We start from the raw sequence: 72,089 nt of genomic DNA on the forward strand, positions 1-72,089 counted from the left end.
AGAAAAGAACTCCTCAAAATAGCAAAATAAGTATTCTTGGAGAACCAGTGAGTATGCATGACATATGTAACCTGATGAACTTACTTGGAGAGTTTGATGGGTGATCTAAGAAGTAAACGGCACTTTGCTCGAACAGCTCAACTGTTGATCAAAAAGAGTAAATTATTTAAGTGGATGTTGCAGTCCTGGAACATGTGGATCCAGCTGGAGTGTCATGTGTCACAGCCTCTGTGCGCTGCCAGCTGGAAGCAGCGCAAAGGCAGAGCAAGCCAAACAATTACTCTTATTCATAACAGGGAACGAGCATTCGAAACACGCAGGCTTGGCTTTAGGGAAGAGGTTTGCACTCAAAAGGTACCCAGCACCGAACTTGCCTTTGAATTGCATTTCCATGTGTGCCAGGCAAATTGTGCTAAATCGCCCCCACAGCAACAACTGCAGAGGGGAGTGGATTGAATGGAGTGCTGGACTTGGGCTAAGGCAGGGCTGGTGAATGTCCCAGAAGTGGCATCCCCTTGAGGGCAATGTTCTGGGGGCCACATGCTAGGGGGCTGGATGGGGCCAGAGTCAAAGTGGGCACAGCAAAGGTGGTTACATTCCAGCCATGCAAAGGCCAGAGTTTTCCACCCCTGCCTCCATCCTCTCTACAGGCAAGCAAGAGGCATGACAACTGTTAAGCATTCAAGAAGGGATATGAGCTAGGCTGTGAGGGCTGTGGGCTAGGGAGAAAGAGATGCCCAGAAGGCCCTCTTGACTCTGGGCCTGAGATTTCCACCCCTGGTCCTGGGAGGCCTAAGTTCAAATTCCTGCTCAGCCATGATGCTCACTGGCCTTGGATTATCTCCCAGGTGTAGCTAAACTGACAAGAGTTGTTGTGAAGATTGTTGTTGTTGTTTAGTCGTTTAGTCGTGTCCAACTCTTCGTGACCCCATGGACCAGAACACGCCAGGCACTCCTGTCTTCCACTGCCCCCCGCAGTTTGGTCAAACTCATGTTGGTAGCTTCGAGAACACTGTCCAACCATCTCGTCCTCTGTCGTCCCCTTCTCCTAGTGCCCTCCATCTTTCCCAGCATCAGGGTCTTTTCCAGGGAGTCTTCTCTTCTCATGAGGTGGCCAACGTATTGGAGCCTCAGCTTCAGGATCTGTCCTTCCAGTGAGCACTCAGGGCTGATTTCCTTCAGAATGGATAGGTTTGATCTTCTTGCAGTCCATGGGACTCTCAAGAGTCTCCTCCAGCACCATAATTCAAAAGCATCAATTCTTCGGTTGTGAAGATACAGTGGGATAATTCCACCATGCAAATTGCCCTGAAAGATGTGCAACAAATGTGGTATGATTTAGGCTACATGGGCTCATGGTAAAGGACAGGGTTAAGCATGTGTCCTATGGATGTAGCTAATAGGAGTATTTTGTGAATCGCTGTGCTATTACTCAGATGACAGTGGTATATAAATATTTTTAAATAAATAAAGTACTTAACTTTGACCTAAGAGTGCCCACATGCACATGCATGTACAAGCACATACACACATTCGGGCAAACTAAGCATTGGGATATAGTACATGCTGTTATTTCAAGCAATGTATTCAAAGGGGTTTGGGTTTTTATATCTGGCACAAGACAATTCCAGTTGAATGCATTTAAGCCTCATGATCATCAATAGGTGCTAAGTACATGTTCAAACATTTAAATCCTGGATTTAGCTGACTTATGCATGGTTAGCTTTCTCCAGCTTGCACTCTTACAGTCTTAGGGTCAAACTGAGTATTGCATTCAACAAACACTTAAAAAGAAGAAGAAGCAAATGACGACCGCTGGGTGGGTAGAGGGTAGTAATTACTGAGATAGTAACAGGCAGCCAAAGGAAGTTTATCTCTTTCCTCTCCTGCAATGGACATCCATAGGGGATCTCCTGCCAATGGAAACGGAAGATTCAAAAGCGCAATTTTCAACAAGATTGTTGCAGGTCAAACTCCTTTTGCCTGTCTGCTGCTATCACAGTAATGATTAGCTCCGTTCCAACAGCTGTTATTAGGATTTTTTAATTTTATTTTATTTTTTAAAAAGATGCATTTAACAGCACATCTAGTTTGGCCTTCTGCCACGTGCACAAATTTTTTAGCAAGCACTTTAGACAGAGTTTCATGACTTGCATCCCAGAGGCTTATCTGCAGATTTGTACATGGGTGAAGTCTCACTGTAATCTAGATCAAGGATGGCCGATGGCCAATGCCTGTTTTCTTGTGGTCACTGACTCTTCAGGAACCCTTTTCAGACAGAGGGTTGCATTCCCGTCTGAGCAACCTTCTGAGATCCATCTGCCAGTGTACCTTTGTACAGTAGGCCAGTATCCCCCTCGCCACCTTCTCTCTCCTCCATGTGTGGATCCAAGAGGCATGATCACTGTTCAAGAGCACATTCCATTCAGGCAGGAGGGTAGGAAGTAAGGCTGCAGAGGGTGTGGTCTGAAGAGAGAGGACTTGTCTGAGGAGAGGATGTGACCTGGGGAAAGTCCTAGGGGCCAGATGGAGGAGTCCAGAGAGCCATAAGTCCACCAGGCTTGAGGTTTCCCACCCCTAGCCGAGACAGCAGCCCAGGGGCTGGGTGTCAGGAGTTTCATTGTCTCTTGTTCTGCAGGATATGTGACTACTAGATCACATGCTCTGTGTGTTGACATTCCATTCTTTGGAAACGTGGGAACGGAAGGAATTGTACACCACTTCCGTCTTCTTTGTTCCCTGTTCTGTTGTTGTGCTCTCTCGGAGGAGAAGAGACATGCCATGATAGCTCTGTTCTTTATTTTGATCCTGTAAATAAATCGCTAAACCCAGGTGCTACATATCCTCAGTCTCAGCTTCTGCAAAGCTCTGCTGCTTGCTTGAATGTCCGGAGGAGTGAATGCTGTGCTATGCGTTCCGGACCGGTGCTGGTGCTGGGAGAAGGCCGTCTCGCACCCAGAAGCACCAACACTGGGAACAATCAGTTCCACAACAGTTGACGTCATCTAGAAGTTAAGAAGAAAATGTGGAAGTCTAATATAGATTTGTATGTTGATTTTTTACATGGTACATTCATGTGACAACAGGATCCGGTGGATTGAGCAGACGAGACCAATAGAGGGTCCAACAGTCAACAAGGCAGTTTCTGTATGTAGAGGAAAGTGAGAGGCAGATGGGGCTCGTCAACCTGGGAAGTTAACCCATCTTGTGGTTGGCATCCGTCTGTCTCACATAGTTGCCAAGTACCCCATTTCCCCCGGGAAACCCCTATTTTTACTTACCTTTTCCGGGTGGTCCCCCGTATCACTTCGTCTCCCATTTTTTTCCGTTATTTTCTCCTGCCCACGGCCATTTTTTTTCTTTCCGATTTGCCCTTCTATGGGCACCAAAAATGGCCGCCGGCGGCTTCAAAAGTCGCATGTACGCATGTCCGGAAGTGCATAGACGCGACTTCTGGTGTTGGCGACGGCCATTTTTGGTGCCCATAGATGGGCGGAGCGACACCGGAAGTTGCGTCGACGCACTTCCTGACATGCGTACAAGCGACGTTTGAAGCCGACGGCGGCCATTTTTTGTGCCCATAGAAGGGCATAGCGACACCGGAAGTTACGTCGATGCAACTTCCGGTGTCACACGGCTTCCGGTCCCGGATTCTGCAGTCTGGGACTTGGAAGGTAAGCTGTCTCAAGAAACAAAGGAGTGCATCTTTGGGGGTGAAGTCAAACTGCTGCTTTAGCAGCACCAAAGTGACCTTCAGGGGGTGCAAGCCTGGCCGGTTTGTCTGGAGGTCCTGGGCTGCCCAGACAACAAGACCCCCGTCTCAGCCTCGCTGATGTGGTCCAAAGGAAAGTAGAGCAAATGTTTGGCACCAGCTTGGCTGCAGGAGTTGCCGGAAGGAGGAGTACAAGGCACCTTCCAACCGCCTTATGGACTCTGGATTTGTGTTGGGTTTACTCTACTTCGCCTTTTCTTCTCCCAAATATATTTTGCAAGACAGCAGAGGTTTAGGACCAGAGTTTTCATTCTCCTATATGGGCTGCCTTCCCAGGCTGACAAACTCTGTTTTAAAGACATCATTTTAAAGAGATAATGCTGTTCTACTATCATTATGGGAAACTGTAAAATTTGAAGCATTTTTATAAATACTTTATAGATTTAGTAATAGAGAACTGAACTAAATGTATACAGCTGCCTGAAAAAATATATATACATTTGAGATCTTTTATGTGGCAATCTTTACAATCTTCAGCTAGCTTAAATTGGCACAACTCCATTCTGGTTAACAGAGTTATGCTAAATTTCACCAGCTGGGGATCTGGCCTTAATGTTAAAAACCAACCAGCCCACAGTCATTCAAAATTGAATCAACATTTGTATCAGTTCAAAATGCTCACTTTAATTTTTTTAATTCCTTCTTTTAGCTGTTACTTCTTTAAAAAATAAAAGTTGTATAGATGTTCTAAATCTAGGTACAATCAACATGTCAGGGCAGGATTGCGATCATACATGGGGCCTACACAAGTCCGCACAACTGAGTCAAGTCTGCACAAATGTGGGTGCATGTGTCCTTTGGGCTTTGTATCCCAAATCAACTCATGGCCACTGGGAAAGCAAGGTCTGCCGCTGCAATCTCGCTCCATGAACCCATCATTCTTGGATGTAGAATGTGTGTACAGCGCTTGTGTTTCCATATGGACAACATCATGGAGACAGGATCTTGAGAAAACTACTATACTTTATGAACTCATGACACTAAGGAGGTTTTTGCCAATTTTGTGCTGGGGTGGTAGATGGCCACCAGCTTAAGGGTTCACCTCTCTCTCTCTCTCTCTCTCTCTCTCTCTCTCTCTCTCTCTCTCTCTCTCTCTCTCTCTCTCTCTGGATTGGACTATTACATAGCTTTAGAGGCAAAAGTCCCCAAGGCAAAGGCAAGGAGAAAACAGTCATGCCTTGCTTTTATCTACAGTAGCGCTGCTTAAATGATGTCTGCTATTATGAAATGCATGCTTCCAATTGCACTTTTGATGTGTAGATCAAGCAAAAGATACCCACACAATTTCCACGTCTTTTGTAAACAATCTTTTTGCAGAGAGCAGCATCTCTTCTGTATCCAGAAGCAGGCTACTGAATGCGTAACAGAATACCAGATGAGTTCAAGCCTGCTTTTTGGTTAAATATATGAGTAGTAGCCAGAGCTCTGCAGAACACATTCACAGTGTGACACAACAAGTCCCAGGACTGGTAGTAACGCAGCCAACTCGGAAGCCAGGGAAGAGAAAATTACTACTATCATTTGCCTCCACAAGGAGCTTTTAAAACCATTGGGAGGTGGATCACAACCCAGCGAGAGCTATCTGCACATGCAGCTGTTACGCAGATGCATATCTAGTTGCACATTGCGATGTTCCTCTAGTCCCCAGTGAATTTGATAGATGCGTCTAATGTGAAAGAGAATGCCTACCTCCATCTGGGATTCGCTAGTCAAATGCAACATAGCACAATTAGTGCTGGAACAGGGCTCTGATGTTTCAAAGGTGGCCAACAGTTATTTAATTTTTTCTTTTTTCTTTTGCAAAGTGAGCATATGTCAGTTTTATATTTAGTTATTAATTTTCCTCCCGTCATCAAACAATGTGGCCCAGTTTTTCCTCAGGGTCTTCTTCTACCCCATTCATCTACCCCTCTTAAAGGTAAAGGGTAAAGGGACCCCTGACCATTAGGTCCAGTCGTGACCGACTCTGGGGTTGCGCGCTCATCTCGCATTATTGGCCGATGGTGCTGGCGTATAGCTTCCAGGTCATGTGGCCAGCATGACAAAGCCGCTTCTGGCAAACCAGAGCAGCACATGGAAACGCCATTTACCTTCCCGCTGTAGCGGTTCCTATTTATCTACTTGCATTTTGACGTGCTTTCGAACTGCTAGGTTGGCAGGAGCTGGGATCAAGCAACGGGAGCTCACCCCGTCACAGGGATTCGAACCGCCGACCTTCCGATCAGCAAGCCCTAGGCTCAGTGGTTTAACCCACAGCGCCACCTGGGTTAAATTCCTCTTAGGAATTAGTGAATCAGGGCAGCTTGAAGGGTGGAAAGTACATCGTTTGATGGTTGTAAGACTTACGGCTTCTGGATCCTGGGCAAACAGTTCACCAGGCTCACCTAGAGAGAGGGGGTCTGCATAGCTAGGCACCATCTAGTGTACTAGGCTTGGAGAGCAACTCCAAAGGCGGAGACACCAGGGGAGAGATCATGCCCATTGTATTTACTCTATATTACCTGCCCTGTTGGATGATGGTGAGACACGAAAAAGCAGAATGTACAAAATGGCGTGTCCATTCCGCCTGCCGTTCTCAAAGTGCCACAGATCTCCGGCAAAGGAAAGTGGGTTCCGGCATAATTTTCTCCTCCAACCGCAGTTGAAACCCCTGCTGGGTCTGTTTATGACAGCGTAATCCTCTCCAATTTGTTGTGACAAGTGCTATTTTTCTTGTTCTTTTTTTTTAAAAAAAACCCCTCAGAGTTCTACCCATGGTAGAGATATTTGATAGCAGAATTATCTGAAGTGTTACAAGTGGCCCCTATTTGAATAGTCATTTCATGAAAGCTTTTATATATCCCTTAGATTTCTCCTCTGCCAACCCACTTTTTGGGAGCTTTATTATTTTGGTTTTTCAATGACAACAGAAGGCAAAAAAACCCCATCTAAATGTAAACACTTTTACATAGGTTTATTTATCATTTACACAACACTTGCAACTTGTAAACCACTTCAGCACTTCAGTTATTAGCTGATTCGTAATTTTTGTTTGTTTCCTTTCCTCTTAAACAAGTGATGAAGGGCAGTCTATACATTATAAAAATACAAATCTCATACCTATAAGCACTATTTTAGGTTCCAGTTGTGTGGTTGGGGGAGGCTGAACTGTGTTCAGTGTGTTTGTGTGTATGCGGGAGAAAGATTAATCATGATTTCAAGAGTACATAAACCATTGTTGTTATTTTTAAAGCAGTGTGTTTTAAAAGCACAAGTTTGCTTATTTTCTATACTAACTATAGCAGAGTTACCAAAAAGAAAAAGAAATAAAACTCAACAACCTGCCATCCATAAAATAAAGGCTCTATCATAATAGAGTACAGGGTCAGCTGGATGTTTGTAGCTATCGTCATCCTTGCCAAATGAGACATGACATGGAATATTTTATGGCAATTAACATGTCTAGCTCCTCTCTGCTAACAAAAATGGTAGGGGGATCATGGCATGCAGGGGCAGGGCTTAATCCTTTCCCTTCAGCCACAGTCCTGATGACACCACACCATCGTCCAATCTGGGGTCAGCCCTGGAAGGAAAGCTCAATTTCTCCCCCTTGTAAGTCGAGGGCTCCAGATCAGGGCTCCAACGAGTGGTGTTTGAAGCTTAGAGGTTGGGATGGAAGAAGGTCTCATGAATGAAGACACATACATCATCACCATCATCATCATCATTATTAAAATCCTACTCCCCTAAAACCTGTGTTATCTCATGCTTCTTCCAGACGGTTTCTATTTCCAGGTAGGATTCAGTCACACACCGGCAAATCCAGGTTGCACAACTACAGTTAATTGGGAGGTCTTGAGCAACAAGTCCACTTACCCCCTTTTAGCGGTGTGCGGCAGCTTTGCGGGGCAGCCAGCGCCTCCCCCCTCCCCCCCGACGATGCAGGGCTGTGTGCTGGGGTCTGATTCTTGTGCTCCTGGCTTGAAATCCTGCTCCGCATCAGCCTGCTGAATTGGCCAATGGCAATCAGGCTTCCCTCAGGTCCGCTCCTGGTGGATTTCAATCAGCCTGTGCCAGCCTCCGACACCCAGCTCTTCTTTGTCAGATCAACCCACCCACTCCAGTAAGGTCATCAAATTCGACCTTGCTATGACTGTATTTCTGGGATCATGTAGGAATTTGCCTATCAAGCGAATTGGCTATGACCTGGAGGTTTTGCCTGCCTCATAGCAATTATCACAACTTCGGCATTTTAGGAATTAGGTAACCTTAGCCTTGGTTGAAGGGAGGGTTGTACTCTTGCTTTTCCTTCCAGAAATTGTTGTTTGTCATTTAGCCGTTTAGTTGTGTCCGACTCTTCATGACCCCATGGACCAGAGCACGCATGGAAGAGAGAGCTGGACCATAAAGAAGGCTGATTGCTGAAGAATTGGTGCTTTTGAATTATGGTGCTGGAGGAGACTCTTGAGAGTCCCATGGACTGCAAGAAGATCAAACCTATCCATTCTGAAGGAAATCAGCCCTGAGACTGGAAGGACAGATCCTGAAGCTGAGGCTCCAATACTCTGGCCACCTCACGAGAAGAAAAGACTCCCTGGAAAAGACCCTGATGTTGGGAAAGATGGAGGGCACAAGGAGAAGGGGACGACAGAGGATGAGATGGTTGGACAGTGTTCTCGAAGCTACCAACATGAGTTTGACCAAGCTGCGGGAGGCAGTGGAAGGCAGGAGTGTCTGCCGTGCTCTGGTCCATGGGGTCACGAAGAGTCGGACACGACAACGACTAAACAACAACAGCATATGACCTTTTAGGACAAAGGTGGGGAAAACTTTGGCCTTCCAGATGTTGCTGGACTCTAGATCCCATCAGCCCCAGCCAGCATGACCAATGGTCAGGCATGATGGGAGCTGCTGTATTCCAACAACATATGGAGGACTACAAGTTCCCCCTACCTTCTAATGGAAATCTTCCAGAGCTAAAACTATAGGAAAAGGTTGAATAATGTTACGAATTGAAAGAAAGTGCTTTGCAGTTCTGTCATTAGACATTATATTTAATATTGCCCAACACTTTCTACATGGGGAGGAATTATGGTCAGACACTAGTGTGGATCCCTCCTGATTGATCTCCCTGTTTGCTCACCATACACTGAGCTCATTCTAGCAGGCTCTTGCATCTTGAATGCTTGTTCACCAAGCAAGTCAAGGGTTGACAGCAGCTAGTGAGGTCATTGAGAAGTCTAGCCAAGGCCTGTATGCCATTACAATGAAGTAATAATGTATTTATAACACACCTAACCACTGATGGCTTCTATTCCTGCTGGGCTTCCCTCCACCCCCTGCATTTGCACAGATGTTTTCTGAAAAACGGGAGAAACTGGCCTCCAGGAAGGACTGTGTGGAAAACAAGCCGTGTCTGTTGATTCTGGCTGGCTTCTATAAGGAGAGTTGTTAGCACACAGGATTTATGTTTCAAATATCATTTTAATTTCTCAGGCTGCCTTTCTTAACCAGAAAATGTTAATTCAATAGTGCAGTATAAACGCTGTAGCTCCTTTAAATATATATATATATATATATACATATATAGCAACTGTTTCCAAGAAAATACATGAAGCAGCAAGTGTGCTTCCCCACCATGGAATTTGTGCTGAAACATATTAAAGAGACATCCTGCAAGAAATTATGTCTTTGGGTTATTCATTAATTACTTTACCCCTAAGAAGGATTAGCCAAGTTTATAGAGGATAATAGGTCAATAGCTATTCACTATGATGACTGACAGGGCATATGTGCCTACTAAGAATGAAACCTGGATGAGTCCAATGGGACTTAGAATCACAGAATTGTAGAGTTGGAAGGGACCTCAAGTTACCTAGCCCAACCCCATGAAATGCAAGAACCTCAACTGAAGCATCCATGGCTGATGGCCATCCAAACTCTGCTTAAAAACCTCTAGGAGAGGAGAGTCCACCAGCTCTCATGGACATAGGTGCCAAGTTTTAGAAGACATCTGAAGGCAGCCCTGTTTAGGGAGGCTTTTAATGTTTAATCCATTATTGTATTGTATTTTTCTGTTGGAAGCTGCCCAGAGTGGCTGGGGAAACCCAGCCAGATGGGCGGGGTATACCGGTAAATAAATTATTATTATTATTATTATTATTATTATTATTATTATTATTATTATTATTCCCTTACCACAAAGAGAAAGAATAATTTCATCACTATTTTTCAAACATGATGTCTAGGCTAATTTCATTTTTACTGCTTTTCCAACGAGCTATCAGATCCACTGCAAGACAATGGCACTGGTGAAATGCAGTTAGCAATGCAGCCATCACATTTCAATTTCAATCCTATTTCTGTGGGCCTCCAATTATAATGCATTCTGTCACCCAATAAAGTCTCCTCTCCCTAAGCCATGCTATGGGCTATCAGTCTAAAACAAAGACCAATTTCAATTTGTAGGATAATAGCATGGGGGGAAAGAGAGGAGCCTCAGAGAAAAGGAACAATTGGCTGTTGGGTTGGTGCTGCCAGTTCAAGAATCCAGGCATTAAGTTTGCATGGCACATGACCAACTGTAATACTATCATTTTCAGGGCTGGTTATTGAATCGCTGCCTCTCAGTGAACTGCATCGTTCACCCTCTTTGCTCAATGCACAGTGCTGGCGCTGAATGCCAGCCTTGCAGAATAAAGCTGGCGAATAACTTAAGGCCCCAACTGCCAACTTCTCTTCTCCTCAACTAGTTTTTCTATTCAGTTAATAAACAGAACCTTCACACACACACTTCCAGGTCTCTCCCCCCTCCCCGAAATACACTGTGCATCCCTTGTATAAGCACGGAGGTTTATGCCTAAGTGAAACAGATCCAATTAATGTTGCCAGCCAACCAAGGGGGAAAGATTAGCCTGGGCTGTGGGACAGTAATTAGAATTCTTTCAGGAAAAGTCAGTAGCACAATTGTCCCTTGGTGTATCTGCTGGGGACTCTAAGACAGATGCTAAGCAGCAATGTGAGGCAGCAGTAAGTCTGTGCATGGCACCTAACCAGACCCCAAAATGATTCAGGGGCCAGTCCTAAAGTTTAATTTGGATTTTAAACCCCAATTAAATCTGCAGTCAAGAGGGGAGCAAGGGAAGAAGGAGAGTTGCTGTGTTCCTCCCTTTGGCCACCTAATGTTTAGAAACCCTAATGAAACATGCAGCCGGGAGGGGTAGAGGAGGAAGAGACAAAGTGCTGTGTGCTCTTGAGTGTGCCCTTTGATATCTCTCAGGTCCCAGAATTTTTGAAACTAAAGTCTGATGCCATCTCCAGTTTCTCCAAGTAGTTGGTTTGTTTGGCAGCTCCTTGAGAGAAAGGGACTGTCTGTGCTGCCCACCTGGTAGAAGATGAGGAGTCACAAGCGGGTGGGGAGCTGAAGGAGAAGAGAATTCCTCCTCTGCAAATATCATTTGACATCAGTGTAAGGGAACCATCAAATTATTGTATGGTGATGCGCATTCCACATTTAGAGGTCCCCCTTCACTAAACTACAGTTCCCAGGATTTCATGGGGAGAGGGAAAGATTTTTAGATCAGTTTCAGTCTGTAATATGAATATGCCCAGATAAAGTTTATCTGAACTGGAATCAGCTTTGTTACTTAGCAATCACTGGTTGAGTTTAGGACTTGTTCCCTTAGATATATATACAGTGGTACCTTGGTTGTCGAACTTAATCCATTCCAGGAGTCTGTTTGACTCCCAGAACTGTTCAAAAACCAAGGCATGGCTTCTGATTGGCTGCAGGAGCTTCCTTCGCCCAGTTGGAAGCCGCATTGGATGTTCAGCTGCCAAAAAACATTTGCAAACCGGAACACTTACTTCTGGGTTTGTGGCATTCGGGAGCCGAATTGTTCGGGAACCAAGCCGTTCGGCAACCAAGGGTACCACTGTACTTGAAGGGTTTAGTGGAATGTATTGCCCAATGCAATCAGATATGCCCAATATTATAGACATCCCAGACACAGCTCAAGGAGCCATTTTCTGATTCATGTCACACATTGAAGCAGAATCTTTTTCATATGTTTGCATCAATGGGGAACTTGTTAGACTCCGCCATTTGGAGAGCCACAGGTTTCCCCACCCAAGCTTTAGAGGCTCTATCAAAATTAGACCTTCCCAGTTCCCCCCAGAACCTATGCTGTGATTTTGTTATTCCCACCAAATGGCTTAATGTACATCATAGTACATTAAACAAATATTGCAGGGTGTTGTTGCTGTTTTTTAATAGCAACAGTTGGTTTGGGTAGCATGTGAAAGTGGACTGGTATGCTTGGTCCTTTTTTTTGGTCTCTATCACACAGAGTTCTTTCTCCTGGAGTACAGTTCCATTGTTTAGCTCCGCATGATAATATGACAGGCCAGAGCATCTCACTAGGAAGAGTTGCTAATGTATGCGTCCATCATCAGTACTGTCATTAATTCATTCCTGAGCAAAACCGAAGGAGAAATGTGTGTGACATCAAAATTCCATTTACAGGATGGAATGTTAAGAATATTTCATTGTGATTATCTGATACTTAAGCATTTTGTAAAAAGCTGAGTACAAGGCTCAAGCATTCATTATAAGGAAGAGCCCGGCACTTGCATTTTTATACACAGACAGGCCACCATTCCATTCCTATGATTGCATGTTGTATGTACAGTGTTGAAGTGCTGCAAATGCCAAAATGAAATATTAGCTCAAAGAACTTCTGTGCATTTGGAATGAGAGCAACAAACAAACAAAACCAATATATCTCTAGAGCTCAGAAGGATTCCAGGCGCAGTTCAACCAAGATTAAAGAAAGACAAATGACAAATTTCTGCAGAACATTGGGTCAGCATTTTAAATGGGCAGTGCTTTTTGCTTCTGCTTTTTACAAAATCATTCCTCTCTTTACTTTTGGCCCACCTTATGAAATGTTCATGCATGTTCTTCCAAGTGCAGGTGTATGTACTGCTGCTTAAGAAGAAGAGTTTGGATTTGATATCCCGCTTTATCACTACCCGAAGGAGTCTCAAAGCGGCTAACAGTCTCCTTTCCCTTCTTCCCCCACAACAAACAATCTGTGAGTGAGGTGAGTGGGGCTGAGAGACTTCAGAGAAGTGTGACTAGCCCAAGGTCACCCAGCAGCTGCATGTGGAGGAGCGGAGACGCGAACCCGGTTCCCCAGATTAGGAGTCTACCGCTGTTAACCACTACACCACACTGGCTTTCTGCTTAACATGACATAAAGACATAAGTGTGTTGCCCAACAGCAAGTAACACCAGCATTACTTGTCAAGCACATACCAGGTGCCTTGAGACAGCCAGGTCATGCATCCATAGCTGTGGGTAGAGAAGGAAGGAGCACATAGAGGAAAAGCCATGGTGATCTGTAGCAGCACAACTGGATGCCTCTATATGCCCCAGCTGCAAGAAAGCAATTTACAGTGGTACCCCCACTTACGAATTTAATGCGTTCCGAACGCACATTCGTAAGTCGGAAAAAAATTGTAAGTCGAATCCCATAGGAATGCACTGGGAGAAAAAAGTCGTAAGTCGAAGCAACCCTATCTAAAAATTCGTAAGTAGAAAAAAATCCTATCTAAACCGCATCCAAGATGGCGGACGGAGCTCCATTCATAAGTAGAGTTATTCATAAGTAGAGGTACCCCTGTATTAAATAATTAAATTTATATATCACCCTTCATCCGAAGAGCTCAGGGGACTTCACAAGATAAAAATACATGATAAAAGCACAAGTAAGCAGTCAGAACAAAAACAAAACAAAAACCCCATCTCCCACAAAACACATTTAAAAGGGCATAGAATATTAATTAGCCAAAGGCCTGGTTGAAGAACAACGTTTTCGCCTGGCACCCAAAGATGTATAATGAAGGCACCAGATAAACCTCCCTGGGGAGAGCATTCCCCAAAAGGAGAACCGCTGCAGAAAAGGCCTGTGCCAACCTCCGGACCTTTCATTAAGGAGGCACACAAAGAAGGGCATCAAATGATGATTGCAGAGTCTGGATTGGTTCATATGGGAAGAGGCGGTCCTTGAGGTATTGCAGCCCTGAGCTGTTTAAGGCTTTATAGGTCAGAACCAGCACTTTGAATTGGGCCTGGGAATTAACTGACAGTCAGTGCAGTTGGGCCAGGATCTCTCCTGTATCTGGTTCTACAGCCACAGCAGGCGCTGTGACTCTCCAACAGTTTGACTTGACTTCACCCCCGATGGCGCACTCTTCCATTGCCTCCTGAGGCAGACAGATGCAAACAGCAATATACTAAGTGCTGCTCTAGCCGATGGAACCACTTGTGGAAGTAAACTTTGCCACAAGTCTGGTGGCAGCAGTGGCTACAGCTCTGGCAAATATGGAACAAGGGCTCGCATCCGAAAAGTAGAAAGTTGGCATATCCTAATGGAATATGAGGGCCAAGAAAGAAATCATACACTTTTCAATATAGTGTATACACTCGCCAGCCCGTAAGATACCAAAGAAGAACCTTGAAAATGTGACCAAACCAGTGCCTTCTTTCTAAAAAAAAAAATGTTTAGGGGTACTCTCATTTTGACTCAAGAAAACCACCATTTTATGGTTCAAATCGGGGGAAATAAATACAGTGAATGGACAAAAGTACAAAGATTCACAAAATGTTTCCCTCCAGAAAAAAGCACTGGCCAAAACAGAGCCACGGACTTCACATCTAAACCAAAGAGAACCATTTCACAATGAGGTTGTTGGTCTTTCACCAAGTCCAATAAGTGGCACTTTTGTAAGAAAAAATAAGCCTCACATGGATTTAGCACAGCCCTGCTTTAAACTAAAAATAAAAACAAAAATTCAAACTATAAGGGGAAGAGTGAGATAAAAGGATAGATGATCAAGATGTCAGAAAGTTATATCAGCTTAAGGGAATACATTAATTTTCAAGAGATACGGGGAATTGGGAAGATGGGCTGAGCTTACCTTTGGATATATGTTATCGCTAACAAGGTTGGAAAAGAAATTCTCATAGGGAGAGTTGCAGGAGGCTTTTGTCAATTTGAATTCTGTGGGAAATAATGCAACTCTATCAAGAGATTTCGCAATCCATTTCTTTCTTTTCTGATGAAAAAGGGAAAGACCAATAGTTTTCCGAGTTCTCAGCTCTTCTCCCCCTGCCCCTTCATTTCAACATATATTTATTTAAACCTGAACAGGGAGCTGTTCAGAGGTATTTTCAGTGCAGTAGGACATGTGTGAACTTTTAGGCCTGCAAAGAAAAATAAGGGTTGTGTTTTGTGTTTGTACAACTGTGCCAAATACACATTCTATACATTTTGTGCTGGTGTCTGGAAACAGATGAGTGCTGTGAAATCCTGCAGTAAAATCCTGGACACAGTTGTATTAGACAGGCAAAGCACCAAAACAGGGTATTATTATTTGTGTTTTTTTTAAAAAAAAAAACACAACATTTTTTGCTCATACAAAATTATGGGCAGCTTTCTAATGAGAATGAACAGATTCAGAATATCACTCGGGGAACGCAATTATTAAAATAATAATAATAATAATAATAATAAGTAACTCTGAAGCAGCCATTTTAGAAACTCATAAGTCTTTGGTGCTCTCTCTGTTTCTTGTCTCAGTAACCTAGTGAAAATATTTCAGGCAAATCCCCCATTCCTAATATCTCCAAAAGAAGGTTTGAGCAAAAAGTTATGGATATGTTTGGATAGACAGGCAGCAGATAAATATTCAAACTTCTTGATGATTATTGGAATGGAACCTCTGAAGATTCCTAAGGTTGCACAAATAGTGTCATGGTCCACTAAATAGATCTAGAATCATATGGAAGTATGTACTGCATAAGTTATAAAGGACTTGATCCAAAGGTTGTGCTAGCTAATTCAGACTTCTGGTGAAATAATGAAGTATTGGGTCAGGTACTAACAGTAAGCATGGATACACATGAGGTATTTCTCATCTCTGCCTCATGGACCACAAAGATTGACTCCTCTCTATCTAAGCTCCTATCAAGACTTCACATTAAACTCTTGCTCTTTCTAACCTTCAGTGGAATTTTGGATTGCATACATTTCTGACAGTCTGAATGTATGAAGTTGGATTGCTAATCCCCGGTGGCTACCAGTTATGAGCAATAACCCCAAATCCTGCGGCTGAACCAGCATTCGTAATCTGAATTTTGTGCCTTGGTGGTGACTGCCAAATTGAAGGTTTATTAAAACAAAAAACCAGCTCCACCAAAACATTTCAGTACAATTCAGAGGAACTTTTGGATGCCTATATTCCTTTGAAATAATCAGGGTTTAAACATCTTGCTAGGCTTTTATCACCTGTTCATTTCGATGAGACTGTGCTCTATCTGAATATTTTAAAAAGTTTACTTCAAAGCTCTCCATTGTGGGGCTAATGTTTATCACTTTCTGTATCCTAGAGCACCTTGGGTGTTAAGCACCATCACAATATCTTTCCATCTCTAACATTCCCCAGTCCGGTGGATCAGATCATTTATCACAATGATTTGGAGTATGCAGCAATTCTGTGTAGAAACTCAAATCCTAAGAAATACAGTCAGCTTTGCATAGTGGATGGATGACAACGATGACTACTTTTTGCATGTTTACAAGGAACACAACTCTACCTTTATGAAGAGACATTTCCCTCTCTGCTTTAATCTTCTTTCATCTGATCTTCTTGCAGAGGAAGGAACTGCAATTGCCCACTTTGTACAACTTCAAAGCCCCTTTCCCCCCTGAGCCTCTACTATGGCAAGATACATAGGTTATTATTATTCTTTTTTTTAAAAAAAGACATATATTAATGAGGGAGAGACAGCGACAGAGGAGAAACCACACAGAAAACAGATCGAGACATTATCAAATCATGAGATTAGGTAACAGCAGGAGTGTAACTACGCCAGACTTGGTTCCAATTTTTCTATTATCCTAAGATCAGTAGTAAGGGATTTCAGTAAATTTGCACGTCACAAGCTGTTCAGGCTAATGTTAAAATATTTCAAGTGTCCTCAGGTTTCATTAATCTGAAGATGGTGGTTGATCAGTTAACACATTCTTTATGATTGCACCCAGAGAGCCCGATGCAACTATAGTGACATAGTGGACATATTAATCAGTGTTAGCATTAATAATATGTGCACAAGCAATCAGATTTCAAATCCACATGGCACTATTGAAATAGGAGCATTTCCCCAAAAGCAAAATATTATGGTTTATCACTGGGGAAATGCAATTTCTTTCAAATAGAAGGGCTGCCTTCAAAGAAAGGTTTGGTAGTACGACATCTGCACTACTTTAAGAATTAGGATCCTTTGCAACATGTTAGTAGGTGCTATGCTTTCTGTACACTAAAAAACAACAACACCCAAGTGCCTGGAAAGACCGACCACAGCTTTGTATTTAATGAGTCAACAGCTGCAATAGCTGCAGGTTACCAGAAAAACCACTTCCGCATCCCACAGAGGTGGTGTTGTGAGCTTGCCCCGACCGAACTCTCACGATGGGGGCTGAGAGCTCAGCCCCCTCACAAGGTAGGAGTTCCCACCTCCATCAGACCCGGGCCGACCAATAGGGTTGGCCGGGAGGCGGGGCTTCACTTCTTTTAAACAAGCCGGAGGCGGGAACTCAGCCTCTTTGCCCCCAATCCCGTTAAAGGGGTTCCGGGGGCGGTAGCTTTGTCCTGAGCCTGCGGAGGTCAGGGCCTTATGGCACCCCCCAACGGTGGCCACAGGAGGTGTCCCAGTAGATGTACATCATTGGGCTCCTTTCTGGTGGTTAATTTCTCCCAGACTGTAACACACGGGTTACAGTCGGATATAGCCGGTTAGGTTCCAATGCCTAAGCCAATACCGCTCAACATCCGAAACCAATAAAGTTGTGGCCTTTTCACCCACTTAAAATCAATTCATTGTGTCTTGTGTCTTATTTCACGGGGAGGGAGGGACATTGCCACACAACAAGCCTACTGCCAGTGGTGGAAGGAAGCCTCTTCCTTTGTGACCAGCATGGAAACCAAACTAGTCCACTGGAGGGAAGGCGCTTTTTAAAGTTGCTGGCTGGCTGCAGGGAACAGGCACCTTGGAAACACAAACTACTAGCCCATTAGCAGACTAGAGGCTAGGCTAGTAACTTTCTTGGGCCTATCAAATGCTGACCTATCAAATGCTTTAAGTGGAGGGCACACAGTGATATAGGAGGAAATCCCCACGCACACTGTATCTACACTTTCTGGCCCTCAGCAGTTAACTTTTCTACCTTAGGTAGCTTTCTACCTTAGCACAGTTTATTAATTGACAGTATAAACTGTTAAAGACAGTTTCCTGTCTTATTTTCTTTTTCAGGGGAGGGCGGGGGGAAGTAAGAGAGAGAAGGCACAGGGGGACAAGCCACGAAGAGCTGAAAACATTCATATTCCATTTGAAACCCATGATTAAAAAGCTTAAAAATTCAAATCAACGTAAAAAACTGTTTTATTCTAATACTCTGGAAGGTTTCAGTGAACTCCATTATTTTCACTCACTATTTGCTTGAATAATTTAGGCAAGGAAGCTAAATTATACATAAAGTGTACAGTTAGAAGAAAAAGTTCATGCACAGCCCCAGGCTATAGGCATCCCCTAATGATGTCTGTAGTCAGTGGAAAAGAACTCGTTAGACTGAGAGTAATTTCTGAGGGTTTAAAATTTTCTCTCTTAAAGCAGTCATGTTCCTAAATACAAATTGTGCAAGTAATAATAATATTGCACCCCAAATTAAAAATTAAATAGAAAGGCAAACCTAAAAGGGCATTTCTTAATGGCATAGCCCTATATGGCCACTTACTTTTACGCTGAACTCACCTTAACTTGTATTGCTGGTATTTGAGAGAGATTGATTAAACAAAGGGATGTGCTTCTTCTGGTACAAATGTAGCCCTAGATTGCTACAGGAGTGCCAGAAGGATGCATAGAGTTAAAAACAGAGAGAGTGGCAGGGTGCTCAGAGTCATGCTGAAAGCCACTGCAAAAAGACTTGCTTTTATACTCGGTATGCAGTCAGGGTTTTTGAGCTAGTGGTCGTAGCTCTTACATTCTTGCATTTAAGCAGCAACCCATGCCATTGAACTTTTACCTCCCGATTCACTAAAGTGTGACGTGTACTTTAAAGGTGGGAAATGTGCCATTTCCAAAAATGAAGCTGAGATGAACACATTGCTGTGTTTTTCATCTGGCAACTCTTTCCTTCTTTTCCTTCCGTTTCTTGGGATTGAGCAACATGCAAGGAACAGTTCCTTAAACTAGCAAATTAACAAAATTCAGGATGGATTACCATAGATAAATAAATTACTTTTTTTTAAAAAAAAACTTAAAACAAGTGTGTGTGTGTGTGTGTGTGTGTGTGTGTGTGTGTGTGTGTGTGTTTAAGCCTCACAAACTTTTCTGGCTGCAGGTCATAGTATTCCCTGCAAGAGAATATTTTAAACACATTCCCACTATAGGTTAAAAAAAGGGAAAACCCATAAAATATATGCAATCTGACAAGTGCAAGAAGCAAGACTAGTTATTAGAACAAAACAACAACAGAATATGCAGCTTAATGGTAAAATCTGCATCGTTTAAAGAAAATATATAAAGAAATGATCAATGGGAAACTTGATTCAGATCAATCACTTACACCAGCCTTTTTTCTTGACACGCCCCCCCCCCCGGCTGATTTAAGGGACCAATTTCATTGACATTTCCCACTGAAGGTCTTGAAGTGCCTGTTTGGTTCCATTTCTCCTCTCGCTCCATAAGAATAAGGTCTTTTCTTCAGAAACGGCAGTGGAAGAAATCTCTTCCCAGGCAAACTGGGGCTTCCCTTTGCCTGAGGTAACTGCTTTGTGCCTCAAACAACAGTCTCTAAAAAGGAATCCTTGCCTCAGTAGTAAAATGTGGCACATAGGGAGCAAAGATAATACTTCCCAAGATGGTTAGAACACCATTTTGCCCACAAAGGCTACAGAAGCACCACCAGTGCACTAGCTGGAGAAACCAGGCCATGGCATTGTGGGAAAGGAAGGCACTGGTCCTCTGATTTTTTCACAGCAAACTGGTTAGCCATCAGGCCTGTATAAATTAGGACCCATGAAAGTGGATGCAGTCTACTGGCCACGTCTTCCAGGGCCGTCTGTGTTAAGCATAGTAATTTAATTCACTGAAAATGTAAATGCACATAAGCATTACTTAAGTGTTTAAATTTGACTGGTTGGTAACCGAATTCTAGAGACTTCTCTAGTAGTTCTCATCTGATTGGCTAACGTTGGTCACCATGGGAGGTTTCTAGTGAAGGAGAGACTCCATTTTATGTGAAGCAAAATGGCTGTGTTTTAGAATCCACTGTGAACACTGCTAAGTTGAATAGAGTGTTGGAGTGCTTCTTCTCTGCTGGAAAGAAGGAAAGAAAGCAAAGCTACAGGAGAAGGTTGAAAGTGGAAATCTCTCATAGAGCTGCAAGGCATGGCTTAATTGAGATACAGAAGGCTGAGTGCTGAGCTCTGGAAAGAGAGGGAAATACGGTTGTTTGGAAGTTAGAAGATGAGACTATAAGCCAATGCTTGGATAAGCATGTGACAGTTAATATTTTTTAATTCATGTATAGCTATACGTTTCTGCAATGTAAGTTTTTGAATGTTAAAGTTCTGGACATTGGTTTAATTTCTGAAGAAGGGTGTCAGTAGTATATGATTTAAGCTTCTTAGCTGTTATTTCACTATTACTTCCACTTTCAGGAACAACAAAAATGAGGGGTTTGTTGCAGGCTACAATACCGGTATGGAACTGATGGGGTTCTTTGGTCCACACAATGGGGTGAGCTCCCGTTGCTCTGTCCCAGCTCCTGCCAACCTAGCAGTTTGAAAACACACCAGTGCAAGTGGAAAAATAGGTACCGCTGCGGCAGGAAGGTAAATGGCGTTTCCGTGCACTCTGGTTTCCGTCATGGTGTCCCCTTGTGCCAGAAGCGGTGTAGTCATGCTGGCCACATGACCCAGAACGCTGTCAGTCGTCCACACACTCACATGTTTCATGGGTGAAAGGTGTGGAGATGTTTAGGGAGTGTCAGGAGTATGGGCAGGAGTCAGGCTCTGGGGCCTGTAGTGCTTTGCAGGGCTGGGGCCTGCCTCAGCTTGTGCTGGAGAAGCTAGGAGTGGCCACTCAGGTGAGGCCACTTGATAACTCACTGCACCTGGTGGCAAGAGCTGGGAGGGATAAAAGCTCAGCATTTCCCTTCAGCTCTTTGCCACAGCAACACGATTCCTGCCTTGTTGCTTCTGGCCTCCTGTTCCTTGATCCTTCGCCTTGCTCCTTGGACCTTCGCCTTGCCGACACCTTGCTCCTTGACTCCCAGACTTTCGCCTTGCCGACGCCTTGCTCCTCGACTCCCAGACCTTTGCCTCCGCCTTGCTCCTTGACCCTCGGGCCCTTGCCTCCGTGACACCCTGCTTCCCAACCTTCGGTTCCTTAACCCTGCGACTGCCTGCTGCTGGACCCTCAGCCCTGCACCACCCGGACCCTGTTCTTGCTTCCACACCACCATCTTGCCCCTGGTCCTGACGTCCTCAGGCGGGCCTGCTACCTCCCACCGACTAGACTGTGACACCCTCAGCCTGAAAAGCGAGATGAGTGCCACAACCCCATAGTCGCCTTTGACTGGACTTAACCGTCCTGGGGTCCTTTCCCTTTTTTACCTTTGGTCTATTGTGTTATACAGGGATGGCCTGCATCATAGAATGCAGGGTCAGTGAAAAGACTGTGGGATGGAAACCCATGAATGGAAAAATTACAAGCCAGGTGCATTACCTGATGATCAGGATTTTTTAAGCAGGTCAAGGAAAAGGAACGAGAGACTTAAAATCAAACTGCTCCTTCCTTGTTCTGTATTTGGTCTGAATAACTTTCTGCAATATCAGGAATTTTTACATCATCTCAGACTGGTAGTATTCTGTCACATTAGTTTTATATTACTGCCATGTTCAGCAGTTTAGTATTAATGTGATATAGAAGTGAAATTACACGCACACTTTCATATTGCTATATTGAAATCAAGTACTCGTATGACACTAATACGATGCAAACCTAATAAAACAGACAGTTGCAAGCAGAAAGACATTTTTATGTCGTGTTAAGCATCAGGATGCATAATACCTTTCTCTAGACCACTTTCAACTATTCTTTGGAGCAAAGATAAGGATATTTTGCTGTGTGTTTTCTATGTCCTGTGTCTCCCAACCGCAATCAACACCCGGAGCTTAAATGCATAGATGCCAACGTTGCAGTTAAATACTTTCTAGATATTCTCTGCATGTGCAAATATTTGGCCAAAGACGTTTCTTTTGACATTCAATGATATTTTGTATTTGATTTACAATTGGTAGCTGACAGCAATTGATAGGGGACTTGCAACGCTATTCAGTCACTGACGGTTGACGCCTGCTTATCCCTTATAGTTGACATGTAGTCTAGTCAGTATTGTCCTGAAAAAGGAAGCTAAACTTCAGTTCTTCCAGACTGGCCAAGCTCCATTTTATATTTTGATTAACCGACTAAGGAATGACATTTGCATTTTGATTGTTTCCAGCGATACACACTTCAGGAAGGGATAGCATATGGAAGAGTCCGTCTGGGTGGAAATAGTTTGGCTTTCTTAGTGGATCTAAGGGCCAACCAAACGAATCTGCCTAAAACGAACCTGCCTAAAAAGGAAGCAAGAATCTTAAGAGCTGGGAACGCCTGGCCATCAAACCAAACTGGCAGCTGGGAACCTGAGCAGCAGCTACGATGGGAAGGGAAGCTTGAGTTGTGGGACTCTCTTGGACAGTCTGGCTAATACGTTCTCAGGAGTGCTAGAAAAAATACTCATGCTGCCAAAGGGCTGAGATCTTCAGGAAAAGGTTTCCCAAGTTTTAAAATCAAGGCTCGAGCAGGCCTGGAAAAATATTTCACATTCCTAGGTGAAAGTTTGTTTTGTTTTGGCTTCATCTTTAAAATGTTAAGGTTTCAGGCCAGGGAAGGTATAGAATATATGTGAACCATCACAGGGGCCAACATGCTTTTTTTTATGTCCCCCGGAATATTCAAGAATGTGAGCAAAACCCTACTGGGGGTCCAAGAGTATGGCATCTCGACATATTAAGAAAAGATACAGGTTTTAGGATGCATAGGTATGGGGGATAAATTTGACTATACAGTGGTACCTCTACTTACGAATTTAATGCGTTCTGAACGCACATTCGTAAGTCGGAAAAAATGGTAAGTCGAATCCCATAGGAATGCATTGGGAGAAAAAATTCGTAAGTCGAAGCAACCCTATCTAAAAATTCGTAAGTAGAAAAACTCCTATCTAAACCGCATCCAAGATGGCGGACAGAGCTCCATTCATAAGTAGAAACATTCGTAAGTAGAGGCAACACTGTATACATATTTCAGTACAAAGCTATCAAATTTGTGGTTTTCAAAATATGTGAACTAAGTAATGTGAAAAGTTAAAGTATAGTTAAAAGTTATAGTATAGTTAAAGCTATGGTTTTCCCAGTAGTGATGTATGGAAGTGAGAGCTGGACCATAAAGAAGGCTGATCGCCGAAGAATTGATGCTTTTGAATTATGGTGCTGGAGGAGACTCTTGAGAGTCCCATGGACTGCAAGAAGATCAAACCTATCCATTCTTAAGGAAATCAGCCCTGAGTGCTCACTGGAAGGACAGATCGTGAAGCTGAGGCTCCAATTCTTTGGCCACCTCATGAGAAGAGAAGAATCCTTGGAAAAGACCCTGATGTTGGGAAAGATTGAGGGCACTAGGAGAAGGGGACGACAGAGGACGAGATGGTTGGACAGTGTTCTCGAAGCTACGAACATGAGTTTGACCAAGCTGCGGGAGGCAGTGCAAGACAGGAGTGCCTGGCGTGCTCTGGTCCATGGGGTCACGAAGAGTCGGACACGACTAAACGACTAAACAACAACAAGTAATGTGAAAATGCGGTTTTTTTAGTGAAAATAAGACAGTGCAGAAAATTGCTCTTTTAGGGAGGACACGATTTGTTTCCAATGATACCTCAAGGACCTCAAGGCCCATATGAACCGACCCAGACCCTGCAATCATCGTCTGAGGCCCATCTTCATGTGCCTGTTCTGCAAGAGGTCTGGAGTGTGACAACACAAGAACAGACCTTTTCTGCAGTGGCTTCCTGCTTCTGGGATACTCTTTCTGGTGAGGCTCCCGTGCATAGCTGCCAACTTTTCCCTTTTCTCGCGAGGAAGCCTATTCAGCATAAGGGAATTTCCCTTAAAAAAACTGAGAACTTGGCAGCTATGCCCGTGGCACTTTCCTTACATAGCTTTAGGCGCCAGGTGAAAGCATTTTCCCACAACCAGGCCTTTGGCTGATTATACAATTGGGGGCCTTTTAAACAGGGTGGGTGGGTAGGTATTGCTTTTTATTATTATGGTATGCAGCTTGGGACCCTTGTACCTACGGGACCGCCTCTCCTGGTATGCCCCGCGGAGGACCTTAAGGTCCACAAACAACAATATTCTGGAGGTCCTGAGCCATAAGGTGGCTAGATTGGCCTCTACTAGGGCCCAGGGCCTTATCAGTATTGGCCCCAACTTGGTGGAACGCTCTTTCACAGGATACCAGGGCCCTGCGGGATTTGTCATCTTTCCGCAGGGCCTGCAAGACAGAGCTGTTCCGCCTGGCCTTTGGGTCGGACTTAGTCTGACCCCTGTGTTTTCCTCCCTCATGGCTTGAATTTATGGACTACTTAAAATGAGGTTGCATTTTAAATTTTAATATTGTATTTTAATCTGTATTTTAATTAATTGCTTTTTATGTTTTATTGTAATTTTATTGGTGTTAGCCGCCCTGAGCCCCCAGTTTTGACTGGGGAGGGTGGGGTATAAATATAAATTTATTATTATTATTATTATTATTATTATTATTATTATTATTATTATTATACATGGCCTTTTAAATGTGTTTGTGGGAGTGGGTGCTATTGGGTTGTTGTTTCTTTGTCATATGTTTTGTGTTTTTCTTTTGTTCGCTGGTCTGTGATCTCAGATGAAGGGCAGTAATCAGTTCCCCCCCCCAAAAAATCTCGTTTTCCTACTCATACTGCCCCTCAGTGAGGCCAAACTTAGATTCACAAAATGTGTAGGGGTATGCGTACCCCTGAATACCCCCAGAAAAAACACATTCTTCCCTCCTGAGGTTTTCAGCAGTTGCTATGAAAGCAGTAAAATGTCCCAACCACAGAGTGGCGTTTCCCCCTCTTCACAAAAAAACCACTGAGAGGTAACTGGGAGGAGCCTAGCATCCACACAGCGCCACCTACAGGCGTAGATGACCCCTGCAATTCAGCCATTTGAGATTTAACGGCATTATTAAATGAATGCTATTACTTCAGCAGTCATCAGGAATTTGGCCCTTCTCTTCACCTGGCTTTGGGTAGCAGTTCCAGAGTTGGAACACAAACATAAGGATATCAGGAACGGCCAGCGCACAACATGCAGGTTGCAAGAATAACCCCGTCTGGAAATCTCTTTACTGTAGTCTGATTCGTTTACATGTTAGCTTAGCAGTTTACTTTATTGCACAATGCTGCAAGGCTTTACATGCTAAAAACAAGTGTATCCCAAGAGCTCTTTATATTTTCAGTTTGTGCATCAATTGTATGCACTGAGATTATAAGCTTTCTCCCCCCCCCTTAACTTTTTTAAGGCAAAAATTGTCACCGAAGGAATGATAAAACGCTGACTTTATATTTCATTCCCCCCCCATCTGTTATCTTAACAGAATACACCCCAAAACACCCTTTGTGCTGCCACAGTAATATAAGAGATCAGGAGAAGCTGCAGCATAAGAAATCAAAACCATAATAACGTCTTTGGGTTTTGCATTTTAAATACAGCATTCATCGCTGTACCGAGGCTTTAGATCCCTTCCCAGACATTACAGAGATTACCTTTGGTAATGCCTATTTCATTGTCCTTTGATATAGAATAATGTATGTCATAAATCATCTAAGTGAGTGTCATTACAGTGAAAAGAACCTACTTAGGATATGTAACAATTTGCTTTTCTAATTTGAAGGGGATTGGAGTGTTTTAATTACATTAGGACTTAAAGTGCTTGCTGAGAACATTAGAGTTCATTTTTTTTCATAAAAAATTCTATACATAGATGTTATTTCCTGTATTCTTTAAAGAATAGTGTGTGTATGTGTATAATATGTGTGTGTGTGTGTGTGTGTGTGTGTGTGTGTGTGTGTGTATATATATATATATATATATATATATATATACCGTGTTTCTCATATTATAAGACATGTCTTATATTTATTTTTTCCTCAAAAAAACACACTATGGCCTATTTTCAAGGGATGTCTTATTTTTTTCCTCCTCCTCCTGCCGTGGCCGGCATTGCTGCTGCGCCTATCACTATGTCTTATTTTCGGGGTATGGCTTATATTCCTTGAATGCTTAAAAATCCTGCTATGGCTTATTTTATGGGTATGTCTTAAAATATGAGAAACAGGGTATATATATATATATATATATAATTTTTGATTTTTTTGGAGTGGCTTGCAGATTTTAAAATCTGCATCTTTTTAAATAACTGAAGGATATTTATTTATTTAGTTATTACAAAGAACCTTTAAAACAGTTTGTTTTGGGATTAGAATAAAATTTACAGTCAGTGAAACTTGTTTTGAAATTCTTTTTTTTAAAAAAACTGCCCTAGGGACAGGACAAAATAGATATGAGGGGAAGAAGCCTAGACAAGGGAGTGTTATTTAAAATTATCAGCGTGCTTCACATTTCTCAGATTGCTTTCATTTGGAATAGCACGGGTGCTTTTGTGCTTCTTCAGTGCAGAACAATTTAAAATTATCGGAGCACTTCACTTGGAAGGTGATCAGGGCTGCAATGTATACATTGTAGAGAGATTTAAAATTACGAGAGCTCATCAAATTGTTTAAAACATTGATTTTTAATATAAAATTGCCCCCCCCCGTTTTATTTTTTCATTGAGTAGGTAATTACAGACCAAGCACTGAAGTACTTCACTCTAAAGTACAGTGTGACTGCCTCTTGTTTTTTTCTCCCTTCACCCCCCCTTTCTTTTCTTTTCTTTTTTCTTCCCTGCTTGGATAGACACATTATTCTTTGTTCTTGTTCATAAATCCTTCTCTGACCAAGGAACCAGGAAGTTATTAGGGGTCAGTACAAGGTCAGGTTGAAAATTCAGCCTGCTCCAGCCTATCCTTAAACTCGGAGGATATTATTTTGCTGTCCTTAAAGCTAAACCCCAGCCAAAAGCCAAGCCTGCTTGGGTCTCACTTTTGATTTTATGAAGGATGTGCCCACCAGCATATTTTACATGCTGAGGTTACAAGTGACTTGCAGGAATTAAGTAGCTGCCATTAGTATGGATTTTGTTTCCCGTGCACAAGCTTTTTCCAGCACCATTTTATTTGTCGCCAGATGTAGCATCCATGTTTCCTGTTCCTGGCTAGGGGAGGGAAGGCAGAACACTTGATAATGAAGATATTTCCCAGTCTGCTCTCTGGAAATGAGTACCAAATCTCTGATTCAAATTGGCATGGTGGCCATCTCTTCCAGGGTTTCTTCCATATCTTTCAATCCCTTGTCCCCCCCCCCCCCGAGGACCCATTGCAGTCATCAGCAGTCGTTAACAGCCATCAACAGGTTTACCACTCCTATCAGCCCATCACCCATTCCCACCCACCTCCACCACCCTCTGAATATACATAAGGGTCTGGCTCTTCTGTTTCAGTGTATCTGAAGAAGTGTGCATGCACACGAAAGCTCATACCAAAATAAAAACTTAGTTGGTCTTTAAGGTGCTACTGAAGGGATTATTTTACTTTTTTTCAGTCCCAATGTAAAGGATTTGACCCACCTGGTTCTGTGTGACGAGCATACCGTGCAAAGGATGCACAATCGCGTATCTTCTCGTGCCCTCTTTACAATACAGCAGTTGCACTGGGGTACATACAAATGGGGGGGTGTCAAATGTTGAAAGATGTGTGAAAAATGGTTCTTTCTCACTGTAGCTCTTTGTGCAAAAGATCCCAGATTTGATCACCGGTGTCTCCAGGCAGGGCTGTGAAAGCCTCCTGCCTGAAATTCTGGGAATCTGTTTCCGGTCAGCGATGACAGTATTGAGCTATAAGCCGGCTTCCTATGTTCATAGCATAAAAACATCTGAATCAATTCAGGTAGAGCAGGGGCCAGCAACCTTTTTCAGCCGTGGGCTGGTCCAGTATCCCTCAGACCATGTGGTGGGCCGGACTATATTTTGGAGGAAAAAATGAATGAATTCCTATGCCCCACAAATAACCCAGAGATGCATTTTAAATAAAAGGACACATTCCACTCATGTAAAAACACACTGATTCCCGGACCGTCTGGGGGCCGGATTGAGAAGGCGATTGGGCCGCATCCGGCCCCCGGGCCTTAGGTTGCTACCGCTGAAGTACAGGAACACTCTAGGAATTCTCGCTCCTATCTTACCCTATATACATTTGGCGAATCGGTGGAGGTGTTACCGTAGTTGTTTTATATTTTATACGTTACATTGTTTTACTGAGATGATGCAAGTCATCTGGGAAATTGTGGGGTGGGATATAAATGCATAAACAAATAAAATATTCCCACTCCTCTTAAATATATTTAAAGGCACCCAAATCACCCGATGGTTTGTGTAAATGCAAGTTCCTCAGAGTAAGCAAACAGTGTGTTAGGACCCCAAGAATCTGTTTTCCTTTTTAAACACATTTAAAATGCTTTTCCACATTTTTTTTGGGGGGGGGGAGAGTTGGAAGGGAATGCACTATGTGGCCTTAGCCGTGCTATTTTTCTAGAAAAAGAGGTGCCAGAACTCCCCATGAACACCTCCTTCGTTCTCTTAGAATGGCAATGGCGCGCACCTGAACAAATGCACTGAGCCTAAGCAATATCTGAAAATGCTGCTACTGCTGCAATTGCCTGTAGAAATCAAGGCACCTGCCAATAACCACAGAAAAGAAAGGGGGAAATTTATGGGTAGAAAACAAAATTGGAGGTTTCGCAACCACATCAGTAAGTGACTTAGTCAAGAGCTTGGTGCCAGAAGCCATGGGGCATGTGTGTGACACGAATAGACCCCAGAAGTGGACTTGGCAAAGGGGGGATATAGTTACTGACAGGAGCCAGGTTTTGCAATTAAAGGCAGGCTTAATTTTTTTTAAAAAAAATAATAAATTAATAAACGTAAATAAAGAAAAGCATTTGAAAAATATAGTATGCATTGCTGAACTAACTCACTTCCTCAAATTGTCCTCAAATTTTCTTCTGTGAAGTTTCACATTGAATATTTTCTAGATATTCTCTGAATAGTCAGGTTTTTCCTGAATATTCATCAATTATTTTATATCTGTGTTGACATCCAGTATTTGATTTCATTATATGATATTTGACTGTACTTGACAGTTCACACGAAATGATATTTCGTACTTGACAGTATTAGATAGTTGCCATGTAACTGAATTTAGAATTTGACAGCTGACAGCTTATCAGGTTTTATATTTGAAGCCTGCCAAAATAATCAAAAGATGCCAGCAAGCCTGAAGCAATGGAATGTTGACTTAAAATGTCACAAAAAGTGAATTTGAATTTTGAATTCAGAACATCACTTTCAGAATTTCCAAAGCTGCAAAAACTGGCCATTTTTTTATTATTCTGCTCTAATGCTATGAGCATGTAGGGGCAATGAGTTGTATATAGCACGGCAGAGTTTCACTTGCTAAGCGGAACTCCCCCCCTGCTCTCTGCTCCCCTGAATTTCTCTGTCCACCCTCACAATCTCCCCCAGAGATTTTGAAGGCACATAATAAAGGAAGGGTAAGTTCTAATGGTAGAACTTAGACCACAAACTTGACATGAGTCAACAGTGTGATGCAGCAGCTAAAATAGCCATTGCAATTCTGGACTGCATCAATAGGAGTATAGCATCTAGATCAGGCATCCCTAAACTGCGGCCCTCCAGATGTTTTGGCCTACAACTCCCATGATCCCTAGCTAACAGGACCAGTGGTCAGGGATGATGGGAATTGTAGTCCAAAACATCTGGAGGGCCGAAGTTTGGGGATGCCTGATCTAGATCAAGGGAAGTAATAGTACAACTGTATTCTGCTCTGGTCAGACCTCACCTGGATTACTGTGTCCAGTTCTGGGCACCACAGTTCAAGAAGGATACTGACAAGCTGGAACGTGTCCAGAAGAGGGCAACCAAAATGGTCAAAGGCCTGGAAATGATGCCTTATGAGGAACGGCTTAGGGAGCTGGGTATGTTTAGCCTGGAGAAGAGAAGGTTAAGGGGTGATATGATAGCCATGTTCAAATATATAAAAGGATGTCATATAGAGGAGGGAGAAAGGTTGTTTTCTGCTGCTCCAGAGAAGCGGACATGGAGCAATGGATTCAAGCTACAAGAAAGAAGATTCCACCTAAACATTAGGAAGAACTCCCTGACAGCAGTAAGAGCTGTTTGGCAGTGGAATTTGCTACCTAGGAGTGTGGTGGAGTCTCCTTCTTTGGAGGTCTTTAAGCAGAGGCTTGACAGCCATCTGTCAGGAATGCTTTGATGGCGTTTCCTGCTTGGCAGGGGGTTGGACTGGATGGCCTTTGTGGTATCTTCCAACTCTATGATTCTAATGGATGACACTTAAGGTGTGTGATCTACAGCATTGTCCCACACATGACAAAAGCACTACTGAGCTCAATGAAACTCCTTTCCCAGGCAAATGTGTGTAGGATCATCACCTAACGGTGCAATCTGAGACATGTCTATCCATAAGTAAATCTCACTGAGCTTACTCCCAAGAAAGTGTATATAAGATTGCAGCCTAATTAAATAGTGGTGGTGGGGAGCAGATCTAGTTGCAAGGCTAATGTTATATAAATGTGTCTGATGCCAAACCATTATTGTACCTGTGACTATAGAGAGAATCTCCTTCATTTTGTGCTTATCTTATGAAAACTATTTTAGGCAATTTATGCAAGCAGACAGAACATATGGAGAGAGGGTAAAAAAAGCATAATGTAGTAGCTGTAAAAAGAAAGGAATAAACGCATCTTCCTGAGAAAAGTACAGTTGATATTGAAGACTTTTCTGATCTCAGAAGCCCGTTAATAAAGTTTGCCTAAAATAAAAATGATTCGAAAAGGCTGGATGCAGCCACATACCCAATTTGGAAGAGATTGTATCAAAAGGAAAATGAACATATTACTGATTTTTTTTGTCAGCTTGCAGTAACACCTGCCGCACACACAAGGTCTTTAGCCTTTCATGCACATCATAACTTTGGTCTAAATTTAAAGGAACAGGGAAAGCAATAGCGCAAAGCTACCCAGATGTTGCGAGGTCTGTGCAATTGTAAATTTAAGAGTACCAGCTTTCCATCCAGATTTTAATGCACCAGTTACAATATGAAAATTCCAAGCCACATTGGCTTATTGAAATGTCTGGCCGTTTCAATATGAATTTTGGAACAGATGCACAGGGGTAGGCAATAAAGCTGTGATAATAAGGAACATTTCCACATCATCTCACAAAACTACTAATCTATAATGAGAACTAAAGCTATATTCAGTAGAAGAAGGTGGCTTTCATTATTTTTACTCAACTCAGTTGTTGCATTCAAATGCCTTTATTCCATTTCTTTAACTTTTGATAATATTAGATTTTTAGCACGGGGAATGAAAGTCACTAGGTACTGGCTGAACTGATGCTCAGTTCCAACACTATCGCAAATTTCCAGTGCCTCTTTTTTGGAGGACAGGAGTCTGTCTGGAATTCAATCATGGAAGCTGTTGTTTTTTTTTTTTTTTAAAAAAAACAACCTCAAATGTTGCTGTTCAATCAGGCAGGGATTTACTGTATATTCCTGCGTATAAGACTACTTTTTAACCCAGGAAAATCTTCTTAAAAGTCGGGGGTCATCTTATATGCCGAGTCGTATTTCTTATATGGCAAGTATATCCCAAATTCTATATTTTAACTGGAAAAGTTGGGGGGTCGTCTTATACGCCCAGTTGTCTTATACGCCAGAATTAATTTAAATTACTGTACATAGAATGCAATGAGATCTTTGATATGGAGGAATGCATTGAAAGAACAAAGGCTTAGAAATATGTGCGTTTTTAATGGCAAATGAAACCCTGAAAGTTCACAAAACTTGAAAAGAAATTAAAAATGGGGAAGCAAATTTGGCAGCCATCCACAGGATACATTTAAGTGACTAATGCTGAACTATTTTTAAAGATTCCAGATCCTCTGAGAAGGCACCCTATTATTTACATACAGGCCTTATTAAGTGGCAAGGAATTGCTATGGTTTAATATCCAGATGATTAACACACACACACACACACACACACACACACACACACACACACACTCTTAATTTAAGAAACTTTCCCCCCCTTTTAATATGCCAAATGGACACAAAGTAAAGATAGAATTTGATTCTCACAAAAGCGGGAAATAGGGCAAAGAAAATGAAAGTGTTGTTTAAGTATTCATTTACAAATAAACTTTATCAAGTATATTATATACTTAAGTATGGTACTCTTTTACTGCATTATCTCCCACCTTCCCCTTTTTCTTATGGTCACTCTGCAACTTCAGTCACACCTGGTTGCTACTAGCAGTCTGAAACGCCTACCAAATTGGCTTTGAACTTGGCTGCAGCACTTCCACCTTCTGATCAAATTTCTCCTACTTTTTGCTAATTGCATAGCCTTTGATCAGATCCTCAACACACACCTGCTTCTATATTTAGGAGGCAACCAGCCTGCCTTGTTGCATAGTTGTTCTGCTGGGATTTTTTAATGTACTTCAACTGAGAAAATGAATGCTCAGCTGAGCAATTTGTGACTGCTAATGTTAAAAATTTGGCAATGGAAAATTTCTGTGGTCCCCCCCTTCCCTTGATGCCCTAATAAGCACATGCCTATTTTGCTTAGTGGTTAATCCAGGTCCAAGTGAAGGTCAAAACATGGGTGCAAAGCTGTGTTGAAGAATAGAAGAGAGACATAAGGCTTCAGAAATGGGGTTGGGAAGGTGAAATGTGAGTTTAGTACTGTAGTTGCATGGGCGGGAAGAAGAACCTTTTGAGGGTTAATGTGGGGGAATGGCATTGGCAAGCAGGGGCACCACCCCTACTTTTTAGAAACACATGTGCGAGTTATTTCAAGAAATAGATAGCAAAGCATTATGATGTGTTTATGTATGACATTAAGGCTTCCATTTCTGAAAGCTGTTGATTTAAAAAAAAGGATTTGAAATAAAATAAAATAAAATGTGCATCTCTCTGAGGCAATACAGTTTTTTAACGTTTCCATTAAAGCTGATTTAAACTCAAGCCAATTTAAGCATCATGTGTGAAAAGGACTTAAGTCATGCCTGTGAACATGACCTCACATTCCTGTGAGGATTTCTCAAGTATTTCTCAGCTCTATAAAATGTAATACAAACCCTTTGGTCAACCAGAATACATTTATGTTACAGAAATAAGCAGGAGAGTGCTTCTGCTTAAGTGCTAGGGAAAAATGCTACACACAGTTTCTCAAGCATGTCATACACATTTGCCACTTAGGAATACTGTTAGATTGCCTTTTCTTGGCTACCAATTACAGCTGATGAGGAGGGTGTTAACCATTTCATTTTGATTCAGAGTGAACTGTCAACTAAGCCTTTGTGACTTCTACTTGTGTGAGGTTGTGAAGGTTGTCATCTCTTGTATGGTAGCTCTTAACTTGGTTGGGTTGATTTGAGAATACTGCACAAGCCTGTATCAGGTATTAATTATTACATGGATACAACCCAGTACCTAGGTATCTTGGTTGTACTCTCAAGAACATTTACTGTGAAATAGCCACAGTTTGTTCATGAACTAAATATCCCATTCCCATGTTTTTCCGGTTCTGTTTTATTTTCAGAGCTCAGAAAATATGCCCGTTTAGCACAATGAAACAGTTGTACAACTTCTTCAGGTTGGATGACCCATTATGAAAGCTGTTCAGTAGGTTGTTTGTTTAGTTATGGTCTGTAGCAATTGCTGCAGCCATTTCCTTCTCCACGGTTTGCCTCTCTTCCCTAGGAATCATTTCTAGAACTTCAATCCTTCCCTTTCCCAATTGGATTGCTGTTACAATGGTCCCCTTGCCCCGTTCCAAACGCAGCCAGGTATGTAATCATGATCACGAATAGAGTGAGGGTGGAGGAAGAATTTACCTTTCCCCCACCACAAAGTGGTCCAAACGAAAGCCACCCCAGCATTTGAGGCTGGGAAAATGGGAACTGCCCATCTCATTACATAATGTTGCCCAGATTCCAGAAGCCTAGAAGCAGAGTTGCTATTAGAGCAGGCTTCCCCAAACTTCGGCCCTCCAGATGTTTTGGACTACAATTCCCATCTTCCCCGACCACTGGTCCTGTTAGCTAGGGATCATGGGAGTTGTAGGCCAAAACATCTGGAGGGCCGCAGTTTGGGGATGCCTGTATTAGAGCTTAAAGCAGATTGACTGCTGCACATGCACCGCACATTTAAAGCACATTTGAAGCATGTGACTTCTCCCCAAGATTTCTGGGGACTATACTTTGTTAAGTGGGAACCCTGGGAGGGATAGACTACAGTTCCTAGAAATCCTGAGGGGAAGTCACTTGCTTTAAATGTGCTTTAAATGTGTGGTGTGTACACAGTCACTACTCTAAGCTGCCCAAGTCTCGAAGCACTGACAGAAACAGAATTCAGGGCAAGGCTATGCAGACAGAACGGCCACCCAGCCATTCTGCTTAAGTTCTCTGTCACACAACAAACAGCAGGGGACCCTACCCTTTGGTCCAGAGATCATCAAAGGCAGGTATCGCCTGCCCTCATCTCTCCCCCCCCCCTACTATCAGTAACATTAAGTGGCCTGCAAACTGGCATGCTGTGTTCACTATCTTCACCCCTACCCTTATAAAAATAAAGTAAAAACTCTCTCACTAATAGTATCTGTATCGAGCTTTTCTTTGTATTTTATTTCTTTTTTGGGGGGGATTTTCTTCACCAACTTGAAGAAAGGCAAGGCAAGATACAAACTGAGCAAACAAACAAGGAGTAAATCAAAGCCTTTCAAACCCCGACCCCCACATTCCAAAACTTCAGTTTCCACATTTAGTGCTCTTTAGCTTCTTGTGCCAGTAATGCAAAATCTAGTCATAAGCCCTGTTTTGTTGTGTGGTATTTTGAATGTATTCCACTCAGGCTCTGGTAAGTCTTGTTATACAATTGTGATGTAGAACACAACGGAACCTAGATCTGAGTCAGGAATGAATGCCTCAGCTAACTGGAATGAGACTATTTATGGGCACAGAATGGGCACGAAGGACTCTCCAGTTGCCCCGGCAAATCTCCCCAAAAGCATGTTTCCAGGTTAATAGCAATTTGAGATTCCACCCGGTGTTATTCCTCATTGGAAATACAGAAACTCAACTCTCCCATTGCTTATTACTGTATTGCCATCGCACGGTAGGATTTTTGTTGTATTCCCTCTAATTACCTAATGGAACGCTACCTCCTGCTCCACCTACATTTCTTTTGGCAACCTTCCATCTAAATACTGACCAGGCCCCAACTTGCTTGGCAAAGAAAATGAGAAAAGATCTGTGAGCTGTAAGGTGATTCTTCTTGCTTATAGCCAGTGCTGATATTCACCCGATCTCCACCCTGCTGCCTCTATGGGTGTGATTTACACAAAGCTGCTTTTTCTTCTTCTTCTTCTTGTTTTCTTTCTAAGTCAGGGGTGTAACACGCCTCCATCTCCTGTGCAAAAAGGTCACTAGAGATTTGGAGAATGCCACATAACTTGTTTTGCCTAATAGCATAATGAAAAGGTTAATGGAGCAGGCACGTGACGTTTGCACACCTGGACATCTCTGAAACAGGTAATATCTGATGTGGGAGAAATGTGTGCCTTGTTGGGGAAGGAAGAGGAATGCTAAAACATACTGTGAACTATACCATGGAAATGTATGGACTTTGAGCTTTGTCAGTGGGAATTAAAAGAAAGAGAAAAGAAATCACTGCTGATGAAAGGGTAGCTTAGCCACTTGTCTAACAGAATGTTGTTGTTTAGTTGTTTAGTCGTGTCCGACTCTTCGTGACCCCATGGACCAGAGCACGCCAGGCACTTCTGTCTTCCACTGCCTCCCGCAGTTTGGTCAAACTCATGTTCGTAGCTTCGAGAACACTGTCCAACCATCTTGTCCTCTGTTGTCCCCTTCTCCTTGTGCCCTCCATCTTTCCCAACACCAGGGTCTTTTCCAGGGAGTCTTCTCTTCTCATGAGGTGGCCAAAGTATTGGAGCCTCAGCTCCAGGATCTGTCCTTCCAGTGAGCACTCAGGGCTGATTTCCTTCAGAATGGATAGGTTTGATCTTCTTGCAGTCCATGGGACTCTCAAGAGTCTCCTCCAGCACCATAATTCAGTATACCTGAAGGAGCGTCTCCACCTCCATCATTCTGCCCGGACACTGAGGTCCAGCACCGAGGGCCTTCTAGCGGTTCCCTCGTTACGAGAAGCCAAGTTGCAGGGAACTAGGCAGAGGGCCTTCTCGGTGGTGGTGCCTGCCCTGTGGAACGCCCTCCCAACAGATGTCAAAAAGGAAAACAACTACCAGACTTTTAGAAGACATCTGAAGGCAGCCCTGTTCAGGGAGGCTTTTAATGTTTAATAGATTATTGTGTTTTATTCTTCTGTTGGAAGCCGCCCAGAGTGGCTGGGGAGACCCGGCCAGATGGGCGGGGTATAAATAATAAATTATTATTATTATTATTATTATTATTATTATTATTATTATTATTCAAAAGCATCAATTCTTCGGCGATCAGCCTTCTTTATGGTCCAGCTCTCACTTCCATACATCACTACTGGGAAAACCATAGCTTTAACTATACGGACCTTTGTCGGCAAGGTGATGTCTCTGCTTTTTAAGATCATGCATTTGAAAGCAGTCTCATACCACTTTGAACAGTCATGGCTTCTCCCAAAGATTTCTGGGAACTGTAGTTTGATAAGGCTCAGAGAGTCATTTGGAGACTCATATACCCCCCACAGGGCTACAATTCCCAGAGTTGCCTGTGAAGAGGGATTGACTGTGAAACCCCTCAAGGAACTGTAGCTCTGTGAGGGGAATAGGGGTCTCTCGTACCAACTCCCAAGCACCCTTAACATTTCTAAGGATTCTTTGTGGGGGAACTATGAGTGCTTAAAAGAGGTATGATGATGCTTGAAATATATTGTGCAGAACACCAGACTGGCTCCATACACTGCCCTGGTTGCCAACCTATTCTGTCCACGCAAACTGCTGTGATACCGTATTGTGAGGTTGGCTCCGTCGCTCTGCTTCACCTCAGCAGCTGCTCCTGGAATTCATACTTTCCTACAGGTGGAATTTGCTCTGAGGGAAAATACTTTAAGGCAGGAGGGCCCAAACTTTTTTCAAAGAGGGCCAGATTTGATGAAGTGAACATGCATGAGGGCCGGTTGAAGTTGTTGAGCTTTTTTTTAGGATTTTCCTCCAGGACATATCCTGCCATGGGGGCCGGATTAAATTGATGGGTGGGCCAGATTAGGCCCCCCAAACGGTCTTTGCTTTAAGACATTGCCCATATGATACCAGTGTTTCTGCCACTGAACAAATATCAGCTTGGAGTGGGTAAGGGGGATGGCACAGGAGGAAGGATTAAATCCCATTCTTCCAGTGCCGGAAGCACAATTTAAATCAGATCCCTAAGGCTGCTATTTAATTTCAGAAAAGCAATAGGAGATCTGGCCCTGAGCTATGGTTTCATCCCTACACTCATCACATAAATTCTGCCATAGTGAAAATGTGGTCCATGACTGCAGAGCTTTAATCTCACCAATCTTGCTTGTACAATACATCCAGCCGCTCACCATCAACATGCATTGGAGGCTCAGCCTAAGGTAGGATCCTGAAACGCCCTGTTCCACCTAGAGGACCCTTTTTCTTAGCTGCACCAGGAATATTAGTGGGGGCACAGCCAATCCCGGAGTGTCATTATGCAAGCGCTGTTCATTTTGCTGAAGCCATTCATGGGAATGGACTGCTGATGGCACACATCCTGGACCAGCTCAGGCTAGCATGACATAAAGTCAGCCACAGGTGTATGTCTCATAATGTCCAATGTTGCCTAATATGGCTCCAGTTTGTTTCTAAGTACAGTCACATCTCGGTTTACGTACGCTTCGACCCATCTGGAATGGATTAATCCACTTTCCATTACTTTCAATGGGAAAGTTCGCTTCAGGTTAAGTACGCTTCAGGTTAAGTACAGACTTCCGGAACCAATTGTGTACTTAAACCGAGGTACCACTGTATTTTAAAGCTCCAAAATAGAACCTTCCAGCATTCCTCCTTTAGTTTCCCATGCTTCTTGATCTCACACTTAGTAGAGCACTGTAGACTTACTTTTCTCCTTCATGGATCACTGCCTTGTCATGGCGAAGGGGCTTGAATAACTCAGAGAAGCTACGAGCTATGCCATGCAAGGCCTGCCAAGATGGACAGGTCATAGTGGAGAGTTTAGACTAAACGTGATCCACCTGGAGAAGGAACTGGCAAGCCACTCCAGTATCCCTGCCAAGAAAACTCCATGGACAAAGACAACAGGCATATAAAAGACAGGAGTGCCTGGCGTGCTCTGGTCCATGGGGTCACGAAGAGTCGGACACGACTAAACGACTAAACAACAACGACAGACTTACACATGTCCTGTCCCCTTATAAGTGATAGAATCCAGCATCTAATATATATTTATGCAGTGCACACTTGGTGAAGAAAAAGGCATGCAGTAGAAGTGGATGTGCAGCAAACCTTTAATATGTGCTTGTTGGAAGTAGCCCTAATAGATTGCAATAGGTGAGAGGAGAGACTTCATCAAGCAAGGCCTCTTTCTACCTGCCTTGCTCCATCCTCTAGTCTCTGCTTCTCAATTTGTATTGTATTATTTGGTGTACTGTGGCTTGCTGTTGTTTTATTTATTGTAGTTTAGAAATTATTTATTGTAACTGTTAAGAGTGAATTTCTGTTTAACTTTTAGATGCTGATATTATTATTTTAATACTGTTCTAATGATTGTTGAATGTTACTTTTTTGTAAAGGTAAAGGGACCCCTGACCATTAGGTCCAGCCGTGACCGACTCTGGGGTTGCGCGCTCATCTCGCATTATTGGCCGAGGGAGCCGGCGTATAGCATCCAGGTCATGTGGCCAGCATGACAAAGCTGCTTCTGGAGAACCAGAGCAGCACATGGAAACGCCGTTTACCTTCCCGCTGTAGTGGTTCCTATTTATCTACTTGCATTTTTGACGTGCTTTTGAACTGCTAGGTTGGCAGGAGCTGGGACCGAGGAACGGGAGCTCACCCCGTCACAGGGATTTGAACCGCCAACCTTCTGATCAGCAAGCCCTAGGCTCAGTGGTTTAACCACAGCGCCACCTGGGTCCCTCTACTTTTTTGTAGTAGGTTGCTTATTTTAAAGTTGTGTTTTATCATCACATTTCTGTATTGCATTAGATCGTTATAAGATGTACATGTTTTGTTTCTTCAGCTTGTAAACCGCCTTGACTATTGTAAGATAGAAAGATGGTATACAAATTAAAAATGATGATGATGATGTGGAACAATTAAGTCAAAGCAGTGCTTTAGCAGCAGACATTTTCAGAACTGCAGGCTAAGTTTCTTGTTGGCCTCCTGCTTTCTATGTTGGGGGGCTGCTTTCTATGGTGTTTTCACATAAGGCTCTGGTGCATAGGTGGATAATGCAACCCTATGGGTGGGCATATCGAGGCAGTAATTTTGTACATATACTGCAGCCGTGTACACAACAAGGAATGCAACAGTCCCCCCTCCTCTCCCTGCGAGAGGGAGAAAGTGAGAAGAGTGCCTTTGAGCCTAGCTCTGCTCTCATCCAAAGTAACAGGGTACAATGTCTCTCCTGGCAATACTGTGTGCAACTGTTTGTTTTGGGGTGGAACATAAATAAATAGTTCTGTCAAGAGGGGCACACCCTCGGTTCAGTAGAATAGATAGGCAGACCTATGGGGGCGGGGGCGGGGAAGGAAGCTGCCTCCCCCCCCCCTTCAAAAGTCAAGCTGGCGGAAGAGAAATGGCTGGGAATAATACCACATGGCTAATTGCAGTTGGCACTCTTGTTATCACACAAATGCAGTGGGGTGTTATTGTGGGAAGAGGAGGCAGGGCTCTAATTGAGGGATTACAGGGGGTAATCCAGCTCGCCTTGTTAAATCAAATTTGTTAATTTACTACATATGAGGAGAAAGGACAAATGGGAAGGTGAATTCCTCTTGTTAAACACTTACCAAATGTTGGGCTATTTGAACCCTGGGGAGAGGTAAATACATTCATTCACCACTTAAAGTTTGGAGCATTTGGTCCTCTCAGTGGGGCTTTTATTGTAGTTTAGAGCTGAATGCTTCTTCTTCCTCTTCATACTGCCAGCTGAGATTTGATACAAGGGGCCACGACTGCAACTGGATTCCTGTAGCAACAGATTGGCACTGTTATAGTTAAAGCCTCACCCGAAATTTGCAGTATATGCTGCTCTTTTACAACTCGGCTGTAAAAAATTTACTCTGGAATGAAACATCATATACAAGATCTCGGTCCATAAATACCTTTCAGAAGGGAGGCGGGGGGGGGGATCCCTGCCCTGAAATGTGTGGTTACAAGTAAAAGGCTAGCCAATTTTCTGTTGTATTGTTATCAAATAGAAATGTTTTAATGTGTTTTGAAAAATCTCATATGGCAGACTTGCTTCTAGTCTAGTGCTTGAAGGAGATTTGTTGAATCCAGCCGTGGACTGTGGCATGTACAGTCAATGCACACGGGTTAGGGAGTGGAGTGTGGTTGCGCAGTGCCATTTGCAGTACAGTAGTAATTTCAATAGCGCTAATGAAACAATGGCGCAATATGGGATAAGAAAGCCTATATATTAGACAGAGAACGCATTGTCAGCTTGTTGGTTTAGGAAGCAGTCCAATTTCACTTGTAACACACAGCTCCACCATTGCAACTTTGTCTAGATTGCCCCCCCCCCGCCCCCAATCTGCTTAATTTTCTTGATGCATGCCAAATTAGTTCGCTTGCCAGTTTGCTATCACCCCAGAAGATGGCTTTACACAAATGCAGAACAAATAGTTCATATATTGCAGGCATGTCCAACAGGTAGATCGTGATCTACCAGTAGATCACTGGACGTCTGTGGTAGATCACCGGTAGATCAGTGGCTCCCCCCAAAGAAGCTAAAAATCCTTGGCTCCCCTAAAAAAAAGCTCAACATATTTGCCCTGCACCCCTAAAATGACCTGAACCACCAAAAACAGTTTTCCTTCCTAAAAAAGAGCTCAACGTCGCTTTTCTCTTCCCTAAAGAAGTTCAATAACTTCTACAAGAACCCCCCAAAACAGGGCTTTCCTTCTGAGAAAAAGCTCAACAACTTTGACCTGAACCCCCCCCCCCCAAAGGGGGTAGATCACTGCCAATTTTTAACTCTGTGAGTAGATCGCAGTCTCTTGGAAGTTGGCCACCCCTGATATATTGTGAATGAGTTGATGTAGCTAGCTAGATATTGCTGAAAGATGTCAAATGCATTTTCTGAAATTTACAATCACTCAATTGTTTTTGATTTTTACTGTTAGATCACAATTCGCCTCTCTGTTGCTAACATCCAAACCCCATGCCTTCGCTGACGTGAGAAAAGCAGATCAAAGGAGAGACTCCTCTTAAGCAAAAAGGAAATATACATATGAGATAAAATCTCCAGCTGGTGTAAATTGGCACAGGCCTGATGAACTTTTGCAATTCTGATGGAAAACCTTTCCAAGGCATTAACATACCCTGTTACATTGGATTGTGCATACCCAAGAAACAGAGCAGTGTGTCGGCACACACAGAGGGAGATATCGTGGCCCTTCTAAGACTGCAACCCTGTGTGCAGATTCATCTCATGGTATGCTCCATTGAACACAGTCCCAACCACTGATGAGTATTGCAAAAAGAAAAAACCCTTCTAGTCAAAAAGTTTAAATAATAATAATGTGGGAGGAGGAGATGCTGATGGACCAGCGAAGGAAATGAGAAAAGCTTTGTTTTTGTTTTTACCTGATCTGTGCTTCCAATAGCAATGCTGTTTTTTATTTTATTTTTATTCTATAACATTTAGCTAACAGCACAAAGCTATGCACTTAACATAAGATTGCGTTGATAGTTGCGATAATGTTGGCCTGGAACAAACAACTGGAGAAGGTGCATGTTATAAATTGCGCTCCGATCCTGGGCGGATGCAAGTTGCCACAGGGTAAACAAGAAAGGCTCAAATGTTGAGCCATACATAATTATACACGTAATTATACCCATTGACCTCAGAGCCCAATGCCATGCAGTTAAATGACCTAATTCCCTTGAAATGGATGGGCTTTGTTGTGCCTAACTCTGCGTATTTGCAGCCTTACCCATCTTCTTCCACAGATACACTTCTTCCCCCTCCCTCCAGGTGTGAGTGCATCTGTCCAGGAGTTTTGCTTTCTCCCACAAGACTCAGCAGAACAACATGGTCTGCACATCTCATCAATTTCTCATTAGTGCTGACCGCATAAGCGTCTGTCAGTGTCACCTGCTAGTGAGTTCAGAACTTAAATCTTTTGGCACTGAAACAGAGAACTAAAAATCCTGGATGTCCTTTCATCCCCGTTTCCAAAAGTCCGACTTTCTGAAGGCTACTATGCTGTGTTGTACTTGGGGCTACCTTTGAAGACTATGGGGGAAATGCGACATTTTATCCACTGCTTTTATGCTATTTTCTGCCTGACTTTGTTTTCATTGTCAGTTTTGATTGTAAGCCACTTTGAAAACTTTTTCTTAAAATGGGGACAAAAGGTTTTAAAGATACACATTATCATATTATTTCCAGGGTTTCCGGCCACTGTAAAATAAAATAAAGAGATTGTGTAAGGGGGTTGGTGGGGGGAAATCTTAGCTCATTATAGCAAAGGCTGTTGCTATTAGACCAAAATTCTGCTTAAATTCTAAGGATGAAAGTGGCTAATCCTCCAGGACGGGGTGCTGAAACCTTGTAAGCCTGAGGGCCACCATCCTTTCAAAGGCCACATGATTTGTTCAATTTTATATTGTTAACAAGGCAAATATGTGTGAAAAATTCTGATTTCTTTCAATTCCTAGACAGATAAAATATTACCAGAAGAGAACCAGAAATTATAATTATTCCCCAGAGAACAATAATTTCCCAATAAATTTAAAAACCAGCATGATTTAGCAAATGAAGCTGAAAGCCAATGCCACTAAGTGCAAGCAACAGCTTTGAAGCCGTTTATATCAAAATTTATTTCTGATTGTGTTCTGTAGGTTTTCATTTTTTTGTGTGAAAAGGACAAACGTTGAGTTCTTGACAAGGGTTGGAAGTAGCAAGAATCTACAATGGTGCAGAGAAATGTTCCTTTCAGTGGCGTTACAACTGCAGTTTGTCTTCCTGATATATTTTAGAAGTTTCTATTGCTGTTAACTGATAGATGTGTAGAACATCTTGTTCAAAGAGCAGCATGCTTGCATTTGTTATTCAGATGTTGATCATTCCATGTGCTCATCTCATTTTTCATACTGACTTCATAAGTTTCCCCCTTGTTTAATTATATAGACTATTTAGGATGCTGCAACGGTAAAAAGGACCCACTTTCTTTAGCAATGTTATTATTTTGCCAACATGCATGACCAAAGTTAGCCTGGCCACCCTGCACCGAATCTCTCTCTCAGAAACAGACATAGCTCTCTCTCTCTCTCTCTCTCTCTCTCTCTCTCTCTCTCTCTCTCCCCCACCCCACTTGCTCTCCACTAAGTTCAAAACTGGGCTTAGAAGAGAGCTTTAAATTGCTGGACTTGGTAGGTAGATCCCTTCCCCCAGGATACTATAATCCCTGCTCCTTTCCATTTGCCTTTTCCAACTGTGGCTGCAAAAACACCGTGCATTTAAACCACATTCTCCCTGTCTCCCAAAGAATCCTGGGAAGTACGGTTCACCCATAACAGAGCTATGGTTCCCAGGATTCTGCAAGGGGGGGTGCATTTTAAATGCATGGTGCCCACACAGCCAGGGACTCAGCATTCTGTGGCTACAGTAGATGACTGAGCACATTCAGTCCTCAATGTGCTTAGTTTCCTCCTGTACTTTTTTCTTTTAATCTACAAATTTTTGCTCTTCTGTATACCTATGGAGTTCCTCAAGTGCATAGAGCAGTGTTTCTCAACCTTTTTTGGGCCACGGCACACTTGTTCCGTGAAAAAAATCACGAGGCACACCACCATTAAAAAAGTTTTAAAAATTAACTGTGCCGCCCTATATTATAATTATGACTGTAAGAAACACTTGCCAAATATTGCTTTCCGGCGGGTCAGTGCTGCCGAGTTCTTAAAAGATCCGGGTTTCTGATCCACCCCACCCGACCCCGCCGTCCCGTATCTTACCCTGTGCGTGTTCTCGGACTTGTGAGAGGACGATTTGGTCTTCATACCTCCGTGAATTAGCAACAAACTACCTTTTGAATGATGGAGATTGAATATTTTAAAAGTAGCTACAGTACTTGAAGTCCGCTCGATTTTCCAAAAAACACACGTGCGGCACTATTAGCTGCTGGGTGCTGCCATCTTGGCTAAAGGATTCTGGGATGATCCTGTCACGTGAGGCATGGGGAAAATGGAAATAATAAAAGCTGATTGGTCTGTGGAAACTAGAAGGGGCGAAGAAATAGGATGCCCAGGGAGGTGGAGTTTGCAGCTGCAAAATCACCTTTCTCCTCGCCGCACGTCGCGGCACACCAGCCAGCGTCTCGCGGCACACTACTGTGGTTGAGAAACGCTGGCATAGAGAAACTGCTACATTAATTTGGAAGCGACCCTCTTTCACTTCTAAACTGACAGTAAGCTCAGAGGGGCAAATGCCTGTTAGAGGGAATTAAGTGTGCCAGCCTTCATATTTTCTGTGATCCTGAAACGAATATAGAATTCACCACATTATTCAGTACAGATGTATCTTTTTTGCCTAAAGTGAGACCAAATGCTATTCTCTTGGAAATGTTTGTCGGCCACCAGAACAGAACTGCTAGTGAGACTGATTGGTGTAAATGGTTTGCAGAATATACATTTTAGAAGTTTACAGTGCGCATCCAAATCCAGTATTCAAAATACTGCTTTTATTGAAATAAAAGCTTTAATTGTTCAGAAGCTAAATCACCTTCAAAGAAAAATTAGCAACTTCTTTGAAGTACACTACAGAAAATAAGACTGTAGCTGCTTCTTAGCCACTGCAAGTAAGGCATAATAATTTCTGAAAGCACATGGAGAAATAGATAACCACTGCCTTCAAGCCTGGAAATGTATTTTGCTGAAGTCACGGTCACAAATGTTCTTTTGTAAAATATCATAGCAATACAATGCCACTGGATATGAATGGTTAGGTTAAAAGGAAAATAAGCAGCATATAGGAGTTTTACAGATAACATTCTTATGTATTTTTTTAAAAAAATGTATCCCATCCAAACTATCTCCAAAAGTAGCCACATTAAAATATCTAAATGAAAACCAACATAGAAAGGGGTAAGGGGGGAGGGGAGTCAGAATTACCTGAATATAGGAAGTAGAGAAGTTGTTGTGTATTGACCAGAAGCACACAAACCTAAATAGTCCCATACAGAATGAAGATTCCTCTCCCATGTATTTCTAAACTCCTGTCTTCGAACCAAGAAAGGACTTCTGTATCTTCAGCACTGGCAGAGAAGGTTTCTGATTATTTCTCCCAAGTCTGTCAATGCCCAGCCTCAAGGCTGATGTTACAAACATACCAATAAGCTTGTGAAACATGGACTGCTTAGAAATACCATCTCCAACTCCTCGAAAGATTCCATCAACGGTGTCTCCAAAAAAATTTACACATCACTTGGGAAGACAGGTGAACTAATGCCAGTGTATTGGAAAAAGCAAAGATCACCAGTGTCGAAGCAATGATTCTTCAACATCAACTTTGTTGGACTGGTCATGTTGTGCAGATGCCTGATTATCGTCTTCCAAAGCAACAACTCTATTCCAAACTTAAAAATGGAAAGTGTAATGCTGGTGGTCAACAAAAGACATTTAAAGACTGTCTCAAGGCAAATTTGAAAAAAATGTAGTATAAACACCAACAATTGGGAAACCCTGGCTGGTGAGCGTTCCAATTGGAGAACAGCCTTTACTAAAGGTGTCATGAGCATTGAAGACACTTAACCTCAAGATGAAAGGGAGGAACCTGCTAAGAGGAAGGCATTGATCAACTCCCGCTCGGAAACCAATGTCCCCACTGTGGAAGGACGTGTGGATCCAGAATTGGCCTCCACAGTCATTTAGAGACTCATTGTTAAAACCGTGTTTATGGAAGACAAACTTATTTGGCTACAAGTGATAAGAAGAAGAAGAAGAAGAAGAAGAAGAAGAAGAAGAAGAAGAAGAAGAAGAAGAAGAAGAAGATGATGATGATACTGGGTACACCTGTATACCTGTGCTGCAGTGCTTTTACTGGTGGTTCTCAATGGTCGTCCCGTCCCCCCAAATACATAAGAGAAAGAAGGGAGGCAGGCAGATGCAGTTTGCACCCTTTCTTCTCTTTTCATGTCTCTGCGGTGACCTGAGGGCTGTGAGGGAGGACATGGCCTGCAGTTCATGTGGGGCAAGCAGAGACCATGTAGGAGCCCTACTGTTTTGGAGGCAGCACGACCACAGTGTGGGGGGACGACACCAATGGGGGGACAGTGAGAGCAGGGGCGGGGGGCAAGGAGGGAAGCAATCAGGGTGGGTCTTTCCCACCGACCCACAATGTGTGTGCAGGGAGAGTGTGTGTCCCTTGGCAGCTGGTTCCCACTTTTCTGTGAGAGGTCCGCTTGCCTGCGAGTGAGCCCTGTTGATTTCAGCAGGACTTGATTCTAAGTAAGCATGGCCAGAATTGCACCCCCCTCTTCTGATTTGCATGTTTTTGTTTTCATCCTCCAGCTTTCCCTCCCCGCTCCCTGCATAAGGGTCCGCCCCCCCCCCCGAGACTGTGCATGTGCTGAATCATATGCAGCCTGAGACGAAAAACCTTATTTTCCCCTCCTCCCAAGATTTATTTATTTGCAGAAAAGTTGGAAGCAGTGAATTCAGAAGCAGTATTAAAGAGTGCAATGTTGTGCCTTGTTTTATTACTATTATTGCTTCACATTTCCAGAGACGTACGGTAGCTTATATTACAGCCTGGCCATGTCTACTCAGAAATAAGTATTCTTAAGGTCAGTGGGCCTTTGAGTGTGGGGTTAGGATTGCATCTCTAAGCTGGTTTTCTTTTTCTTTTTAAAAAAGAAAAGGAGTAGTATTTACGACTTAAGTACTTCTGTCTTAAAACGCAAATGAAAACAATATGTTCACATGGATAAAATTTAAACTCTATCATCTATCTATCTATCTCTATTCCTAGCTATTTCTTTCTCTCTCTCTTCTATTAAAACCACACCAATAAATTGCTGCAACAACTAAATGGTGAGTAAAGGTAAAGGGACCCCTGACCATTAGGTCCAGTCGTGACCGACTCTGGGGTTGCGGCGCTCATCTCGCATTATTGGCCAAGGGTGCCGGCGTACAGCTTCCAGGTCATGTGGCCAGCATGACAAAGCCGCTTCTGGCGAACCAGAGCAGCACATGGAAACGCTGTTTACCTTCCTGCCAGAGTGGTACCTATTTATCTACTTGCACTTTGACATGCTTTTGAACTGCTAGGTTGGCAGGAGCTGGGACCGAGCAATGGGAGCTCACCCCATCGCGGAGATTCGAACCGCCGACCTTCTGATCGGCAAGCCCTAGGCTCTGAGGTTTAACCCACAGCGGCTGGCACCTTTTTTTCTAGAAAAAAAAGCACTGCTATGCAGTGGTCTGACAACTGTGATTTCCCAATCCAAAGCTGTGCTGTGTAAAGCTCATTGTGTTGCTCTGGTGAGGATGAGCAAGTGTATATAAGAGCTCTGTCCAATTAGACCAAAGTTCCATCTTCTCCAGCATCCTGTTTCCATGGTGGCCAATCAGGTGCCGCCATAGACCCCAAGCAGGGGCTGAAGGCAAGAGCCCCCTTCTCTCTTTTTTTGCTCCCCTTCAGTTCATATTTGGAGGTGTAGTCGCTACGGACATGGAGTTTACATATAGCTATCCTGTCTAGTGACCACTGACAGACCTATCATTCATGAATTTGCACAGCCCCACTTTCAAAGGGTCTCTTCCTGATTCCTTGCATAGCATCTTTGAGCTGCTTGTTTCACAAAAGCACATGTTAGCGCAGCGCTGGCCACATATGGAGGGTGGATATATTCCTAGGAAGCTAGGCATTGTCAGTAAACTGATCACCCTTTTGGCTAATAAGATGGAAGGATCAGGATGTATATTCCAATTCTGGTTTGAAATACTTGTTTTCTATGAATTCTCCTCGCATTAAACAAAGTGGATGCTGGAAGCCACATTAATTTACAGTGTTTCCTGAACTTGTGGATACCGGTAATTAGTCAACTCACTACAGAACTAACTCTGAAGCTTTGAATCTGTGGCACATTTGAAGCTGACTTTAAAACAACCACAAGAAGTGGCATTGCCAAACCACCTGAGGAATAAGCACATACACACAGCACTATTCTCCCAGTCAATTGGGGGGGACGGGGGACGACCTTGTTCTTTTAAGTCCAGGCTGCCAAATTTGCGAACAATTAAAACACTTTCTGCACCTTCCTAGCAATTCCAAATGTTAACTACATTTCCGTGCTGGTATACAGAGAGAGAATAATTAAGAGGAAGCAAGCAAGTTTATTCTTTGAAAAAGCATGAAAAGCCAAGTTAAGGAGGGGGAGGTTTGTGCCTGAAAATCCTTTCATTGCTAAAGAAACCAGCATGATAATAAATTGTTTTTGCTGAAAACAGGAAGTTTGGCAATGCTGGAAAAGGACAGTTAAACTTTGGCTGGGCGACCCAAAACATTGTGTTCCACTTTGAAAGTATTTCCAGCAACAACAGCAATGAAAAAAAGAGAGAAAGAGGGAAGAAGAAGAAGAAGAAGAAGAAGAAGAAGAAGAAGAAGAAGAAGAAGAAGAAAAACCACGAGCGCCTGAAATCCATAGAAAGCAAATGAATTGCAAAGGCATCTGGCAGCCGCCGTTGCTTGCCAAGCTTGTGGTCATGTTGTGTTGGCTCGCAAAGCGGTTTGCCAGTTTTCAATGACTTTTAGTGAGTGCAGCTGGAAATCCGCATCTCAGAGACCTCAAAAGTTGCAAGCAAAGAACCTTCCCCCTTCCTTTCTGGAGCCTTTTCATTTGCTTTTCATCTGACCTGGACTGGCTAAATTAAAAATAAAATCACAATTAAACAAGGGCTCCAAAATATCTGGCTTTCAGTAAACAAATAAACTAACAAATGAGCTGATTTAACTTGCACATGACTGAGGCCAGGATGAGCAGCCTGGAGGAGAGGCAGGGTGCAGGGTCGCTTGCTTAAAAGGGTTTAAATAGTAAACGTCACCAAGAGTCTTTCGTTGAATTGATTAACTTCACAGATATGTAGACAAGATGATTTATGTGGGTTTCTCCCCTATTTGCAATGCAGTCAAGGATATCTTAAGATGAAGGTTGCATCCAGCCCACCACAATTTTGTCCAAACCCACCCCCACCCCCAATGTGCCAGGCTGAACAACACGGGTGCTGTTCATCACCTGGAAGCATGCAGGGAATTAGGTCTTTATGTTTGGATGGGTGCTAGTCACATCTGCAACTCTTTGGCCAATGGTGCTGCTTGAGTGATTTCACTCTAGCCAATCCAAAAGGAGCACAGGGGAGTCACATGTGCTGCCCCCTCCCGCTCACACATGCCCCTTCTATGCACCCAAACCTTACTGGCTCCAGGTTCTAGAAGACCCTTCTGTGGCTTTAATCCCCCTGTAACACAACCTACTAAGATATGACATCAGGATGAAGAGGGAAGAACAGTCGGTGGCATAATATAGCCTTACAATAATACAAAGACAACCTAATGCTTAGTAAGAATCTCCTTTCTTGCAAATTGAATTGAATTGAATCCATATCTGGGGCAGGAGAAAAACAGTGTCTTCCATCTTCCATGTGACATCCCTTGAGATATTTGAAGATGGCTATCATAACTCCTCTCACTCTCCACTTTTCCAGGCTAAAAATACCTGGTTCTTTCAACCACTCCCCATAAGGCTCCGTTTACAAAAACCTTGATCATCTTGGTTGCCCTCCTCTGCACACATTCCAGTTTGTCAATATCTGCAGAGATGTACTCCATATTCAGGGAAGCGCAACCCGAATGATCCAGGCGGTGGAGTGACTCCTGGAAGGGGAAAGGTTACAACATTTGGGACTTTTCAGTTTAGCGAGAAGGCAAGTAAAGGGGAACATGGAAGAGGTGTATAAAATTAGGCATAGTGTAGGGAGAGTGGATAGAAAAACATTTCCTGCCACGCCTCTCTCATAACACTAGAACTCACAGAGATCCTGTGTTGGAAGATGCAGGACAGGCAAAATAAAGTTCTTCACACAGTGAGCTCGGATGGCTTTTGTTTTTTTTAAGAGTGAACAGTTCATGGAGATAAAGACTATCAATGGCTCCTAGCCATGATGGCTGTTCCTTGGTCAGGGCACCAGTTGCTTGAAACTGCTGGAGGGGGTAATGCTGCTGTTGATGGTGCTGAGGTGAGGCTTACCTATAGTTAAGTCCAGTGGGCCAATGGTAGGGGAGTTCACCTAAGAGAGGGCATGTGATCTCACATAGCCCACTTGGAACTGCAGTTAAAAGATCACTGCCATTATGTCAGCACTAGACCAGTGATTCTGTATTCTGCTCTGGTCAGACCTCACCTGGAGTACTGTGTCCAGTTCTGGGCACCACAGTTCAAGAAGGATACTGACAAGCTGGAACGTGTCCAGAGGAGGGCAACCAAAATGGTCAAAGGCCTGGAAACGATGCCTTATGAGGAACGGCTTAGGGAGCTGGGTATGTTTAGCCTGGAGAAGAGAAGGTTAAGGGGTGATATGATAGCCATGTTCAAATATATGAAAGGATGTCATATAGAAGAGGGTGAAAGGCTGTTTTCTGCTGCTCCAGAGAAGCGGACACGGAGCAATGGATTCAAGCTACAAGAAAGAAGATTCCACCTAAACATTTGGAAGAACTTCCTGACAGTAAGAGCTGTTTGACAGTGGAATTTGCTGCCAAGGAGTGTGGTGGAGTCTCCTTCTTTGGAGGTCTTTAAGCAGAGGCTTGACGGCCATATGTCAAGAATGCTTTGATGGTGTTTCCTGCTTGGCAGGGGGTTGGACTGGATGGCCCTTGTGGTCTCTTCCAACTCTATGATTCTACGATTCAGTGATGTCCTTCCTCACATTGATTCGCTTCTGCCTTGAACCCAGTGCAATTCTTTGCTTCCATTATTATTTCAGAAAGACAACTACGGTAGTCAAAAACTACAGTTAATTTATTTTTATTTTTTTAAAAAACCCTTCTGCTGTTTGTAGTGCGAGGCTGCAAGAATGTAGCAGAAGACCTCTCTAAGTTGCCTTTGGCGCTACTGTCCACCAGACAAATCAAGTTAACACTTGGCTTCCAAACAAAGCCTGTGAAAAGAAGTATGCAATTTCCTCAGGTGTGATCTCTCTTGCTCTAAAACCATTGCCTATATTCCTTATAAGAACCCTTCAGACAAGCCATGATCTTTAGTTTGCAAGGGGAAAACATACAGGAACAATGGTTTTAATTAAGCGTTCTTTTTCAGCCCTCCTACTAGGAACAGAGAGTACAAGAAATAAAAGATAGAATTAACAGTGTCATATAAAGAGAGAGGATAAATATAGCCAGGCACTTACTAATAGTGAATGCAGGGGGCGGGTGACGAGAACCAGTGTCACAAAATATTGTTGCACATTCATAACAGTATGCTTCAACCCATTTGATCAAAGCTCTGGGCATGCACCCCAAATATTCAGGCTGAAATGCTATACAGTACATACCAATGTCAGGGGAAACCCCCATTGAACTCAGTGGGACTTCCTTTGGGGCAGACAACATCTACGAACTGGTATACGGTGTTCCTGACCATTCAGGAAATCCTACTCTTAATATTATTGATGCTGAACTGGCTGAGACCAAAGCAGTGGCTGTCTGTTCAATAGGATAACTATTCTTCATAGCGTGCAAAATGCATCTTTTGTACCAGGCTGCAGTGCTCTTTTCTGAATCTAGCTTATGCAGGTAAGTACTTTTATTTTAATATTTATATGCCAGCTGTCTCAAGACAGTGGCAAACTTTTTTAAAAAACAAAAACAAAACTTAAGACTATAAAAGCAATAATCAATATTAGCTAATAAAAATTAGAAATGAGCATGAAACAGCAGGCAAAATACCAGCAAAAGCCAGCATAAATTCTTTTAACATACTCTGCAGTTGCCTTGAAGAGTTCTTGGAGAGTTCTTGGGAACTATAACTGATGCAGAATGTGGTTATAAGGCTCCTGGATGCAGCTGGTCATTCAATATGTTTTTTTTGGGGGGGGATTCTTAGGCTGCTTATTGGCTTCTGAGCCCAATTCAAAGTGTCGGTACTGTTCTTTACAGTCTTTAAATGGTTTAGGTCCAGGATACTCTAAGGCCTACCTTCTCATCTATTAACCTAACCACATTTTAAGATCTTCCTTGGAGGCCCCGTCGAAGCTCTCCAGTATTTGAAATACAGTGCTTGGTAAAGGTAAAAGTACCCCTGACCATTAGGTCCAGTCACGGACGACTCTGGGGTTGCATGCTCATCTCGCTCTATAGGCCAAGGGAGCCAGCGTTTGTCCGCAGACAGCTTCCAGGTCAAGTGCCCAGCATGACTAAGCTGTTTCTGGCAACCCAGAGCAGTGCACGGAAATGCTGTTTACCTTCCTGCTGGACTGGTACCTATTTATCTACTTGCACTTTTGACGTGCTTTCGAACTGCTAGGTGGGCAGGAGCTGGAACCGAGCAATGGGAGCTCACCCTCTCGTGAGGATTCGAACCGCCAACCTTCTGATCGGCAAGCCCTAGGCTCAGTGGTTTAACCACAGCGCCACCTGCATCCCATAGTGCTGGGTTATCCAGGACAAATCCATCTCAACGGTGTCTCCAGAACTCCCAGGGGACATTTGCTCTGTTCTCTGTTTTATGATTTTTCAGATGGCTTTGTGGAAGCTCTGCATGTGACGCAAAGGCAATAAAACATGATCAAGCTTTCTTTAGCACCCCAGCCCTTGCTTTTTCCTGCAAGACCAATTGCAGTCATTAACAGTCGTCAACAGGTTTACCACTCCTATCAGCCCATCACCCATTCCCATCACCCCCCCACCCTCTGACTATACATAAGGGTCTGGTGACTTCTGTTTCAGTGTATCTGAAGAAGTGTGCATGCACACAAAAGCTCATACCTATGACAAACTTAGTTGGTCTCTAAGGTGCTTTGGGGACCCAGGGACCCAGGTGGCACCGTGGGTTAAACCACAGAGTCTAGGGCTTGCTGATCAGAAGGTCGCCGGTTCGAATCCCTGCAACGGGGTGAGCTCCTGTTGTTCGGTCCCAGCTCCTGCCCACCTAGCAGTTCGAAAGCACATCAAAGTGCAAGTAGATAAATAGGGACCGCTCCGGCGGGAAGGTAAACGGCGTTTCCATGCACTGCTCTGGTTTGCCAGAAGCAGCTTTGTCATGCTGGCCCCATGACCCGGAAGCTGTCTGCGGACAAACGCCGGGTTCCTTGGCCTATAGAGCGAGATGAGCGCCGCAACCCCAGAGTCGGATACGACTGGACCTGATGGTCAGGGGCCCCTTTACCTTTACCTAAGGTGCTACTGGAAGGATTTTTTATTTTTATTTTGAAAGGCAATAAAGACTTTCACCTCTTTGTGTTCCCCCACACTGGCTGGTGGCAAGAGAAGAAAGACTCCGTGGGACACAAAGAGGAGAAATACTTTCCCGTCCTTCATTCCCACTAGCACCCCTGCCACTGAGAGAAGGAAACTTGTGGACAAATTTGCGGGAGATGAGGGTGGCAGTGCAGACTTTTGCTTCATAGGGTGAAATTTGTAGCTCCAGCACCACACACTACATGTGACATCAAGCATTTATTTAAACAAGTGTTCTCAACCTGGCTACCTTTATTTTAGAGAAAATGTAGCTGTGGGCTGCCAAGCTGGAATGTGCTTTTGATTTGTATTTGGAAACGGGTTTTCTGTTGAAAATCAGTCGCTCCTTGCTGCTTCCTCCTCACCCCCAAGTAACAACAGTGTGCATTTGATTTTCAGCAGAAAACTGGTGTGGGCCCCTGATCTGGAATGGGAGCACATTCAGGATCAGGGCACATGGCTGTTTTCTTTCTCTCTTCAGACTAAAGGCAGCCAGGTAACAAACACGTGCAATTGTTTAGAATAACACACACACCTTGCTCTGGCTCGTCTTAGGAGAATTTCCTACGTTATATGTGGCACGAAAGCAAAGCTTGAGAGCACCTTTGCTAGGAACCTGAAGCCTAACTCAGTTTTCTGATCTGTTTTGTCTATAAAGCCAGATATGCTTTATAATATGGCTTTCTCTCATATAGATATGGGACCCAGGTGGCGCTGTGGTTAAACCACTGAGCCTAGGGCTTGCTGATCAGAAGGTCAGCGGTTCGAATCCCTGTGACGGGGTGAGCTCCCGTTGCTTGGTCCCAGCTCCTGCCAACCTAGCAGTTCGAAAGCACATCAAAATGCAAGTAGATAAATAGGAACCGCTACAGCGGGAAGGTAAACGGTGTTTCCATGTGCTGCTCTGGTTTGCCAGAAGCGGCTTTGTCATGCTGGCCACATGAGCTGGAAGCTATACGCCGGCTCCCTCGGCCAATAATGCGAGATGAGCGCGCAACCCCAGAGTCGGTCACGACTGGACCTAATGGTCAGGGGTCCCTTTACCTTTACCTTTTACCTCATATAGATATAGATAGATAGATAGATTAGATGATAGATAGATATACTTGCATTTTGTCGTGCTTTCAAACTCATGATTTAGTTTCTGTTTAATGCATTTACTGAAGTTGTAAGCATATGTTGAATATTTGTATTAAAACTTTATATACAAGCCACGGTATCTCATAAAGACCACACAATTGAAAAGATGGGACCTCTTTTTCTCAGTTGTAGTTTTTCCTGCATTGGAGGTTTTTTAGGTGGTTACAAAGCCTGTTGGGTTTTATTTAATCCGCCCTCTGCAAATTCCATCAAACTGAACACTGAGAGTAATAGCCAGGTGCCACTATGAGTGTATGTCAACAGCTATATTCTATTTTCTTGATTACATGGCAACCTAGTAATTATGAATCTACTATAATTTCCCCCCCTGAAAATTGTTCCTCTCCTCCCTATGCATTTGGATGCCTCTTAAGATAGTGTAACCAAATTTGGCATGGCAGTTCCTGAGATTATGGAGCAGGCTTTCATCTATGTTTGGATACAAATTGGACACCATTTTGAATTCAGATGGCAGACTGAACTTTTCAAAACTGCACTGATGTTAAAAAGTATTTCAAATATGCATTTTTTTTCTTTTTGGTTCTTAGATTTCCTGAGCAATGTCAAGTCACAAATAATAAAATCTAGATTTTTCTGTTCCCCATGGAATTCAAAGAAGCATCTCTGGTTGGTTCCTCTTCTAACTCTTCTAGGGCATTGCCACTTATGCTATGTAGAAATGTTACCTCTTTGACATACCAAGAACAAGCACTTACCCAGGCTTTGTCTGGGTTATTTAAATTACTCTTTGCTACAATAATTCTTCCTTTGGATGCCTCTTTGATTTCATTCATTCATTCTCCACTGAATTTTATAAGGATTGTTTATGCTCCCCACTAAAGACAAAATCCATGTGATAAAAGTTTATTCAGAATAACCATCACCCTTTAGTTCCATGCTTTACAGTCAATAATACATAATTTCAACCACATGCATGCGTTACAATGGTAACAAGAGTTATCTGTTTTTCTTTTCAATCATTCAATCAATGATTGATTGAGCAGGGTGGTTAAGTGATACACATCCTAGGATGCTCCTCTTCAATTATTATACGTCTGTCTTTGACAGTCCCCCCCCCCTCAATCTGATACTTAAAGTTTTTGACTTGCCTTAGACATTAATCTCCATGTTTCATTTGGAACCCGGACTACAGGTAGATGTAATTTTACATTTCTGAAGAACAAAACAAACACATAATGTGGATTTAATATATCTTAATTTGGATTTAGTTTTTCAGAGTTTTTTCAACATGGATTTCTATTCAATGAAAGCCTCATTCTTTGCCTTAATAACTTTCTGTTATAGAAAATGTAAATGAACAATGTAGAAAATGATGACGTTATGTTAATAACAGGAACTTTCACAGTTTTTTTTATACGGCTGCGAAAATGTTGTTAAATTTATGGCTTGATGTATATATGAAAGGAGGTTATTGAAGTTTCTTTGGGAACTGATTTTTTTTGTTTTACTTTTGCATGGTTTAAATTATCAACTATAATATTGTATTAAACAATTTGATTTGCTCCCACCATAGATGTTGTACCATAAAGCTTTCTGTTTGATGCCTTAACAACATTTGTATCCATGGGTTTCATTTTAAAGGTCCCTCTCCGACCCTGGGGCAATGTGATGCAAACATTGTCTGCTGAACTAAAAGGATCAAAATATTTGAAAACATTCTCAAAATGGGTCTATAAGGTGGGTCTCTCTGGGTGGGGAGACCTAGGCATTTAATAATGTGAAAGCTTTTGGCTCTCAGTCCCTATTCAAATTATTTCTAGGTGGACAGAAACCTGTTAGTTACTTTTCCACAGGACTTTTGCAACATCTGTTCCTGTGCTCTGTCCAGCCAATGGCAACCTGGTCATATACACATTGCACAAAACACTATTACAATTGTCCCTAATTGCTTCCCTTTTGGGGGGGAAGCTCAGCAGAAACAAATAAGTACCCTTTACCTCAAGCAGTGGTTCTTGAAGTCAGGGTCAAGTCTTATTGATAGGGCAGTTCAAGGAAGCTGCTAGTGGCTTAACACTTCTGTGGAAAAAAGGAAGAGAGAAAAAGCTCCAGATTCCTGCAGCAATGCTCTGTTAACTTTCATGGGCATCACATGGGCACTCTGACATAATTCTAAAACCATCTTTAATATATTTTACTCTCATCAGTTTCTAAACACACACACACACACAAATCTTTTCATGAACTATACAACAGCCAGGATTATAATTTTTTTACGAACTATATGCCAGTTATAACATTTACCCCTTCACACAGACAGAATATCAGTCAATAAGTCAAAGCAACCTGGCTAACTCATTCCATCCTAGCTAGAAAAAAACACAGCAATGGCTTGACTCAGATTTATTTTATTTTATTAGCCATTTACTAAATGCCTTTTTGGTTTCAGAGTGGCTTAACATTGGGTATAAGGCAGCTCCTATGTTCCAAAGTCATTGTTGTTGTTACTGTTTTCTATATTTATTCCCACCCCATTAAATGTGTCCACCAATCCCCGAAACCCTTCCAACCGAGGGAAAAAAGCCTGGTAAAAAATGAAAGGTTTCATCTGGCATCTAAAATTAGATAAAGACAGTGCCAGACATTACTCCCTACGGAGAGCATTCCAAAGTGGAGAGGCAACATTACATTGCCAGCCTCCAGATCTGTGGAGGGAACACATGAAGAAGGGCCTTTTTCCCAACTCTGACTGGTTCACCAGCGACGGCCCCTTTTGGATAGAAATTATTTGGCTACCGTACTCCATGCTCTGCTAACTTCCATACCGTATTACTAGAACACAGTCTATATGAGGCTGCCCTTGAAGACAAAATGCAGCAGCCAAATTACTGGCTGGACTTCTGTTTAGATATCATATAACCCCTGGTTTTTTGTTTTTTTTGTTTTTTTTAAAAAAAACCCAGCTGTATTGGTTGCCAATTTTTCCAGACCCAATTCAAGATGCTCAAATTTGTGTTTAAAGTCCAAAATGACTTGGGCGCCAAATATTTGAAAGACAGACCCTCTCTTGGATGCTGAGGTAAGCAGAGAGAGGCCTCTTGGTAGTTCCACTGCTCTCAGAAGGTTTGGGGGGTTATGATCCAGGAGAGGGCAGTCTCTGAGGCAGCCGCTGTGTTGTGAAATTCCCTTCCCACAGAGGAGTGTCATTATGCAGTTTTGGGTGAATGACACCTGCGATGTATATTTTCAGGACCTCAGGGGCAAAACTAGGCTTTCTTTCTTTTTCTTTTTAAGTATATTTATTAAAGATTTTTCACACATACAAAAATACAAAACACAAAAAATACAAAAAATGCAAAAAATACAAAATACAAAAAACAAAAAAAAACACAAAAACATAAATTCTTACTTATAAACCTTATTTCTAATCTATTGACTTCCTCTCCCACCTCCTGCTGCCCTTCTTTACATTTCATATTTAGTAAGTTCTGAATCTTATATAAACTCTAATTTTGCTTCAATATTATCATTTTACTATATCTATTATATCCTATGCTTTAAACAATCAATCTATATCTTGCTTCTTAATTAAAATATCCTTATCTTCTAACAATACTTATTTTCAAACCCTTGTATTATCTACAACCTCCTTGTATCTCCCTCACTACCATTAAATCGATCTATTACATGCTTGTTTTTCAAATAAATTTTAAATTTCTTCCAATCTTCTTCTGCTGCTTCTTCACTCCGATCCCGAAGCCTCCCAAAACTAGGCTTTCTTTCACCTGGGTCAAATAGTCAGTTCGGCACGCACACACCCATGCGTGTTTGCATGCACAGGCACACATGTGCATATGTGCCGCAACACATTTGTTTTTAAAGGGCATGAAAAGTAGGCAATATTATTTGAATACAAAGTTTTATTGTTTTATGTACTATTTTTATCGATCCCTTGCATTTTTTCCCCAGCCCCCTCCCTTTTATGTTAGGAAGGCAGGCACAGTAATATGCACTGAAACAATCGCCACCCTCCCCAGAAAAGCAGTAAAGAACACACCAATATGTCAAATTCCTCTAAGCCTCTGAAATGGCTTTTATTTCAGAGCACTTTTTTTGTAGCGCTATTTCCCCCCCTTCACATATTTCTGTGGAAAGGCAGCCCCCACTTTGCCCCACAGCTATGAACTCTGCATGTAAAGCGCTTCCCACAGGAAAGGGTCTCCTCAGCGCCGAGATATAAATATAATAATAATAATGGAAACTGTGAGAATGATTAGGCACATACCAGAGAGTAAGTCCTATTGAACTCAGTGGGACTTACTTCTGAGTAAAAATGCTTATGATTGCAATATAAGACTGCGTCTACAGTGTCTACACAGTTACCCGGGAGGAAGCTCAATTGAATTCAGTGGGCCTTACTTCTCAGTAGATACATTGCAGTGTAAGGCTCAATTTACAAGAAAGAAATAAGCATGCCACATGTTTAAAAAACTGTGGAACCATTGCAATTAAATAATTTAAAGTGGATTGGCTACATTTTCCTTCAAAATTACAGGAAGGGATAAATACAAAGTGCTTTAACATTTCTTTCACTGCAGGTATTTTATTTTCAGTATAAACAGGACTCAGTTTTCGTAGCTGATTGTATGCAGGAGTGCCCTCTTTAGCACATGGTGAAAACATGTATGTTGTCTTCTAGATCCAAACATTCAGAGAGAGAGAGAGAGAGCAAATATTATAAGCAAGCAATACTCTAAAGTGTTTATCTTGCGAACTTGCTATTTAAATTGTTTCGACATGACCATTATTTAACCTTTTGCCCTGGAGCTTCCTCTGCAAAATCCTGCTCTTTGGTGCTCAATCGGAGCAAATGGCAATTCGGACTTTCCAGATTGCTGTTTGCTTCAATTGAGCTTTACAGAGCAGTTTTTTGGTTTTTTTTGGTTTTTTTGCAGGCAAAGCATGGGGTGGGGGAGGTGCCCAGACACAGAGCTTTAAAGTGCAGACCATGCCTGGGAAACGCAGAGGAACGGTAAGCGTGGATCAGCCCTTAGTTACTCATATTTAGATTGTAAGCTCCTTGAGACATGGTAAAGTAAGGCACCATGTGCATTGGGTTTGGAAGCTGCAACCCTCCAGAAGCTGTTGACTCCCAGCAGCCATAGCCAGCATGGCCAATGGTCAGGGATGATGGGTGTCAGAGTCTAACAACATCTGTGGGAGAATTATGGGAGCTCTAGTCTACAGCACCTGGAGGGCACCATGTTGATTATTCCCAAAAGTGATCACAAAGCCTGGGCAGGGGAGAGAAGGATCACAAGGGGGGGGGGAGTACTGATTTTGAAGAAGAAACCGTTTGCCTCTCAAAAGCCTCCCTTCCCAGAGTTTAATTGTAGTTGCCATTGACCCAAGAAAGAGAAAGGTGAGAAAGAGAGGGGAGGTTGTTCAGGAATCATCTTTCCCTACACCCAATTGTGTTCATGGATTAGAAGCAGTCCCAAGCCTTATTGATCCACAATTAACATTGAAAAATATCTAACTATATCATGTCTACATAAATGGAACACAGCGGACAATTATCACATGCCGATGTGCTTGGTTAGTGAAGAAAGATTTTCCTTTGGATTTTGCGTCGCGTAAGGGCAAAAGCAAGGACATCGGTTTCTGGGAGGGGTAGGGAGAAGAAAAACCGATTGGCTGGGAGTCGAATTCACTGTCTCCTTATTCTAGACAGTTCTGTAGATATGAGAGCAAACTGTGACTATAATATAGAGGATTGGGCACTAAATTTCTATTAATTCATAAAAACTAAAATAGAATCCATTAAGAGTAGTTTGGAATTGGTTGAAAGGAGATGTAAATTATCTACTATCATCCTTGAAACGCAAGCCCTAATCATGTTTGGCACCAGGCCAGCTACCATTAAAGTAATTATTTTTAATCATCAGCACTTGGTGACATGAATACTCATATTTGTTGATTTACTGGGGAAAGCACTTTATGTTGTAAATAAAAAAGCAGAGAAAATATACATTTGGGTTTTAGTGTGAATAATAATTATTATGCCTCTGAAAGGCATTTGCTTTTCTGAAGCCAGACTTTTTAAAAAAGGCGGCGGGTGTGTGTGTGAATGTTGAGTCCCTCCTATTATAACTGACAGTGGTTGGGTGGGTCACAATCCTAAACATAATCTCAAATCACATCTCAGTATCAAGAGCCACAAGCAGGGGCATAGTGTGGGGTATGCCAGGGGTGCCATGGCCCCAGGTGCACAATTTTTGAGGGTGCATGAAACTGGCGCCCTCATGCAGGCACCCCTTGACACAGCCCAGCCCAGCCCAGTGGCTCAGCGTGGCCCCATTTTGCTCTGGTGGGGGGTGGGGTTGCTTTGGTGGTGCTAGCGGCAAGGACTGGGCTGGTACACCTGGTTCATGCACACCTGTGTGCCTGCCCCAGGCACTGGCAACCAACGCTACGCCACTGGCCACAAGAACTATATATGCAGCACAATGAGAGAGCCAAAGCATTCCTCTCGGACTTGCTTGCATTGTGCTCCATCCTACACATGCCAAGAAGCCAAACTGTAGTTTATTGCATTAGCCATATGGCCATAGCACATGTACAAACAAACAGGCAACTGTCACACAGCAATAAAATATAACAAAATATAACAAATACAATTAGAACATTAAATATAAAATCCAGGTGAATGCTACTGATTAGGGAAAGGCGAAAGCAGGGCATGCTGGCTAAAAGTTTAACAGGAATTTATATAGGATTGGGGCTGGGCAAGTTAGCCAAGAAAGCAGCCCTGAGTTCAAGGGCCTGTAGAATGTAGATAGCTACGTCACGTGAAACCAGGGGGTTGGCGTCCACCAGTAAGTACTTCATGCGATCGATGTCCCGTGCGATGGTCGTTGGGATTAAAGGGAGAAGTCTGGATCTTACAGAATCATATAGAGGACAGTAAAAGAAAAAGTGTATATAGTCCTCAATCTTTCCCTCATTGCATGGGTAGAGTCGGAGGTTCAGTGGTGTGTTGGAGAAAACGCCGTGTAGGAATGCTGTAGGTAGGTATGATGTGGAATCGGGCTAGTGTGAAAGCCTTTCTTAGCTTGGGGTTTGTCAAATCGCACAAATAGTGGGCCAGGGATCTAACTACCTTCACTTGGGGGAGCCACGTGGAGAGTTTAGCCACCTTAGATTGTGCTAGATTGAAAGCTTCATCCCTAGCTAGAATCCAGCTATGAATTTTGTCGTTATCCCATGAGATCAACCTTGGCCTGTTCCAGAGGGTGGAGAGGAAAAGCAGGACCCTGAACCCTACAGGAGGGGCCCTGTGAAGATCTGAGGAAGCGAGACAAAACCTTCAACGAAAGAAAGCACCTAGCTGCTGCACTCTATAATTTTCTCTTAGGGGCAATCTCGATGAGGCACCATTCATAGTTAGCAATTGTGTGAATGGCTCCAAGAGCTTGGAGGGGTATGTGTGACTTTTACTCTTTGCCCCTAATAACAGCCCTCATGCTGGCTGTTTGCACTGAAAGTAGAGGCTAAAAAGCTCCCATTAATACTAAAAAGGAGGAAGTGAAAAAAGGATATACAACGGAACCTAGGGTTATGAACAGCCTAGTTTACAAACTTTTTAGATTACGAACACTTCAAACCCGGAAATGAGTGTTCCGGGTTGCAGGGGTTTTTTGGGTATACGAACATGCTCCATTCAGGGGCGCACTTCCGTTTGGAGGGCCACACTTCCATTGTCCGGCAGCAGAGAAGGGGGTCATCAAGGCATTTCCTGCAGCCGCAAGGGAGGGAAGCTGCGCGCCTGCCAGCCATCTGGTTGGTGGGTGGGCAACTCCCCCCCATGTGGCTGCGGGAGGTGCGTGCTCTAGGGAGCATTTCCCGCAGCAGCATGGGGGGGGGGGAATTTGTGTGGATCCCAGTTCAGCTACTGATTGACTGATTGTGTGACTGCGGAAATTCATAAAAGCCCCCCATCCAAACAATGACTATCATCAGTGCAGGTAAGAATTTTTTTAATTTTAATTTTTATCATCTACAATACTGTTTTTTTATTTTATAGTACAGTGCATTGAGTATTGCTTTCATTTTTATAGATCAATGGTCTTGTTAGATAGTAAAGTTCATGTTAAATTACTGATTTAGGGTTGTTTTTAAAAGTCTGGAATGGATTAATCCATTTTTGCATTAGTATCTATGGGAAAACACGCCTTGGTTTAAGAACGCTTTGGTTTCAGAATGGACTTCCGGAACGGATTAAGTTCGTAAACCAAGGTGCCACTGTAGTTACATTTGGCACAGAAGTACCCCCATACCTGCTTTATTCGGTCCCCAGCACACATGACAGAATTTCACAAATATGTCCTCTGGTTCTCCCAGTACCACCCAACCCCACAGCCACAAGTATGTATAGCTCCACAGACGCAGCAACACCCATACTCACACACTTATATAAACCACTGCTTTTTGGAAACACTTTTACAGATTTAATTGTTGTTGTTGTTTAGTCATTTAGTCGTGTCTGACTCTTCGTGACCCCATGGACCAGAGCACGCCAGGCACTCCTGTCTTCTACTGCCTCCCGCAGTTTGGTCAAACTCATGTTGGTAGCTTCGAGAACACTGTCCAACCATCTCGTCCTCTGTCGCCCCCTTCTCCTAGTGCCCTCAATCTTTCCCAACATCAAGGTCTTTTCCAGGGAGTCTTTTCTCTTCTCATGAGGTGGCCAAAGTATTGGAGCCTCAACTTCACAATCTGTCCTTCCAGTGAGCCACTCAGGGCTGATTTCCTTAAGAATGGATAGGTTTGATCTTCTTGCAGTCCATGGGACTCTCAAGAGCAGGCATCCCTAAATTTCACCCCGCCAGATGTTTTGGACTACAATTCCCATCATCCCTGACCACTGGTCCTGTTAGCTAGGGATCATGGGAGTTGTAGGCCAAAACATCTGGAGGGCACAGTTTGGGGATGCGTGCTCAAGAGTCTTCTCTAGCACATAGCTGTCAAGTGTTTCCTTTTCTCGCGAGGAAGCCTATTCAGCATAAGGGAATTTCCCTTTAAAAAAGGGAGAACTTGACAGCTATGTTCTAGCACCATAATTCAAAAGCATCAATACTTCAGCGATCAGCCTTCTTTATGGAATCACTTCATGGATCACTGCCTTGTCGTGGCGAAGGGACTTGAATAACTCAGAGAAGCTATGAGCTATGCCGTGCAGGGCCACCCAAGATGGACAGGTCATAGTGGAGAGTTTTGACTAAACATGATCCACCTGGAGCAGGAACCGGCAAGCCACTCCAGTATCCCTGCCAAAAAAACTCCATGGACAAAGACAGATTTTATTAGGGCCAAATTAATCCCTGCTGAAACTACATACCAAAGCTATTGACATGCAGAAAACAAACCATTCTGTTTGCTGCCACCAGCATTGCTGTAATAATAATAATAATAATAATAATAATAATAATAATAATAATAATTTATTATTTATACCCCGCCCATCTGGCTGGGTTTCCCCAGCCACTCTGGGCGGCTTCCAACAGAAAAAATAAAACACAATAATCTATTAAACATTAAAAGCCTCCCTGAACAGGGCTGCCTTCAGATGTCTTCTAAAAGTCTGGTAGTTGTTTTCCTCTTTGACATCTGTTGGGAGGGTGTTCCACAGGGCAGGCGCCACCACCGAGAAGGCCCTCTGCCTAGTTCCCTGCAACTTGGCTTCTCGCAACGAGGGAACCGCCAGAAGGCCCTCGGTGCTGGACCCCAGTGTCCGGGCAGAATGATGGAGGTGGCGACGCTCCTTCAGGTATACTGGACCAAATGTATACTGGTTTGGGAGAAATTCACTATGACAACATGACTGTGATACCCTGCATGCATATGCCACCATGCCCCCTCTGATATTTAGGTGGGAAATCTGTAGATCAGACCAGAAGAATTTGTTCGATGCAGCTTACATGGCTGTCCAAATTTCCTTGGTGTCAATTTGCAGCATGGATAATTCTGTCTGCATAGCGCATGGTGGTCTAGAGGGGATCAGGTGTGCATCTGTTTCCCCCTGCACACACCGGTGATTTCAGTTTACGAAACCCCCGCTTGTCTCCCAGCCATTCATTCACACGCCACACACAGGAGGGATTGTGGTTTTGGCATACATTTCGTCATCTGCACTGCAAGGTCTCTTGCAGGGACAAAAGTAACCGTTTTCTTTGAGTAGCTGTTCATCAATTTGCCACACTTTTGGCTTTGTGCTAAAAATATGCTAGAATGCCTGACCCATGCAAAAAGAGGCCATCAGCTGCACTGCATTTCAAGCCTGGACCCATGTGAATTCCAGTTTGTTTAAACTGCCATTATTTACCAGCTGCTTAGCATTCTTTCAAACAGCATTTGATTGCAGGGCAGAAGGACAAATCCTAAGGACATTAGCTCAAAATAAAGGGAAAAGGGCTTTTACTAAAATGTGAGGGATTGTAAAAAAATTCCCCAGCAAGGCTCTGCACTGGCCACAATGCATTGTTGTGTGTTCTCTATGCACGTCGCATCAAGGTATTCAAGCGGCTCAGTTATGGGTTTTGCACTTACATGGATCACAGCCTCTTGGTGTGCTTGTCCTCTGGCCACTTTCTGCTGGACTGTTTGCACAGTCCGTGCTAGTAGCTGGGATTCTTGCAAGCGGTGCCACATTAGGTGCTTTTTGTTCTGAACTTGAAAGTCATTTTAGGCTCTTAAGGTCTTGAGAAAAAGTGCATTCTTAGGATTAGCTCTCCTTTGTAAATTTAAAACACATTAGTAACTCCATGGCCATCAGTTGTATTTAAATTGCAATGCAAGTGCGGGTTAAAATAATTCATTATAGCCTCATAATAACTAGCAGTGTTATCAACACAGTTCACTTTCAATTTTGGATGCCTGTATATTTTGTATGCATAGTATTAAAAGCACAATCCTATGCCTGTCTACTCAGAAGTAAGCTCTACAGACTTTATTGGGCTCTTTAAATTAGCCCCCAGTCTCATATCCCTTGATTCTAGGGAATAAATCTCATTCTCCTACCCTAGGCTGGCCTATACGTTTTTATTTTAATCATATAAAGGGATATTTACAAATTGCATATTGGCCCCCATCCAACCGACAGGTCTGATTTCAATAGGGAAAGATTATTGGTGCCGCTATGCCAAAAACCTTGCTTTGCTTTCGAAACTAAAGAGATAGGAGATAACTGGGAGAGAGTCAGGAAGCCTTCTCAAAATGCTTGCAGCTGGTGTTTAAGGAGAAAGGTGGTGCTCCAGGTAGGGTTGCCAGACTCAATAGAGGGCAGGACTTTTGTGCCTTTAATTGCCCTGCTCTCTTTTGAGTCTGGAAACCTTAGAGAGAAACCAGCAGACCCTTTGTTTAATTTCCAAGCAAAGGGTCTGCTGGTTTCTCTTTAAAGTTTCCAGACTCAAAAGAGAGCAGGGCAATTAAAGGCACAGAAGTCCTGTCCTCTATTGAGTCTGGCAACCCTATCTTCAGGTAAACATATCATCTTTTGTATTACAAAATTACAGATTTCCATAAGCAGGGGTGCCGACTTGGGCCCCACACTGTGGGTGCCCAGAGCCCCCCCACCCTGCGCCGCAATGTCATGGTGGGTGGGGCACATGCTCTAGCACCATGGTGGTGACTGGGCTGGGGCCTGCACCTCTGCCATGAGGTGCAGGCCCTGATCCAGTCACTGATGCAGTGTCGGAGCACCAGAGGGAAGGCAGCGCTTGGCTTCAGCGCTGTGGCCTCCTGCCTCCTCTGCAGCCCAGCGCTGCAACCCACACGCCACTGCCGCAGCCCTGGGTACCCTGGGAGGCCACAACACTGGGCCACAAAGGGGGCAGGAGGCAGGAATGGGGGGCGGGGCGGGGCGATGGCTGGGCACCCACAATGTTTTCATTGTGGGTGCTCAGGACCCTAGGGCCGCCTGTTCACAAGCATCTCATGCTATCTAGTGTTTGTTTTTGTTTTTTTCTTTCCATGCCGTCCTATTTTCTGCAGTAGGAAACTTTTTGAATATAAACCGCACCATGCTGAACTTGTAACCTGTTTCATTTCAACTGAATTCATTGCTACAATCTGTCACTGGTTACAAAACGGCAGAATTTGAGTTTGTTTGGCAGAGAGTGCACTTCAAAAGAAGGCATCGTATATGCTGCTGTAGGCTGCTGAGACATCCCCCCCAGCTTCAATTTTTTGTGAATGGGTTCAGATGAAAATACTATTTATCCAAGGAACTGGGGAGGGGACAACTAAAACAATTTGGCTAGGATTCTAAGAGCTAAACAGGACTGTGTCTGGACAGTTCCTGGATAGGACAACACAATGTGCACCACCTTGATTGGGGGGGGGGGAGTTGGATGTAATACATTTGTTTAAAATATTGACACCCAATCTTTCCATGAATCAATTGTCTGACAATAACCAGGGACATGTAGGTTTCACTGTTGACTCATCCGGTCTCATTGGAAACATGGGTACGTTCACTGGCACCACTTCCAGGGGTCCCTGGGGTCCCGGGAACCCACAATATTTTTGCTATAGGTGTCTGGCCTCCACCCCCTGCCACCACCTGAGGCTGCCACCATGCCACCTGCTGAGGCCACCGAAGCCACCAATCATCAAGGCAGCTGAATGCTGAAGCCATCGTGGTCACCAAGTGTTGCAGCCGCCATAGCTGCCATGCCCGCCGAGGCTGCTGAGGACCGAGGTTGCTGAGGCCATGGCTACTAAGGCCACGTGATGTCATTATGGAGTAGCACAGCGTGCACTGACGTTGGACACAGTGTGGGATCCAAGTCGAAGCCCCTGGGTATGTTGGAATAGGAAAGGGAATTCCTCCTTCCTAACTGATGCTTCTGGTGAAAGTGTTTTTATTTGTCCTGGAATCAGCAAGGCCCAAAGGCATAAAAGGTAAAGGTAAAGGGGCCCCTGACCATTAGGTCCAGTCGTGACTGACTCTGGGGTTGTGGCACTCATCTCGCTTTATTGGCCAAGGGAGCCAGCGTACAGCTTCCGGGTCATGTGGCCGGCATGACAAAGCTGCTTCTGGCAAACCAGAGCAGCGCACGGAAAGGCCGTTTACCTTCCCGCTGTAGCGGTACCTATTTATCTACTTGCACTTTGAGGTGCTTTCGAACTGCTAGGTGGGCAGGAGCCCAAAAGTATGGTTCAATGCAAATCCAGGAAATCCTTTTGTTTGAAAGTGGTTCACACATTACATAGAGGTGTTAGTACAAGTTGCTCTCATTTCTGCTTTGCTAGGAGGATGGAAAAACTCACTAGAAGTGAGACCAAACTGCCCAGATCCATGAGTTCCACTTCAGACAACGGGGAAGGTGAAAAATTGTCACTCATGTTTGTGCTTTCCCCATTTCTGCCAGCGGTGTGGTGTGTCACTCTCACGTCTGGAGAATGTAAAGACTTGTAGCAGCTTGCCTCCTTTTTGCAGGGAATAAGTTGGTTTCCGTCAAGGTACTTAACATGGAAATAACCATTCTTGAGAGGAACTGCAGGCCAATATTTCAATACCAGTTTGTTCCATTCTTCCTGATAAAACTGGTAAAGAAGTTCAGGATACAACCTGCATATTATTCATAAGTGTTGATGATTTCCTTCTAAATAACACTTGTCATGTCTTAAATTTGGAAGGAAATTATGTTGATTCAATAGATCTTTCAATAATACATTTAAGAATATGAACATAACAGCAAAGTTGAACTACACATTGTAGATCCTTCAAGATTTTGTTTAGGAATAAGCAGTTAGGTCCCTAGTAGTTAGGGACATGGGTGGCACTGTGGTCTAAACCACTGAGCCTAGGGCTTGCCGATCAGAAGGTCGGCGGTTCGAATCCCTGTGACAGGGTGAGTTCCCGTTGTTCGGTCCCAGCTCCTCCCCACCTAGCTGTTCGAAAGCACATCAAAGTGCAAGTAGATAAATAGGTACCACTCCGGCGGGAAGGTAAATGGTGTTTCCGTGTGCTGCTCTGGTTTGCCAGAAGCTGCTTAGTCATGAGAGATGAGCCACATGCGAGATGAGTGCCGCAACCCCAGAGTCGTCCACGACTGGACCTAACAGTCAGGGGTACCTTTGCCTACATACTAGACACAAATGCATGTCATCAAATGCCAAGGAACTATTTTTTTCAGAAAAAAAGTTACTCTCGAAGAGGAAATTTAGAAGTGGCAGAAGAACCTTTCCCCTGCGTAATCACCACTTCTCCATATCACCCGCCAAAGCTCCTTTCCCCTAAGCGTTATAGATGTAACCTTTCACAAAGTGAAAAGCAACCAAGGAGCAATTTGGAGTGGGAGCAGAGGCTGAGGTAGAAAAGGATAAGCACTCTCTGCTGCTATTCAAGCAAAAAAACACTCATCAGGAGCAGAAGGATGGTTCTCTTTGCCAGCACACACCTACCAAATGCAAGCTTGGCATAATGAAGCTTCTTTGTTCTGACCCAGATTATATTTCTGGTATGGTCTGCTCTGACAAGCAGAGGCTCTCCGTGCTCCTGGGGAGAGGGTTATTTTTTTAAAATAAAAAATAAATAAATCCACTGCTGCAGTTTAATCTTTGGGAGAACTTGGGGTCTTCTGCATTTAAAACATGGGCTCTACTACTTAGCTGTGGTGCCCCAATCCTTTCGCTGGTTTGTGCAAATGTAACAAATGCGAGTCGAGCAGTAGGGTGCAAATGTGTGATCTATTAAACCTCGTTCAGATGGAGGAAAGTTGCTGGTGACAAACGAAGCAGTAAGCCTGAGTTCATGTGCGAGGCTGTGGTGGTATTTACCTACACGATGCCTTAGTCTCTAAGATTAGTTTCCTCTCCGGCGATCAATTCTTCATTTGTGTTCTAAGAAAACAGGAAGAAACTTTTCGTTGTTGCAGCTGCCTTCGGTTGTGTGAATCTGCCTTGGTGACCCGCAGCTTGACTTTGTCCAGCTGGTTGTGTGTCCCCTTCATTCTTGAGGAACCCCTTATCCTCTGCAGGAATGGCGGGTAACAGTTTGCCTGTCATTCATTAACATTTCACTCTCGCCATGTTTTCTGCATGTTTTCTTTGTGCATTTTGGACTGAATAGTTCACCATTGTTTGGATAATTTTTATGGAAGGGGAAGAAAAAAATACATATATTTAAAATCCGGTGACTGTATGTGGTGACTGGGTTCCCTTGCTTTGCTGTTTCAGATTAGTGCAGTCCTGGAGCTGATAAATACTAACAAAGTGTAACGAATGATCAAAGCTGCATTTACAATGCATTGAGCCGCAAATGATTGATCTGGATGACATAATAATGATAACCAGCGAGGTGAGGCATGCAGAGGTTCCCCTCTAGGTGCATGCCAGGATAAGTAAGCAGGTACTACTCTTAGGTCACTGAGTTTACTCTGACGCTGATATCAGCAACCTACATTTGCAAGAGGCACTGCTTCCAAAAGATAAGCCCCGCAGCAGCTTTGAACCAAGTGTATCCCTTTGATAGTAATTGGTTGTTTCTTTCTACGCAGATGAGGAGATCTGGCCGTGACTCTTGCATGAGTTTGTGCTTGCAACATCGACTAGTCTGTTTTGTATTTGTTTGTTTTTAAACTCAGGCCCACTCGATGTTAACTGCTCGGAATTCAATAACTGGCAAAGTTGGATCTCTTTTGGACAAGCCACGGGCAATGGAAAGCGGAAATCCATCATTTTGGCCTGGCTTTGTAGTACAAGATTCTCAGGATATGTTTGGCTGGCGTGGCTGCCAGAGTGTTGGTAGGAAAAGAGCTGGGGGTGGGTGGGTTTGCTATTCATGTCAGTCTAAAAGGTAAAGGTAAAGGGACGCCTGACCATTAGGTCCAGTCGTGACTGACTCTGGGGTTGTGGCACTTAACTCGCTGTATTGGCCGAGGGAGCCGGCGTATAGCTTCCAGGTCATGTGGCCAGCATGACAAAGCCGCTTCTGGAAAACCAGAGCAGCACATGGAAACGCCGTTTACCTTCCCGCTGTAGCGGTTCCTATTTATCTACTTGTATTTTGACGTGCTTTCAAACTGCTAGGTTGGCATGAGCAGGGACCGAGCAACGGGAGCTCACCCCGTCACAGGGATTCGAACCGCCGACCTTCTGATCGGCAAGCCCTAGGCTCAGTGGTTTAACCACAGCGCCACCTGGGTCTACTACTACACAATTAATCTGATATGATGGAACATGTGATGTAGAGATTGATTTTGGAAAAGTGTATCGTGTACTCTTTTCTCCATTAACCACAGCCACCAGATGAACGTCTGAGATATGGAAGAATGGGCTCCCAGATTGTACCATATGGCTTCCAAGTGGATTTGAGCCCTCAGTTTAAAAATTATCCATTATTATATGTTCCCTGATGTCAAAACCCCACCACACTTGGGAACCTAGCATATCAGCCAGGGAAGGAGGTCAGACACAGACCTCTCTCTTATGTGCTAATTTTCAATGTGCATATATCCTTTGATATTTCACAATATAACACTCTTGTTTTCATGCTGAAGATGAAGCCTCCTGATGAGGTAGCAAAATATGCATTCAACGCAGTTCCTTTTCAACACATGTGTACATAAAACAAGATGTGCCTTTCCCCAGTAATAAATGTTGCTCCCAGAGTGCTGGTGGGCAGATTTTGCCACACACATAAACTAAGCATGGCTTAAGTCTGGATCTGACCCAATAATTTTTTTAGAAAAGAATATGGCCAGTGATTTACAAGGCAGAAGAACCAGGAAATGGTATTGCTCTGGTTAGACAGGTCAATGCAGCAGCATATTTATGCAAAGAGTTATTTCTATATGAGAGAATACCTATGCAGCCCCTTGTCTTCATTCAGCTAAAGTGCAGTCCTAGAAAGACTGTTGACTGCTTCCCTTTTCTGAGTGTGCACATCACCCTTAAGCTCAGATCATTTCAGCTGTGTGCAAGTGCAGTTGGCTCTAAATTCCCTTTGCCCGTTTTGAAGCTACCATTAATAACATTACAAGTGAAACGACTGATT

This window comes from Zootoca vivipara, chromosome 3 (assembly GCF_965207765.1).
Source record: "Zootoca vivipara chromosome 3, rZooViv2.hap1.1, whole genome shotgun sequence".
Taxonomy (NCBI): Eukaryota; Metazoa; Chordata; class Lepidosauria; order Squamata; family Lacertidae; genus Zootoca; species Zootoca vivipara.